Source organism: Lycium ferocissimum, chromosome 3 (assembly GCF_029784015.1).
Source record: "Lycium ferocissimum isolate CSIRO_LF1 chromosome 3, AGI_CSIRO_Lferr_CH_V1, whole genome shotgun sequence".
Classification (NCBI taxonomy): Eukaryota; Viridiplantae; Streptophyta; class Magnoliopsida; order Solanales; family Solanaceae; genus Lycium; species Lycium ferocissimum.
In genome coordinates, this window is record NC_081344.1 from 16296742 (window position 1) to 16367217 (window position 70476).

General features: G+C 35.7%; 9 protein-coding genes across 11 annotated transcripts; 6 read left to right on the plus strand and 3 right to left on the minus strand.

Annotated features, from left to right (window-relative positions):
- Positions 1-8775: 8775 nt before the first annotated feature.
- Positions 8776-9126, plus strand: LOC132048722 (uncharacterized). The gene has a single exon (XM_059439415.1). It carries the CDS (start codon positions 8776-8778, stop codon positions 9124-9126), a length of 351 nt encoding a protein of 116 aa, XP_059295398.1.
- A 1533-nt stretch (positions 9127-10659) lies between these two features.
- LOC132049889 (1-aminocyclopropane-1-carboxylate oxidase homolog 1-like) lies at positions 10660-12668 on the plus strand. Its single transcript, XM_059440859.1, has 4 exons — positions 10660-10818; positions 10987-11607; positions 11821-12142; positions 12239-12668. The coding sequence occupies exons 2-4, from the start codon at positions 11066-11068 to the stop codon at positions 12488-12490; spliced, it is 1116 nt and encodes a 371-aa protein (XP_059296842.1). The 5' UTR covers positions 10660-10818; positions 10987-11065; the 3' UTR covers positions 12491-12668.
- A 9727-nt stretch (positions 12669-22395) lies between these two features.
- LOC132048723 (uncharacterized) lies at positions 22396-24900 on the minus strand. The gene is made up of 4 exons (XM_059439416.1): positions 24714-24900; positions 24326-24621; positions 24000-24167; positions 22396-23910 (listed from the first exon to the last, which is right to left on the minus strand). The coding sequence occupies exons 1-4, from the start codon at positions 24898-24900 to the stop codon at positions 22396-22398; spliced, it is 2166 nt and encodes a 721-aa protein (XP_059295399.1).
- A 5792-nt stretch (positions 24901-30692) lies between these two features.
- LOC132049890 (auxin transporter-like protein 2) lies at positions 30693-37627 on the plus strand. The gene is made up of 8 exons (XM_059440860.1): positions 30693-31021; positions 31197-31382; positions 31479-31591; positions 31690-31873; positions 32322-32419; positions 33685-33892; positions 35999-36256; positions 36976-37627. The coding sequence occupies exons 1-8, from the start codon at positions 30860-30862 to the stop codon at positions 37234-37236; spliced, it is 1470 nt and encodes a 489-aa protein (XP_059296843.1). The 5' UTR covers positions 30693-30859; the 3' UTR covers positions 37237-37627.
- Positions 37628-39047: 1420 nt separating this feature from the next.
- LOC132049891 (cold shock protein 2-like) lies at positions 39048-40605 on the plus strand. 2 transcript variants are annotated; one of them, XM_059440862.1, is made up of 3 exons: positions 39048-39428; positions 39498-39767; positions 40165-40605. In XM_059440862.1, exons 1-3 carry the CDS (start codon positions 39167-39169, stop codon positions 40170-40172), a joined length of 540 nt encoding a protein of 179 aa, XP_059296845.1. In that variant the 5' UTR covers positions 39048-39166; the 3' UTR covers positions 40173-40605. The 2 variants fall into 2 exon arrangements, with proteins under 2 accessions (XP_059296845.1, XP_059296844.1); XM_059440861.1 differs by lacking the exon at positions 40165-40605 and having other exon boundaries at positions 39498-40078.
- A 4651-nt stretch (positions 40606-45256) lies between these two features.
- LOC132049893 (uncharacterized) lies at positions 45257-50798 on the plus strand. Of its 2 annotated transcripts, none has more exons than XM_059440866.1 (4): positions 45257-45674; positions 47614-49280; positions 49618-50170; positions 50294-50798. In XM_059440866.1, the coding sequence occupies exons 2-4, from the start codon at positions 49273-49275 to the stop codon at positions 50297-50299; spliced, it is 567 nt and encodes a 188-aa protein (XP_059296849.1). In that variant the 5' UTR covers positions 45257-45674; positions 47614-49272; the 3' UTR covers positions 50300-50798. The 2 variants fall into 2 exon arrangements, with proteins under 2 accessions (XP_059296849.1, XP_059296848.1); XM_059440865.1 differs by having other exon boundaries at positions 50323-50798.
- A 770-nt stretch (positions 50799-51568) lies between these two features.
- Positions 51569-53556, minus strand: LOC132049892 (uncharacterized). Its single transcript, XM_059440864.1, has 2 exons — positions 53100-53556; positions 51569-52557 (listed from the first exon to the last, which is right to left on the minus strand). The coding sequence occupies exons 1-2, from the start codon at positions 53287-53289 to the stop codon at positions 51791-51793; spliced, it is 957 nt and encodes a 318-aa protein (XP_059296847.1). The 5' UTR covers positions 53290-53556; the 3' UTR covers positions 51569-51790.
- Positions 53557-55452: 1896 nt separating this feature from the next.
- On the plus strand, positions 55453-56205 carry LOC132050984 (dirigent protein 22-like). Its single transcript, XM_059442299.1, has one exon. It carries the CDS (start codon positions 55453-55455, stop codon positions 56029-56031), a length of 579 nt encoding a protein of 192 aa, XP_059298282.1. The 3' UTR covers positions 56032-56205.
- Positions 56206-63520: 7315 nt separating this feature from the next.
- Positions 63521-64327, minus strand: LOC132050985 (dirigent protein 22-like). The gene has a single exon (XM_059442300.1). It carries the CDS (start codon positions 64155-64157, stop codon positions 63573-63575), a length of 585 nt encoding a protein of 194 aa, XP_059298283.1. The 5' UTR covers positions 64158-64327; the 3' UTR covers positions 63521-63572.
- Positions 64328-70476: the final 6149 nt, after the last annotated feature.

Here is a 70476-nt window from a genome sequence, read left to right on the forward strand (position 1 = left end):
ATGAGATGATGTTATGATGATGAGCTCACCCTACGCAGGAATTTATTATTGTTATATGATATGATATATGCCTCCGCGTCGAGGAATGATTTTACGGCATGCATTTACATTTATGTCATGATTATGGTCGCCCCGGTGGCCTCGTTCAGAGTTTCAGGTTGTCTCTAGATCTCTTTCCATGATTATCCGTATCTCTTATGCTTGTGTTATGTTTACGCTTACCGCCTTACATACTCGGTACATATTTTGTACTGACGCATTTTGTGCGTTGTGATCATGCCCGGGTACGGTGACGTTGGTGTACCTTTTCGCAGGATACCGCAGTTCGCAGGATGTTCGCACTCCATTCTCCCGAGTCGTCGGTCGCAGTCATCAAATAGGATGCATGTATATATATATATATATATATATATATATATATATATATATATATATATATATATATATATATATATTACGAGTACGGCTATACACACGGGACCCCGTCCCGACCAGTTGATGCATATTAGTGCTCTTAGAGGCTTACAGACTACCAATCAGTGTACATGTATTATGTTTGGCCTTGCCGGCCTTCTGACTAGTTGTCTTTCTTGGTTGTGGCCTTGGCGGCCCTAGTTATGCATATATGTGTTGTTGGGTTTTTTTTTGCTGGCAGGTTGTCATGATATACTTCTTACAATTGTTATTCAGCGGCCTTGTCGGCCTATGATTCACGTTACAGAGTTTAGATATCACAGTTGGTTCGCTCGGCCCTTCGGGTGCCGGGTGCCGGCCACACCCCCCAAGATTGGGGTATGACAATTCCTCTATATTTAGTCTCATCAACTGCTTTACCTGTATTATCTTTGTCAATGGAACATGTGAGACTCATAGGAGTTTTCATAGCTTTAGATCGCCCATCATACTTATTTTGAATTCACTTTGCATGAGATCAGAAAATTCCTTACACAAAGAGGGGTTAGAACTTCCAAAAATAATATCATCCACATAAATCTATATAATTAGATTCCCAGAGGAAGATCTTTTAATGAAAAGTGTTGTATCAATTTTTCCTCTAGAGAATCCATGTTCTACTAAAAAAGTGCTTAATCGATCATACCAAGCTCTAGGAGCTTGTTTAAGACCATATAAAGCCTTACTTAGCTTAAACACATGATATGGAAATTTAGGATTTTCAAAACCAGGTGGTTGTTTTACAAAAACCTCATCTTCAATAAATCCATTTAAGAAAGCGCTTTTAACATCCATTTGAAATAGTTTAAAACCTTTAAAGGCAACAAAAGCAAGCAAAATTCAAATAGATTCTAACCGTGCAACAGGAGCGAATGTTTCATCATAGTCGACTCCTTCTTGTTGTATGTAGCCTTGGGCAACAAGTCGTGCTTTGTTTCTCACAACTTCGCCTGCTTCATTTAACTTGTTCCTGAAAACCCATTTTGTTCCTATTACTGATCCTTTTTCAGGCTTGGGATCTAGATTCCATACTTTATTTTTGTCAAACTAATCCAGTTCTTCTTTCATCGCCTTAATCCAATGATCATCCTTTAAAGCATCATCTACTTTCTTTGGCTCAAGTTGAGATATGAGTGCCAAATTTGCATTAGTTTTACAAGATGCTAGAGTCTTCATTCCTTCATTTATTTCCCCAATGACAAACTTTTTAGGGTAATCAAGCTCACTTCTCCATTTATTTTTGAACAGGTCCAATTGTAAGATTAGTCGACTCATCAGCAGAGGTAGTTTCTTTTGATGAGAGATTCTGATTAGTTGAAGGAGTAATCATAGTGACTGAAGGTTGGCAAACATCTTCATCTGCAAATTTTTCTTTCTCGACCAGACGATTAGTATCATTAAAAATAACATGAACAGATTCTTTAATAGATTTAGTGCATTTATTGAAAATTCTATAGGATCTGCTATTATTTGAGTAGCTAACAAAAATACCTTCATAACTTCTAGGATCAAACTCACCAATGTTGTCCTTTCCATTGTTGTACACAAAACATTTGCACCCAAATGAGTGAAAATAACTAATATTGGGTTTCTTACCATTCTATAGCTCATAAGGGGTTTTCTTTAGAATAGGTCGAATCAGGCACCTGTTCAATACACGACATGCTGTGCTTACGCCCTTCTGCCCAAAAGTGATGTGGCAGATTGTATTCTAATATCATTGTTCTAGCCATGTCTTGTAAGGTTCTGTTCTTTCTTTCAACAAAACCATTTTGCTGAGGAGATCTTGGTGAAGAAAAGTTATGTTCATAACCTTGTTCATTGCAGAAGTCCTCAAAGGCCTTGTTTTCAAATTCTCCTCCATGATCACTTCTTATGGTAGTAATGTAGTATCCTTTGTCACGCTGAGCTTTCTCATAGAAAAACTTAAATTTTTTTAGAGTATCATCCTTCTGAGCAAGAAATATAACCCAAGTAAAATGAGAGAAATCATCAACGATAACGAAAGCATACCTTTTTCCTCCAATGCTAGCAGTTCTAGTAGGACTAACAAGGTCCATATGTAAAAGCTGCAAGGGTTGAGAAGTGGATACAATATCTTTGGAATTAAAATAACTTCTCATTTGCTTACCTTTCTGACAAGCATCACATATATGATCTATTGAATAATTAGGTAGGCCTAAGACCAAATCGTGTTTGGCTAATTTCTCAATTAGCGGCATGCTAGCATGCCCAAGTCTCTTGTGCCAAATCCAAGGATCTTCTCCCATTGAAGCCAAACAAATATGTCCAACTGGACTTTTAACAGAGTCAAGCACATACACATTCTTTGTTCGGCTGCCAGGAAGAATTTCTTTTCCAGTTTTGTCTTCTATGACACAACCTTTCTTCTTGAACCTTGCCTCTAAATCAGAATCACATAGCTGACTGATACTTAAGAGGTTATATTTGAGTCCTTCAACAAGATAAACATTAGTGATATCACAAGAGTTATTAAAAGGAATAGTTCCTGTACCAATTACTGTTCCTGTTGAGTTGTCATCAAAAGTAACTAATCCTCCATCAAAGTCTGTGACTGATTTGAACAAACTTTTGTCGCCTGTCATGACTGGAACACGCACTATCTAGATACTATTTCCCTTTTGATTTCTTCTTGTGGTGTTCCTGCAAAACAAAGTAGTTACTTTCTTTTAGGTACCCAAGCTTCATTGGGTCCTTGAGAGTTAGTGCTTTGATGATTGGTCTTGGGCTTCCATATCCAACCTGGAGAAGATGTGTAGTGAAATCTACATTGAAAAATTTTGTGATCCGTTTTTCCACAGCAAAAATATTTTTGAAAAGAGTGTTTTTCGGAGAATGACTGAGTAGTCGACTTATAAATGTTTCTTGGAGACTTCCTTTCAGTTGTTTGAAAGCTTTTATTAGACTGATCTGCTTCCTGATAATTAGTCGACACACCCTTAGATTTTTCAGAGGTATTACTATCACTGATAGGTCTTTTCCCAGTTGACTTGTTGTTACGAGTCGACTGGTTAGATCTAACTGAGCTATGACTGGTGGACTTACACAACCCATTAAGCTGCAATTTCAAGTCCTCAACTTCTTCTTGAAGAAGATCCCTTTCTATTTCAACTACTTCTAGTTTAAGTTCCCAGTCCCTTCTTTCTCTCTTAAGTTTCCTATACTCATTAAACACTCTATTTAAATCTTCAAGTGTTTGATCAAGCAATTCTTGAGTTTCACTACAGTTAGAAGAGTGATAAGGTCTTACTTCACTAGTTTCACCAATAGCTATGAAGCAAATGTTCTCCATTCCTTCTTCATCATCTTCAGAGGCTTCATCTTCACTCCAACTGCTGAATGCTTTCTGCTTTTGATAGTTTTTCGATGGTTTCCTTTTTGCCTCAGGGCATGCAGATGCAATGTGACCATATTTTCCACATTCGTAGCATTTTCCATCATTTCTTTGAACAGTGGAAGTTTTTCCTCTTCTGAAATTTGAACTTCCTTTTCTATTGTTTCTAGATCTTCTCATGGCTTCAATCACATGCCTAGAAATCATGGCCACTTCTTCTTCTTTAAACTCATCATCAGATTCTTCAGCCTGAGATTTGAAAGCAACCATTTTCTTCTTTTCATCGTTCTGATATCTTTTAATATGGTTCTTTTCAAAGGCCATCAGATTTCCTCTTAGTTCGTCATAGGTAAAATTGTCCAGATTTCCATCTTTCAAAATAATCGCCTTGGTTTCCCAAGTCTTTGGTAGACTTCTGACAAGTTTTCTCACCTGTTGAGAATTGGTGTAGGTCACTCCAAGAGATTTAAGTTCACCAATGATCTTGCTGAATCTGGTGAACATTGATTCAATGTTCTCATCATCCTTCATGCTAAAAGCTTCATAATCATGCCTTAGTGCATCAATTTTGGTTTCCCTCACTTTTGATGTTCCTTCATAAGTGACTTAAAGTTTATCCCATATTTCTTTTGCAGTCTCACAGTTGGATATTTTGGCATACTCTTCTCCCCTGACTGCACAGTACAACAAAGCTATTGCTCTAGCATTTGTTGATAGAGTCTCTTGTTGTTCTTTAGTCACATCATGTGACTCCAGATCAATTTTTGTATTTGTGTCCTTTGCATCCACATTTGGGATAGGCTTAGGTCCTTTCTTGATCACGATCCATGCTTGATAGTCTGTTGATTGCACAAAGATCTTGAACCTTTCTTTTCAATGATAGTAGTGTTCACCATTGAAGTAGGGTGGTCTTGTTGCGGAGTGCCCATCTTGTAAGATTGCTCCAGGAATTTGATATGCGGCCATTTGATCTTTTCTCACTTCATTGTTAAGCAATGAAATGTGAGACCTTGATCTGATACCAATTGAAAGTGCAAGAGGGGGGAGGGGGGGTGAATTGTAACTTTTTCGCTCAGACAATCGACTAACTTAGAACACTAGTCGACTATATAACAATGTTGTAATAAAAGTGCAGAAAGTAAATGACACCAGGTATTTTATACTGGTTCAGATTCAATGTGAATTCTAGTCCAGTCCCCTTGGGTTGCAAGGGTATTCTCTGCAGCTCTTTGTAAATGGATTGGTACAATGGTTTGTTTGAATGGAGCTCCTATGTCCACACTCAAACACTCGTAATCTTTTTTATACAATGCCTCACAAACTATACTATATCTCTCCTTTCTTTTTTGTTTACACTATATCACTCAAGAATACAATGTTTGTGAAAAGTAAAGCAGAGAGCTTGAGAGTATGAGACGAAAGTATATTTTTCTTCATCTCTAGAGTCTTGAATATATAGTCTTCAAATCAACTAGCCGTTAGACTCTTTTTCAGCAGAGATGTCAACCCAAGAGAATTGATCCTTGTAAATTAGGAATATTGAGGATCCTAATTTCCAAGAATAAAGCAAGAGCTCATTAAGTCTGTAACGCTTCTTTCCTTTTGTGGCATCACTCTTATTTAGTAGATACTTGTTTCCTTGTGCGTCCTTGATGGATAATCATTGTTGTACAACTGTTTTCCTTATGCGCCATTTGCCTTGTTTGAATGGTACTTGTTTCCTCGTATATGCAGATTTGATTTAATGCTTGAATCTCCACGATTGTGCTGATTTGATTTGCTTGAGTAAAATCTGATCCTTGTTCCAAAAATAAGCAAGAGCTTATTTCCTTCATGCCCTGAGATACTTTCCTTATGCAGTCGACTTGGGCTTGTACTCCTTTGCAGCCGACTGAACTCTTTTTGTCCATTGGGCTTTTTTGTCCAATGGCTTTAGTTGATCCTTTGAGTATAGTATCTACACAATAATTTGTCATCATTAAAATCATAACACTAACATCCTTTTCTGCCTATATAAATGTTGTAGCTTTATTATAAAATACTCTGCGCTCATTTCCAAGAACAAATGAACAATGACCATGCAAACCTAATAATTTCAATGATTCATTTTTTTACTTGAGCACTTGCATGCTGCTGTTAACAATTCAACTTGTCAAATTTTCCCTTTTTAAGCCTTTTTACCAAAGCAAGAGACATGGTTGCTCCCACATAGTTAATTCTAATAAGTAATTGCCCTTTATTAAACTCCCTTGTATAACTACTGACATAAGCTGAAGTGAGTCAATGTGATTAATGATCAGATGTCGTCTAGTTCAACTCTGACCTCCACTCTATAATCTATGAATGAGATTCAGAATAATTATGTTTTGTTGATAAAGCACTTTAATCAAATCATATTGCATGGTAAAATAAAAGCAAGCTAGGGATTGTTTTACTCATGGTACTGACCATCTTTAGTAGATTTTACTGTCTGTAAAAGTACAGGTCCCTACATCTTGTTCTTGATTTGCCTATTAATTTGGTAATTTCTTGTTGGGCATATGACAGAAAAGTGGCATACATTTAGGTGGTTTCAAGACTAAAGAAAGTAAATGGACAAAGATTCACACCCATTCCACACCTTTAATTATTTGTAAACATTAATTACATTTTCAAGCAGTTTGTGCCACATAATCAATTTCCAGAAAATATTAGCATCCTATGAAAAGATGAACATCAACCAGGCGATTTTTTGGAAATTTTTGCCTCCTATAAGTAGATCATCCTTATCATTGGGGGTGGATATTGATCTAATTCTTTAAACAGCTAAGTGCTAACATATTCATTCCAGTTTTATATTCAGCATCATGGTGAATCATTATTATGTTGGCCCTGGTTTACATTAATACCATACTCACGCCTGATTTTAAAATGTCCGGTTATTGTGCAATACTAATTGAGTTGTTAATCATCAGGCTAATCCCCATAGGCACTAATCCACCTTTTCCTGAAGATGAACGACCCTCCTTAAAAATCTAAACATGGTCTTAGACATTGGTCTAATTAACTCTGTAGCTACTCAACTTTGATCTTTAAGTTCTAGTTTGGCACATAAATAAATGGGATAAGGCACTATCACCCCCTGAACTTTGGCCGCAGCTGCTACGACACACCTTATCTTTCAAGGGTCCTATTGCTCCCCTGAACTTTTTTTAAAATGGAATAGTTACCACTTAGAAACTGGATACCAGATCTCTTATGGGAGATTGTGACATACACTCTCCTTGCTTTCATTAAAACCCGTTTTTAAAAAATAAAAAAATTCAATTATCTTTAAAACACTTTTTTTTAAAATAAAAAAATCTGAAAACATGTATTTTTTAAAATTTGGAAAAAATGGATTTTTTTTTATATGGAAAACTGGATTTTTTTTTGTCTTAAAAAATTTAGATTTTCATTATTTCATTTTTAAATCTGGAAAAGGTGTTTTTTCTTGTCAAAATGTGAAAAAACTGAATTTTTATAAAATTTGGAAAGACTAATTATTATTTTTAAAATGTGGAAAACTCGTTATTTAAAACGAAATCTGGAAAACTAGATATTTTTTTCATATAGAAAAAAATAATCAGTTTTCAACATTTTTAAAAAAATTAGTTTTGAAAAAACTTTAAGCTTTAATGATAATTAATTAGGTGTAATTAAATGTGAAGTACCCTATTAAAAAAATGACATGTGTCAGATTTTATACTTCTCACTCTCTCAAAGAGAGTGAAATACACTCTCCTTGCCACATCAGCGCTTAGGGTGGTAATTATTCCGTTTTAAAAAAGTTCAGGAGGTAATAATAAGGTGTGTCGTAACAATTTTGACCAAAGTTCAGGGGTAACAGTGCCTTATCCGATCAATTGACGTATTCAAATTCAATAACTTGAATGCTCTACAGTTCTAGTCCTGCTTTGTGTTGGTAAACAACCAACTAATATTGTCTATATTTTTTCATTACTAGTCCTATTATGTAACGGTGAGGTTTGTCACGTTTCACATTACAAATATCTTTATATTTGTAAAGACAATTTCATTCCTTCCTGAAAATAATTTTTTTATTAGCTTTATAGCCTATTTGATCAAGAATAGCTATGGGGACATTGGGGAGCTAAAAGGAGTTGATTCTGAAAAATTGAGTTGTTTTGGCCAAAAAGGGAAAAATATTTTTGAGTAGTACCAGAAGTCATTTTTTTTATGTTGTTGAGAAGCTACAAATTAAAGCCTCTCTCAGAAACAGAAACTGAAAATTAATTATTTCAAAAAGAAGTCTTATTACTATTTTTTTATTTACAAAAACTACCGTTATTAGTGTTAAAAGAGAATTTCGTTGTAAAACGTTGTTTATTCTCCCTCTTCAGTCTTCACCAAGACTTTTATTTCCTCTGCTTTCCCAATCCCCAACTCTTTATTATTGCAAAGCTTCCCAAAATAAGGCATATGTTTATTAAATAAACTTAACTAAAGTACGTAATAGAAAATAATGAAAACCATTTTCTTCTTAGAAAATTGTAAGGTAATAAAAATTATTAAAACTGTTTTTCTTATCTTAAGATAATATTAATTGTCAATTAAATATCACTTTTTTTTTTTTTTTTGGTAATTTGACACTTAAAAACAAATTTTGAAAAGATTGTCCAAATGTAATATGACGCTTAAAAATACTTTTCAAATGAAATGACCAAAGAAGGAGCCTTCTTACTTTTATTTTAGGGTTATTTTTATTTAATGCTGCAAAGGCAACATAAGTTTTCCAAAAAAAAAAAAAAGCCCATCAAACCCTTGTCTCTAAGACTCTAACATAGAAGAGAACTCCCAAGAAGTGGGTTTTCAATTTTTTGGACTGCCAAGAAGCCATGGGAGAGAGGAAAGTTTTGAACCCATTAGACATTCCAATGCGAAGATAGACAATGAATCGACATATGAAAATACGCATAATGCTACCTATGACTATTCGTTGTGCTACTCGTGCTACTTACCTCTACAAGGGCACCAAATTTAAATCCCTGATGGAGAACATCATTGGCGAGACCTATTTGGGAATAAAAATCTTCAGATTCTATCTCAACTGCACTAATTGCTCTGCCCAAATTACCTATAAGACTAATCCTAAAGATTCAGATTATATTGTCGAGTCTGGTGCAATTTGGGCGGATAAACAAAAAGAAATTATAGGTGGTGATGCAATCAAGTCAGTGGAAAATAGAAACCTGGAATCGGAGAGAGTAATGGATATTGTAGTTGCTTCACATGAATTGAAACAATTGAAGTCAAGACAAGCAAATTTGAATGCTTGAAGTTTTTTTTTTTTTTTTTTTTTTTTTTTTTTTGGTAAATGACCTATTTAATTCAGTATTTTGTTTCCAGGAATTTTCATGCTCAACATATACAAATATGTACTGTATTACGAAACGCTAATTTCTGGTTGACTTGTTCTATTACAGCTTGTTTTGATTAGGAGTGTGCATATTTCGGGTAAAACCTATAACTCGAATGGAAAAATGTTGTGTTGATTTATGTTATCAATGTTCTCTGAATGTAGAATTACACACTTTTGGAGCAAGGTTTTCTCCAAAAATTCAGAAGAGTGGTCCAAGAGTATCAACTAGCCATCATCACAACTTAGTGGAGTAAATACAAGTCACAGCTAGCAAAATAGACATTATGCCAATTCAAATGAACAATCAGTATGTGGTCTTTCTTGTTATATTGATTTAAACAAGGCTTAATGCATATGTGGCCCCTAAACTTGCCCCCTTTTTTCATTTTGACATCTCAACTAAGTGTTGTTTCTATTGAACCTCTAAACTTGACCCCAACTGTGTCTATCAAACACAATTTGACTTACATATATATGATGAGTTTCATTTTTTTTTAGCCTTGCGCGTGAACGTCAATCGCATCCTATGTAGAAAATTCAACCAATTAAAACCCCGCCCATTTTAATTATACACATCAGATATTAAGTTTTGGTTTTTTATTTTTCAGTTTTAGTTTCCAATTTTAATTTCTTATTTTTTTTCCAACTTTGTTATTTGATTGGTTTAAGTGGTGGTTCTTCACTTGTATAACACAGTAGCACACTTCTTCCTATCTGATGTGAATAATTAAAATGGGTGGGGTGTTTTAATTGGTTGAATTTTTCACGCGGGATGCGATTGATATTCACGTGCAAGGCTAAAAAAATAAAACTCACCATATATGTTATGTAAGTTAGATTTTGCTTGATAGATATACTTGAAGCCAAGTTCAGGAGTTCAATAGGAATAACACTTAGTTGAGGTGTCAAAATGAAAAAAAAAAAAAAAATAAGATAAGTTTAGGGGGCCACATACAGTGGCGGAGCCACGTGGTTAAGAGTGTCAACCGACACCCTTTTTCGGAGAAAAATTACATTCATGTGTAGTTAGGTAAAAATATTTTTTATGTATATATATATTACATATTGACACCTCTTGACTTCTTCGTAGATTTACTTTTTTATATTTTGATACCCCTTAATAAAAATTCTGGTTCCACCACTGGTCACATATGCATTAAGCCTTTAAACAATCATAGGTGGTTGATAAAAGAATTTAGAATATTACTCTCTCGTCCCAAATTTATATGATGTAGTTTGATTGAGCACAGAGTTTGAGAAATAAAAGAAGACTTTTGAATCTTGTGGTCTAAAACAAGCCAAAGATATGTGTGTGATTATAAATAATCTCTTCAAGCTTAAAAGGTAAAGTTTAAAGTTAAATTATTATCAAAATAAAAAAACGTGTCACTCTTTTTGGGACTGGTTAAAAAGGAAAATGCGTGGACAAAGGGAGTACCAGTGATTTCATTGCTTATGGGGACCGGAACTTTGAAGTGGTTGTATTTGGCAGTTTATGCTAAATATGGTAATGGAATTCTGAATGTGATGAAATCTTCTTGGTGCTGAAAAATAAAATATGTTGACTTTGTTAAACATTTCAATTCTTAGCTAACGTTATCTGTTACGGGTATCTCTCTCTCTCTCTCTCTTTTTTTTTTTTTTTTTTTTTTTTTTTGTGGTTTTGGTGGGGATGGGGGGTTGGGGGATAAGGCTGTTACTGAATCTCTTTCTTTGATTTTGACTAATACTTAGGTGAAGGGCAAAATTAATTTGTATATATCTTAACTTTTACAAGGTATTCAATAACACTTTTAGGCAAAGGCTAAAATCTAATAGGAGTAGCAAATCCTGATTGTTCCAAAGGAATAAGAAAGATGGAGGTGTTCAACACAAATGAAGTTCAGGTTCCAAGTGAAGCAAAGTATGACAGAAAGGCTGAACTAGAAGCCTTTGATGAGACGAAAGCCGGTGTTAAGGGACTAGTGGATGCAGGTGTCACCAAAGTACCTCGAATTTTTGTTCAACCATCAAAGAGTGAAGATTCAACAATTCATGACAGCAACAAGAAATTCAGTTTTCCAATAATTGATCTTGAAGGCATCAAGGAAGATCCGATCAAGCGAAAGAAGATAGTCCAGGAAGTCGGTCATGCATCCGAGACTTGGGGTTTCTTTCAAGTGATCAATCATGGGATTCCTAATCATGTTCTGGATGAAATGAAAGACGGGGTTATCAGGTTTTTTGAGCAAGATACTGAGGTGAAGAAGCAGTGGTATACGCGAGACTTCACAAAAGAGTTTATGTTTAACAGCAATTTTGATCTGTTTGGAGCACCAGTAACCAACTGGAGGGATACTTTTAGTGCCACCGTAGCTCCTATACCTCCAAATCCTCAAGAATTACCTTCTGTCTGCAGGTATTTCATGGTCAATATAGGCAAGTCACCAATTTTAATGATATTTCACTATAACGGCCAAGTAATTTTTTGACGGATTTTTCATGTTATGTTATATTATTTCTATAACATCATTTCGCTATAGCAGCAAAAAATACATACAGATAAATGACGCCGTTATAGAGAGGTTTGACTTTATTATGTCTTTGTTTGCTTATTGTGCATCTGTTATAGGGATATTCTCCTTGAGTACACAAACCAAGTGATGAAATTAGGTGATACTCTATTTGAACTACTTTCTGAGGCCATTGGCCTCGAACCAAACCACTTCAAGGATATAGGTTGTGCCGAGGGGCTTATGGCGTTAGGCCATTATTACCCAGCATGCCCACAACCCGAACTTACTCTAGGCACCAGTAAGCATGCTGACAATGACTTCCTCACCGTGCTTCTCCAAGATAATATAGGCGGCCTCCAAGTCCTACATCAGAACCATTGGGTAGATGTTCCCCCTACTTCCGGAGCTCTCGTGGTCAATATGGGAGATATTCTACAGGTAAGTGTTACATTTAGCACATCTCTGTATCAAAAACATACTTGTCTTATCACTTATGTTATGTAGATTGATATTTTTTACTCAAATCATTTTCAGCTTATATCAAATGACAAGTTAAAAAGTGTTGATCATAGAGTACTGGCAAATAAGGTTGGTCCAAGGGTATCGTTGGCATGCTTCTTCATGTCAAATTTTGTGCCAACACAAAGGATGTATGGACCTATCAAGGAGTTGATATCGGAACACAATCCTCCAAAGTACAGAGAAACGACGATTAAGGAGTTCACAACTTATTTCAATAACAAAGGGCTGGATGGAACATCCACTCTGTTGCATTTTAGACTTTAGACTAAATAGTTCAGCAATTATTCACAGGTAAGGGGTGTGTTGAAGTAGCTGTGGAAATGATAGTTATTGTATCAAATAAGGTTTGTGTACAACTATATATGTCAAACTATGTATGCTCATTTTTCAACCATCAATAAATTCTACTCAGAGTAAGTAATCTTCATGATTATACTTACAAGGACTTCTTGAATTATTTGACTGAATTAGAGAAACTCAATGAGATGTACAAGTCATAGTAGTTGATAATAGTATTAAGAAAGGAGCAGAATCACCATTTTTTTTAATGACAAAAAAGGAGCAGAATCAGCTAAAACACCATAAATGGGGGGAAAAAAAATAGAAAAATCCAAGGCTTTAGCAGAGTGTAGATCTCATGATTCTAAAGCATAATCTTTAATTTCTTTTTAGGTGGAGATCCATTTTTTTTTTTTTTTTTTAGTGTGATGCATTTGTCTTTCAAGCTTAAATATCTTTATTTATTCATTTTTGGAATCATTAGATATGACAAAATCAATGTCTTTGTCGATTTTTCTATTTGTTTTAGTCTGATTGGTAATTCAGACACATTCAGTGATGTTGTATCTAAACCTCCTTCGCCGGAAAATTACATTGAGTTTTGCCGAAAAATTACATTGAGTATAATTTTATTATTTTTTGTATATGTACAGTAGTTGTTATATCCCCTTACTTCGTGTGTTTACATTTTGATAATTTGAATTACATCTATTAAAATCCTGACTCCGCCACTGTTATCCTCGATAAAGTGATCCAGTACTGCAGAGATGACTGTCCAGATACCTTCAAGGCTTCAACTTCATCATTTCAAAAGGATTATCTTTTTATTTTTTATTTTTTTGGGTAAATAAACGATGTTATTACCCTTTTAAAAGAATTACAGCAAGGGAAAAAAAGACTAAACACATCCTCAGTCAGAAACTTAGTAGTAGCATCCTATGAAAAGATGTACATCAACCAGGTGATTTTTTGGAAGATCTTTCCTCCTATTATAAGTAGATAATCCTCATCATTGGGAGTGAATATTGGTCTAATTTGTACAGTGCTAAGTGCTAACATATTCATTCTATTTTTATATTCACCATCATTGTGAATTATTATTAGTATGTTGGTCCTGGTATGCATTACATATTTAATATCATACTCATGCCTGATTTTGAGATGTCCAGTTCTAGTTGAAACTAATTGGGTTCTTAATCATCATGCTAATCCCACAAGTAGTAGTACACCTTTTTCTTGAAGATGAACCATCCTTCAAATCCTAAATATGGTCTAAACTCTCTAGCTACAAGATCCTGGACATCTAATTTTTCTGTTTATGCAGGGTAAACCTATGTAATCATTTCGCTTATTACTGAACTCCGATTTTCAAGTTCTAAGTTGGCACATAAATTAATTGACACGTTCAAATTCAACAATTGAAATGTTCTAGTCATGTTTTCTGTGGTAAAAGATCAACTAAAGTTCTCTAAACATTTTTACTAATTGTACAGTCTTGACAAGTTAAGTAGTAATGAAGGAATCGTTGCTTGTGCTCAATCATTCAATTTGCACTGCTTTATAAAATTCTATGTATCATTTTCTTTAGTGCAAAGAGTCTAAATTCTACAACTAAACCTTTCATTATTCCAACTTAATCATGTTCAATCATCGGATATTGAATTTACACCGCTGCAAAAGATGGTTTCCTGTTGTCTCTCGCTTTTCCTTCTTGAATTCACCAACACAACAATATATGGTATACTCCATTTGTCTCAATTTATATGACGGTGTTTGACTGGGTATATAGTTTATGGAAAAAAAATGAAGACTTTTGAAACTTGTGGTTTAAAACAAAGTCATTGATACTCCCTCCGCTTCATAATGAGTGGTGTTTTTAGCTTATTCAGACCCCTTAAAAAATTGCTCATTCCAAGAAAATTAGGAGTGTTTTTATTAACTTACCCCTAATCAAATGCCTAGAAAAAGAAAAACTATTTAATGATTCTTGATTATGTAAATAAGGGTAATTTTAGAAGCATAAAATCAATTTCTTCTTGAAATCCTAAAGCACCACTTATTTTGAAACAAAATGAAAATCCTAAAACATCATTTATTTAAAAATGGGGGGAGTATTTGTTTAACTATAAATCATGTCATTAAGGGTCAAATAAGAAGTTAAAATATAAATTACTTTTAAATAAGGAAGTATGACATTTTTTCTAAAAAAACTAAAAAAGAAAGTATGACAAATAAATTACTCCCTACGTCCCAATTTATGTGATATAGTTTGACTAGGCACAAAGTTTAAGAAAGAATGTAAACTTATAAAACTTGTGGTCTAAAACAAACCATAAATAGTTGTGTGGCTGTAAATCATTTCATTAAGGGTAAAAGGGGATGTTTTAAATTTAATTATTTCTAAATATATAAATGCATCATTGTTTTTGGAATGACTAAAAATAAAAGTGTATCACATAAATTGGACAGAGGGACGGAGGAAGTACTAGTATTTAGCCCAAATTACCAAGTGTCTATCTTAACTTAGTTACAACGTCGTCTCAATTCCAAACTAAGTTGGTGTTAGAATTGATAATGAATTAACTAATTTTACATTGTCGGTCATCCTAATGCAGCTCTCCTCTTTTATCCGAACTTGGAGCCAGTAATATGATCAAACTCACACCAGAGTTATCTTGAGTTATTACAACACTAGACTAAAAACTGATTTCTTTTTTACCCTTTAGACATCCATTTTGTCCCCTTGTATACAATGTCACACATTTTTTTTTTTTTTTTTTGGGAAATAATGGATTCTTAGATCTTAGAGTAACAAAAAGAAACCAGATGATGTTCAGCCCAGCAGCTCCAGTGACTAGATTACTTCAGCCACCAGTTAATTATGAGGCAAAAGAGAACAAAGCTAAGCCAATTACACATACGAACACACATAACTCACACAAGCAGTAGGAATTAAGTAACAGGCTGTTCATTTTTTGAATGCAATAAAAACAGGCGGCAAGCAATATAAATTAGTGTGTGAAAAATGTGCTGCAAAAAGAATTAATGGGCAAAGTCATTCGGTACCTATGCTGGTGATCGAGAGGTTATAGTAGTCGGTAACATAATTGAAACGCGGGTCAGCTAGCAGCGAAGCTAGGATTTACTAAGATAATTCAAAATATAAAGAATTAAAGTCACGAAGAAGCTAAGATATTCAACATCTTTCGTATGTATAAGGAAACAAATTGGCCCCTACGCCTTTTTCCTCCTTCTTTGCGCAAGCTCACTCAGACACCACCTTTATTTTAAAAAACACATAAAATGCTGAAGAAGCAGTCAAAGGGGACAATGCCATCAGGTAATGTTTCTGGTCCCATGAGAATATGTCTTGTCTGCAAAGCGTGACATAACATAAGGATTGGAATACCTGAAGGGAGGGCTCTCCAACATACCATAAATATGTTGAACTTCTCTTTAAACATTATGCTCTTTTATGGGTCCGCTTTACAAAGGGTGTATTTTTTCTTTTTTCTAATAATTCAATTCCCAGCTTTTTTGGTTTCATAATCAACAATTACCATGAATTTGTTTCATTATACTCTACTTTGTTTTAAAGAAATGCAATCTCATCATGTTTCACTATCATAACATGAAGGATTATCAATGATTACTCTAGGTCACACATTTAGGGGTCGTTTGGTATGTTGTACTAATCAAAATAGTGCCTGTATTAAAATTTAGTCCATCCAATACAATGTTTGGTTACTCAATTCAATTTAATCATACCTAATACATGGATTACTTATACACCTTACCCATATATCACAGTTAGTACCCTCAAAGCCATTGCCTTTCAAGGGGGCTTATCTAAGTGCCTAGGAGGAAATCAAGGGATTACTTATACCCGAGGTTTAACTATACCTGGATAAGACCCCTAAAATGACTAAACTACCCCTCAAACCCTTTTCCCAATTACATGAAATAGAAAATCCCACAAATATTCAAGGATATAATGGCAAAGAAGATTTTGTACAGTTTTAAACCAAACACAAGCTTAGATTATACATTGTATATCTAATTTTTAATACAATGAACCAAACACTTGATAAAGAATAATTCCAGCATTACAATTCCTGCATTACTAATACCTGCATTACCTGTCTTCGTACCAAACAACCCCTTAATTCAAAAGATCTCTGCAAGAAGCAGAAGACAGAGAATAAAAGAGGGTAAAAGAGTAACAAACGATACAGTATTTTGCACTTCACACCAAAAAAAAAAAAAATACAAATAAATCATTAAAAAGGTATACATTAAACTGTTTTGTCTTAGCCCTGCTTTTTCCTTTTCTTTTCTTTATTCTTGCTGTGAATTTTCTTTTTGTCTTGCAGTAGCAACCCGAAATGTCCTGTTGGTTATCTTAACTTTTCATTATCATTTATCTGACATCTCGTATGGCAAGTTGGGTTGGGATGATTTTTTTGTGAGAATAGTTCATTGCAATAACTTTTTGGATTTTTTCATGTTTCCTTTTCTGATCAAAGCAGAACCCTTTTTTCCTTTTCTCATTATTTGGTTAAGGGGGTTTCGACTTTCATTTGATTCCTAGTCCTTTGAAGAAGCATGTATAATAAAATTGCAAATATTAACACTTAATGTAGGAAATTCGAATCCTTAATCTGAATAGACTTGAATTTCAACAATAATAAGCAAGAATTGACCTGAATCTCAAGTTAATGAACAGGAATAGAAAATTGGTAACGCAAGTAAATAAGGAATACATGTGATAATTACCTATAATGAAAGAAACTGTCAATTTTGAGTGATTTTCTATTTGTATTTGACAAAGCAAGGTAAGTTAGTTAACGGAAGGACATAGCGAGGTTGAAATGGGGTAAAGTATGCGACAGGTGCCCCTTAAACAATAGCCTTGAGTATCATTACAAGATCTCTTCGATGGGGTCCATCTATCACAGTCTATATTGCATTATTGTTTTTGAATCCTTACTTGATCATGAGAACAAGAGAAATTGCAGTTCCAAATCCACATGATCAACCAATTTTCAAAGAGCGTACAAGTTTCGGAGACCCTTTTGGGTAAAAATAATAGGAGTACTATATTTTAATTACAGTCGAAATGTGGAATGTAGAATAGAGTAATTGTAACAATTGGATTGAGTGAATTATCGAGTTTGTAAAGGGCTTCTCCCAAAGCCATGTGAAAAAACAGCTTTTCTTCATCTTCTTGGTATAAAGCGACCACGCCCCTTTGCCTTGCAATCATTCGGTCTACTTTCCTACAATTCCCATCTATATTCTCTCCTTTTTGTAAAATTAATCACTAAACATAAATTAATAACCTTGAAACAAAAAAAAGCGAGTATAACATGCTAGAATCGATCAAATTAGACAGAACGTATACAAAACTTTACCGTATAAATAAAATACAAGTTAACAACAATACACACTTCATAGAAAAGAAGAGTGAAGTTAGCTCAGACCACCTTCTAGGAAACTCTCAAAGACAACATGCAAGGCTAGTAGACCTAACTTGTTCTCTTGTTCATGTAACATGTTAGGAGTTAGGTCATATGGTTTATTGAGAAGCGACTTAGACTTTTTACAAATTTTGTTGCGCTAGTTGCCTAGTTTGACATTAATCAAACCTTTTTGTCTTTCTTTTCTGATAATTCTATGTATCAGACAGTTCCTCCTTTCTTTCTGAGTTCTAAAAAATTGTTTTGCTTCGATAAAATGTGAAGTTGAGAAGATATTTAAGCCAATTCCTACTTAAAAGTAGAAAGAAATAAAAGGAATTTTTTTTTTGTGTGTTTTCGAGTGTTATTGGGATTTAAATCCTTTCTAGGAAAGGATTAGACGTAGTAGTATAAATACATGCTAGCTAGGATTTATTAAGTAGGACAGGACATAGAACCTAAGAGTATTCAATCTTGTAACTTACTTTCTCCCTTGATATTAATAAAAGTGCCGGCCGTTCTCCGTAGACTAGGATCACATCGATCCAAACTACTTTAATTATTGTATTTTTATCGTTTCCACGCTAACAATTGATATCAAAACCTACGGGTCGTGAGATCTAGGAGACGAGGAGACTATGGCATCTACGAAGTTTGAGGTAGCGAATTTTGATGGGCAAAGTAATAACTTCAAAATCTTAAAGATCAAGATCATGGCGTTGTTACGGAGAGAAGGATCAGTCTATGCTTTGGACGACTCGTATCCCGAAAATACGAAAGAGGCCGAGAAGCAGAAGATTGAGATGGATGTGTTTAGCGCAATTCAATTATCCTTATCAGACAGCGTGTTATGTGAAGTCAGTACCGAGAAAACAGTTGCGAGTTTGTGGAAGAAACTTGAAGATCTATACCAGAAGAAATTAGTAACAACTAGAATGTTGTTAAGCCAGCGTTTACATACCTTCAAGATGAAGACAGATACAACTTTACAGGATCATCTTGATGCTTTTAATTAATTGGCTAGGGATCTTAATCATGATGATATTAAAGTGGGAGATTAGGAACGAGCGTGCACTCTGCTGTTTTCATTATCACCGACATACAAAGACGTAGTTAATTCAATGATGTACAGTAAGGAGGTGATCACGTTACAGATGGTAAGACATGCGTTGAATTCGGATGAATTAAGGAATCATATCAATAATGGTGAGAAAGAGGACCATGGTGAGGGCTTGACGGTTAGAGGTCGCTTAAGCTAAGGAGGGAGAGGCAAATCAGTAGCTAGGTCAAAGTCTAGGAAAAGGGTGAGTAGGAAGGATGCTGAATATTGGAGTTATCATCAAAAGGGTCACTTTGAGAGGGATTGCCCGAATAAAAAGATTGATAAAACAACAGCCAGTGCATCTACGGTTCAGGTAGCTCAGACATCTGGAGAAGATTACGTGCTAACTGCTTCAACAGATGACATTCAGACACATAAGTGGATTTTAGATTCAACTTGTACCTTTCACATATGCTTCATAAAAGATTGATTTACTAGCTACAAGCAGACGAGTGGGACTGTACTTATGGGTAACGATGCATTATGTGAAATAGCATGTATTGGTTCAGCCTTTTACGGTGTCATGACGGCATCATAAGAACATTATCTAATGTTCGACATATTCGTGATATGAAAAAGAATCTGATCTCTCTTGGTACTCTTGATAAGCTCGGATATAAGCATGCGGATGAAGGTGGAATCTGCAAGGTCACCAAGGATTCTCTGGTCATGTTAAAGGCCAAACTAGAGGGTGGTCTTTATGTACTTATGGGCGGCACCATTCTAGGTACTGCGAATGCTGCAACCTCACAGTTATTAGATGATGACAAGGCTAAGATGTGGCATATGAGATTAGGTCGCGTGAGCGAGAGGGGGTTGGAAATTTTGAGCAACCGAAACCTTTTGAAAGTTGAGAAGATTAGTACACTTGATTTTTGTGAGCATGGTGTCCTTGGAAAGTAGAAACGAGTCAGCTTTAGGACGGGCAAGCACAAAATCGAAAGGGTACTTGACTACATTCATTCAGATTTATGGAGTCCATCCCAGGTTCCATCTAAGGGTGGAAAGAGGTATCTTTTTACTTTCATTGATGATTTTTCAAGAAAGGTTTGGATATACTTCTTAAAGGATAAAAGTGATGTCTTTGAGAATTTCAAAAACTGGAAGACATTAATTGAAAATCAGTGTGACATAAAGATTAAGTGTCTTCGAACAGATAATGGCTTGGAGTTTTACAATGAAGAATTTGACAATTTCTACAAGATTCATGGTGTATTGAGACATAAAACTGTTAGGCATACACCACAAAAAATGGAGTAGCGAAAGGATGAATCGCTCTTCTTGAGAAAGCATATATATGCTCTCTAATGCCAATGTGCCTAAGGAGTTCTGGGCGGAAGCAGTAAATACTGCTTGTTATGTTGTTAATCGTTCTCCAACATCGGGGATTGACTTCAAAACTCCAATCGAGGTATGGTCAGGTAAATCGTCTGATTACTCATACCTAAGAACCTTTGGATGTCCCGCATATTATTATGTAAGTGCTAGAAAACTAGAACCTAGAGCTCGAAAAGGTTTATTTATGGGATATCTTTGAAGGGGTAAAAGGATATAGAATATGAAGTTTAGATCCTCTTAAGTTTGTAACCAGTAGAGATGTTACTTTTGATGAGGCCTCTATGCTTGATCTTAGAAAGACTTCTATTGAGTTTGCAGGACAGAAAGTTCTTACAACAGAAACGGTGGAGGAAAATGTGAAACTCACCGAGCATGAGGATTAAGTAATTCAGGTGGAGTCAGATAATGAAAAATCTCACACAGTAGTACCTGAAGGTGAACTATACATTATAGCTACTGGAAGGGACAAACGAACTCCTAAGCCTAATCCAAAATATTATCCTCAGCCTTTGCAAGCTAATCTTGTGGCCTATCCATTAGTTGTCGAGGAGGAAATAAAGGATCTGGAACCCTCAAGCTATACAGAAGCTACTATATATGGTGAAGCTGATCAATGGCGTTTACCCATGACCGAAGAGATGGAGTCTCTGCACAAAAACCAGACATGGGATTTGGTGAGTCTACCAAAGGGGAAGAGAACTGTTGGTTGCAAATGGGTCTTCAGAAAAAAAGATGGCATTCCGGGTGTAGAAGATGCTAGATACAAAGCAAGATTGGTTGCTAAGGGCTTTTGTCAGAAGGAGAGAATCGACTACAATGAGATTTTCTCACCAGTCGTGAACGTAACTCGGTCGTTTGTCACTAGCTTTGGTTGCCCATTATGACTTGAAGCTTCGTCGAACGATGTCAAGACCGCATTCTTACATGGTGAACTTGAAGAGGTGATCTTCATGAATCAGCCTGAACCTTATTGAAGGAAAAGAAGACCAGTTTGTCAATTGAAAAAATCTTTGTATGGTTTAAAACAGTCACCATGATAGTAGTACAAGAGATTTGATGCGTTCATGATTATTAAAGGTTTCTCGAGAAGTGCTTTTGATACCTGCGTGTATCACATGACCGTATTTGGTAATTCAAATATTTATTTACTGTTATATGTTGATGATATGCCTATTGTTGCTAATAGTATGACAGAGATAAATGATTTGAAGAAACTGGTAAGTAAGGAGTTTGACATGAAAGATTTAAGTGAAGCTAAGAACATCCTTGGAATGGAGATTCACAAAAAAGAACAGTGAGGTACATCTCTCACAGAGAAAGTATATTGAGAAGGTAGTTCAGAGGTTTGGCATGAATAAATGTAAACCCGTTACTTTACCGTTAGCACAACAATTCAGACTTTTTTCTTTGATGGGCACAATGATAAAGGAAGAGGTGGACTACATGTCAAAAGTTCCTTATTCTAGTGCAGTTGGTAGCATTATGCATGCTATGGTTTGCACTCAACCTGATATTGCTCAAGCAATGAGTGTGGTAAGTTGATTCATGTCTAATCCATGTAAGACACATTTTTTTTTTTGGGTAAATAAGAATTTTATTCCCAAAAAAGTGGATGTTCAGTACAAAACAATAAGGACTGAGATATGGAAATAAGTCCCATAACTTCAGCCAGCATCAACAACTAAATTTAAACAACTAAAACACGGCATCCAAGTCTAACCACTACTTTCCCCTAAACATGGCAATCAGCAAGGGTAAAAATTAAACTTTTTCAACCAATCTGCAACATGTGGCTTCTGTTGTCCTCGTAGATGTACCTCCTGGATAATATGTTTAGCTAAGCTGTCCACGGTTTGCTCTTTGTGCTAGAACACTCTTAGGTTTCGTTCCCTCCATACGTGATAAACAGCAGCAGCAAATGTCATCCTGTATACCTCATCCCTTGCACCTCTCCCTCTTGCATTTTTAACAGCCCAAGCAATTTCATCTTCCTACCTCCAATTATTTCTATGAATTCCTTGCCATCGCAGCAGCTTCAACCACAGTTGTCCAGTGGCAGAACAAGCAAAAAATAGATGTGAGTCACTTTCAGGTACTAGATCGCATAGGGGGCAGACCTGCGTAGTAGTAACACCCCAACTACTCAGTCTATCTCTGGTGTATAAGTTACCATGAGCAGCTATTCTGAGTATAAAAACCCACTTAGGCAGTCCCATATTGTTGCAGACCATTCGCCTCCACGTGACTTTTGGGAACTCCTCTCTGATTTTCAAGTAAAATTGTTTTGTATGGAAACAGTTCATCTGGGGAATATCGAAAAGTGTGTAGCCAGCTTCCAAGAAGTACTTCCCTGCTTTCATTAGTTTTTGCATGATCCATGAAGCTTGCTTTGGTATATCTTCCAAGAGGTTCCTGCTTGTCCCATAATAGCAATGTATCCATCGAACCCAAAGTTTGTCTTTCTTTTGACACAAATTCCACAGAAGTTTACTAATTGCTGCTTTATTCCATGCAGTGATATCCAAAATATTTAGCCCTCCTGCAGTCTCAGGTTGACACACTTTACTCCATGCTAGCAATGCCTTCTTTGAGATTTCAGTCCTACCAGTCCATAAGAAACTTCTACAAGTTGCTACAATACTTTTGATGACTTTCTTGGGTAGAACAAATACTTGAGCCCAAAAGACTTGAATAGAGAAAAGAACAGATTTAATAAGTTGAGCTCTACCAGCATAAGATAAGAATTTTGTGGTCCAGGACTTGATTCTATTTAGGATCTTATTTAGGAGAGGCTGGCATTGAATATAAGACACTCTTTTAGTACAAAGTGGCACTCCCAAGTATCTAAAAGGGAGTTCCCCTTTTGAAAACCCCAGAGTTCCCAATATTTCCTGCTCTTCTTCACTAGTCATACCACCACAATAGACTGAACTCTTTGAGAAATTCGCCACAAGACCAGAAACTTTGGAAAAGCACTGAAACCTCTCAAATAGGAGTTGTACTAACCCAATATCTCCTCTACAGAACAATAATAAATCATCAGCAAATCCCAGGTGAATCAGATTCAACCTCTCACATTTCGGGTGAAAGTTGAAATCCGAATTTCTCCCCACTTGTTTCAACACTCTACTTAGGTATTCCATAACCATAACAAACAGAAAAGGAGACATGGGGTCCCCTTGCCTTAGACCTTTTTTTGCTTCAAATGGTAAGGATGGTTTCCCATTAATAATGATAGAGTAGGACACTGTTCTTATGCAAGTTATGATCCAGCCAATGAATTTGCTAGGGAAGTTTAATCCTACTAGAACTTGTTCTAGAAAGCTCCACTCTACTGAGTCGTATGTCTTTTGCATGTCAATCTTTAACATACATCTAGGAGACAACCCTCTCCTACGATACCCCTTCACTAGTTCATGACTCAAGAGGATGTTATCAGTTATGACCCTCCCTGGGACAAACGCTGACTGGCTACAATCTATAAGGCAATCCATAACAGTTCCAGTCTTTTTGTGATCACTTTGGAAATCAACTTATACAACATCGCACAACATGATATGGGTCTGAATTCTTTAATAGAGGAGGGAGATTGTACCTTAGGGATCAATGTGACCGTGGTACAGTTGATAGCTTTATACATCCAGGTTGTCTGAAAGAACTGTATTACTGCTTCAGAGACATCAGCACCAATAACAGGCCAGGCTTTCTTGAAAAAACAAGCATTGAAGCCATCACATCCTAGAGCTTTCAGGTCTGCTATATCCTTCAAAGCAAGCACTATTTCATTTTGTGTAACTGGGGCAATAAGGGCCGCTTTTTTTTATCTCTATTCAAGATGGGACCATCAGCTATAATGCTAGGGTCAATAGTCGGCAGTTGATCAGAACATGTGCCCAACAGTTTCTTATAGAACCCAATTACCTCTGTCTCGATGCCACTCTCGGTGGACACAACATCCCCAAACTCATTTGTTAACCTTCTAATACAGTTCTGAGAAATTCTATTCTTTAGACATGTATGAAAGTAGGCAGAATTTGTGTCCCCCAATTTCAACCATTGCACTCTTGACTTTTGCCTAAGTATGCTTTCTTGAACCATCACCCATTTCTCCAAGGAGAGCTTAATTTCTCTTTCGGACTCATACAATGTTGGATTAGTATAACACTGTCGTAGTTGTCCTATATTGCACTTAGTTGTTCCCTGGATCTCTGAATTTTCTGCTCCACATTGGAGAATTCATGAGCATTTGGCCTCTTCATACCATCCTTCATAATTTTGAATTTGTTCCAGACCATTACCATATGTCTACCTGACACTGGGGTTGACCATACTAGTTGTACTACATCCAAAAAATCCTTATGTGTTGCTAAATGGTTGAGGAACCTGAAAGGTTTTGCATTCCTCCTTTGATCGCTAGTAATAGCAACACTCATCATTGAGTGATCTGAGAAGTAAGGATCTGTAGCTTCAGCCACCAGGTGTGGCCATTGGTTCATTCAAGTAGGATTAACAAGAGCTCCATCTATCCTACTATGTCTATGGGAATTGGTCCATGTATAAGTTCTACCCACAGTCTGCATCACAGTGAGGTTAGTTTGTTCTAACAGGTTTTCAAAATCAGCTACCTCAAAGTCCTGTACTGGATTACCTCCAATTCTATCATCATGGTAAAGTACATCATTGAAATCCCCCATCACAAGCCAGGGATTCATGAAATTAGCCTCCAAACTCTGAATATTTTGCCACAAACTTTTCCTATCATCCACTGTGTGGAGTCCATACACTGCTGTAAACTCCACTTTGGTGCCACTACTACTCTCAGTAATGCATCAATGTATCATTTGATTTGAACAGCATATCACATTAACATCCACCCTAGACTGATCCCAAACTAACCAAATTCTGCCTCTCCCATCATTCTCATAGTTGCCCTGCCACTTCCAATTAGGGAATACTGTAGTTATTATGCTAGGTGCCTTATTCTTTACTACTCTATGCTCAGTAATGGTTAACACGACTACTTTCTCTTTATTGATAACCCTTTTCATCTCCTTTTGCTTATAAAGCTTATTGAATCCCCTAACGTTCCACGCTGCAACTTTTATTTGGACTGATAGTGACGATCAGGTGGTCTACCACCTCTACTTGTACTACCCTGGTTCACCCCCATCTTGTTAAAAGCTGCTTCAAAGTATTCTTTGAAAAGTAGTATCCCTCAGTGAAGTGAATTCATTAGCAGTGCTCACACCAACTGGTTCTCAGGAACTGAAATCACTTCCAGCTGGTTCTCAGGAGCTGAAATTATTTGGCTTTTACCTGCTGAATTCCCTTGCACCTGTATCCAACCCTCAGTGTTGTTCTTCTCTTGCACCTCAGGTTGTTTTTGACCAGCTGGCTGCTCAGTATCTCTCCCTTGCCATTTTTGTGTCATCTTCCTAGGTGCAGCCTTGGTTTGTCTAGGTGGTGCCTTCTTAGGTACAATAACTGGACATATGTGTCCAATTTGACAACAAGTAGGACAGTACTGGGGCCACCATTCATAATCCACCGACTGCTAAAACACTTTCCCATTCTCGTTCAGCACCTTAACTGATACTGGCAATGGAATGGTAATGTCCATTTCGATCAACACCCTTGCGTATGAAATCCTCTCCATCTTTGATGTGCAGTCATCTGCACACAAAAGGGTCCCTAATCCATTAGCAAGCCTACAATGGTATGGTCTTCAAGATCTCATCACCAAAACTGAAGTTAGGACTCCATGGCTTTACAATCACCGACTTACTATTGATCATGTGAGGTCCCGACATCATTATTTGATCTCTATCTCCACTACAATGGAATTTTATCACAAAATACCCATCATTATGATAATAGATGGCCGGTTTCACCTCATAATTCCCTTGACTCAGTAGGAATCTGTTTACAGCACCAATTGTAGGAGACGCACCCACGACATAGAGAATCAAAGCATCCTTCCAATTAGCAGTTTGTTTCGCAACTTCTACCTTATCAAATTTAATGTGTTTGACACCATCCTTAATAACTGGAGGAATAAATTTCGGCGTTGTACCTTTTGATGCCATTGTAGACCCAGTGAAAAGATTCGCCCAATTTCTCTCTGCCACAGGTATTGCAATAGCAGGAGGTTTTGGTGTCGCATCAAGTTTTTCCAGTACAGTACCAGGGGCCTGCAATTGCGGTGCTACAGGGTTAGGGTTCCCGTTCCTTGTTGTCTTTGAACTTGTATTTTCCTTCGTTTCTGTCTGGTGACCCTGTTGTTTCGAAGAGTTTGGAGGGGTAATCATAACCCCCAATCGAGCCATCTCCGCCTGAGCTTGGCTCACCGTAGTCGTACTAGGGCTCGCCAAAACAGATGCCATTACCTGAATCAACTCCTTTGCTTCAGTGAGTTCCTTATTTGCTATCTCATCTTCTTTAGTGTTATTGTTTCGATCCCCTTTCGCCAGTTGAATCTCAGCTGGGAGTTATTTCTGAGTCTTCCTCTGCCTGTCCTTCGCTATGCCGGCGACGGCGACCGTTGTTTCACCACAGACGACGCCTAGGTCAAGTCGCAAGAGCTAGAGAGAGAAAGTAGAAAGAAAGTCTATCCCAGTCCAATATTACAGGGAAAAAAACCTCGTGTAAGACACATTAGGAAGCAATTAAGTGGATATTGAGATATCTTAAAGGTTCTTCGAATGTTGGTCTAACTTTTTGCAGGATGATAAATGAAGGCTTCTCGGTCCTTGGTTATGTGGACTTTGATTTTGCAGGTGATTTTGCAGAAGGAGATCAACAACGGGCTATATTTTTACTCTTACAAGTAGTGCCATAAGTTGGAAGGCAACCCTCCCGTCTCTAGTTACTTTGTCCACAACAGAAGCTGAATATATGGCAGCAGAAGCAGTAAAGGAGGCTATATGGTTAAAAGGCTTGGTGTCAGAATTGAGTAGGGTTCAACATGAACCAACTATAAAATGTGATAGCCAGAGTGTTATTCACTTGATAAAAAATCAGAGATTTCATGATCGCACCAAACACATTGATATCAAATTCCATTTTATTCGTGATCTTTGTTGAACAAGGCACAGTTAAGGTCTTGAAGGTTGACAAAAAGGACAACGCAGCGGATATATTGACCAAGGTTGTTCCTCTTGTCAAGCTCAGTCATTATATGAATTTGGCAGGAGTTCGCATCAACTGATGCGTCAGGATGGAGAACGGTAGGGCAAGGTAGAGCTAGTAGTATGTCCAAGGTTTCAGTTAGTGTCTCTTGTTTCCTACACGAAGTTAGCTCATGTAGGCTTAGAGACATTGGACTGAATGACGTTCACATGGAAGCTCGAAATTCATCTCAAGGTGGAGATTGTGGAGTTGAGAAGATATTCAAGTCAATTCCTACTCAAAAGCGGAAAGAAATAAAAGGAAACTTTTTTCTTTGTTGGTTTTCGAGTGTTATTGGGATTTAGATCCTTTTTAGGAAAGGATTAGACCTAGTAGTATAAATACATGCTAGTTAGGATTTATTAAGTAGGACAGAACATAGAAAATAAAAGTATTTAATCTTGTAACTTACTTTCTCCCTTGATATCAATAAAAGTGCCGGCCGTTCTCCGTAGAATAGGATCACATCGATCCGAACCACGCTAATTACTGTATTTTTATCGTTTCCGCCCTAACACAAAAAAAAAAAGAAAAGAGTTAAAGTTAGCCAACCTTGTTTTATGATGTTCAAAATAGGCAGTGCTATACTCGAGAACGTTTTTTTCACTTTTTTATGTGTACCTCTGCCGGAGACAATTTTATTTTGTTCATTCAACATCAAAGTAGTGTTAGATAAATTATCATAACAACAAAGACGAGAGCAATACATAATATGTTTATTTCTCTTACGTACCTTTCAAGAAAGTGTATATATATATATCCAATATAGCTTCATTATTACACTGCAACAAGAAAATTAAGGATGACTCGAAGAAGTGATCATCAATGTGAGCAAAGGAAAGTATTATAAGTGTGTAGTACAGTATATTAGTTTAGGCCGAGTTATTGATTAGTACATATTTATATTGTAGTAGTATATATATTTCTGGGAAGAGGAGAAACCCGCTCGTGCAGACGAGCCATTCACGCTTCCATAATTATATTAGTTTTTGTACAAAAAGACAATAATCCTCATGTTTAATCCAAGGAAAAATTGTTTAGTGCTCGAAATCCACCCTTGTTCGTCAAAGCTCGCGAACTTGAAAATGTTTCCTCTTTGAAGTTGTAAATTACTTGTCTTTTTACACTTCCCAGGCTCACACCAACCCTGCCATTTCTAAGTTTGAATGTTTAAGCCAAACTATTTCGGAATCGTTTGTTTAGTGAAAAGATTATACTGCAATTATAATGTGGATCAAGATTATAATACAAGATTATTTAGTGGATATAATTTTTATTGATCGATATTTGGTTCATTGAACTTAAAAAATAGATATAACATAAAACAAGCGCGTGTTTGGTTTTAAACTAAATTAACTTGGATAAACTTTTATTCTAACTGTAACTTTAGCTTTCTTTAAAGACTTTGGGAGAAGTACTTTGAAGAAGGTCATTTTTGTCATTTTGTTAGTTAATATCCAAATTATTATCCCAAATTGAGTGTGGTATAAAAATAATACCACAAATAATTTTGTAATTGATTATCCCGAAATCAAAATTCCAACCAAGCGCGAGACAAAAAAATCTATTTGTATTAGTTAATTACAGTTCAGTACTATGTACTTTCATTTCAATTTATACATTTAGGCACTGTTCGGATGGACTTATAACTTATGGCTAATTATAAGCCAAATGTTATAAGTTAGGAATTCTAACTTATGGCTTTTCGCATTTTTTTTTTTAATTATTATTTGGCTTAAAAATGAGTGTTTAGTAGCATTTTTTTTTTTAATTTCACTCAAACACTAAAAAAGTGCTTAAGAGCACCTAAATAAGCCAATCCAAACAGGCTCTAAATAACAGTAAAATAATATGATTTATGACAAATGCTAAATTCAGAATATGAGATCTAATTTGGAAATTTTTCAAAAATATACAGCCCAATATATTGTACTCATATAGTCGTATTTTTTGTTTATACGTGCATAGCCAATTTTTTCGCGAACATCCGGATACGTACAATATACATTTACTGTAATAAATGTATCAACCTTGTATAAGAGGTGTTTATACACACTTCTACACTGTTAAATAAACCTATAAATATTATACCAAAAATATTTTTCGTCTCGTACGAATTCAAAGCACGAAACTCCATCCAAACTGGGTCAAAAACATCACAAAATAGCTCATGAAATCTTCATCAAATAACTTCGAATTTTAACCACAATTTTAAAATGACATCCCAATGAACCTCAATCATCAACTTACCAAAATTTCAACAAACACAAAACTCATTTAATTTGTTAGTTTTCAGACTTTTGAAAATGCCAATAGTGGAGTTTCCAATATTTTCACTTTAAATCACCCAACAATGTTTAAATGTGTGATGATAATTATAAACATGTACTCCCTCCGTTTCAATTTATGTGAACTATTTCGAAGTACGAGGGTCAAACTTTATAACTTTGACTTTAAATTTTGACATAGATTTTTCAAGTTTGTAAAAATAAAATTTATATAGTTAGAAACTACATTAAAAGTATTATAAGTCATGATAATTTATAATTCAAATAATTTAGAAAATATGTAAGGAAAACGTGGTCAAAGAACGACCTCGACGACTCCCCAAATAGTGAAGGGTTCACATAAATTGAAACAGAGGGAGTATATAACTAGCAATCAGTTTTTAAGAATTAACAAATGAAAATCATAACCACAAATCAAGAAATTACTGTCTTTTTCTCTAAGTATTTCAAATTATATAAAAATGGACTTAATAGGGTAATATATGATAATCTGGATTAATTTGGTCATAAGCTTGGACCAAGTAATATAGAGAGTAAAAATCCTTCAACAAGAGATTAACAAAAAATAACACAAAAGATCTCATAAGATTATTTTCTTTTATTCAAATTGCAGGTGGATATCGAAACTAATCATTTCTCTACCATCGAGCTAACCCCAAAAATGAAACAAATTAAAAGAGATAGAAATATCTTTTATCAGGAAAGGAATGAAATCTGGCAAGGCCCCACCCACCACACACACACACAAAAAAAAAAAAGGAGGTAAAGAAAGAAGAAACATTTGCTAGTATATTCACTTCTCACAATATAAATATGGCATGTATTGGTTAGACATAGCCACACTAGGCTTCCCTTCAAGTCCATTTAAGGTACCTGCTTGAAATTTCAGTAGTAAACCCCACAGTAAAATACAACACCTTAATTACTACTCCTACAAAACAACAGAGTGCATATTTCAATTAAATAGAAGAGTGAGAGAGGTAATAGGTAGGTCGAAGATATGGCATTATCTTCGGACAAAGTAGTAGAGACAGTAATAGCTGGAAATTATGTAGAGATGGAGACTGAAGGTAAGCCTAATAACGTTAAGTCCAAAATCTCAAACTTTTTCTGGCATGGTGGCTCTGCTTATGATGCTTGGTTTAGCTGTGCCTCCAACCAGGTACTCAATTTTCTTTTGATAATCTGTTGTTAAATAGGATTAGCGATAGATTTACAGTTTAGCAACAAAATTCTTAGTTTTGTAGTAAGGTATTTGGTAAAATTTGTTTGTTGGTAATTCTTAGTTTTGTAGTGAGGTATTTGGTATCTTATATTTTTTTTCCCTCTCTTGTCAGGTAGCTCAAGTTCTACTGACGCTGCCATACTCATTTTCACAACTAGGAATGCTTTCTGGAATTTCATTTCAGCTGTTCTATGGTTTATTGGGTAGTTGGACAGCTTATCTCATTAGCATCCTTTATATTGAGTACAGAACAAGAAAAGAAAGAGAAAAAGTTGATTTCCGCAATCACGTCATTCAGGTAGTAATTAATTTCATAAATCATCCAAATTTTCTCATATTCTTTAGTTTTCTTGTTCAATTTTATAATGAAAATATAATAGAGTGTACACTACAGTGGTTCGAAGTTCTTGATGGGCTCTTGGGAAAGCATTGGAGGAACGTCGGTTTAGCGTTTAATTGCACTTTTCTACTCTTTGGATCAGTCATTCAACTCATTGCTTGTGCAAGGTTCGTAAATTAATTTGTCAATCTAGTTTTTTTACTTGCATCCAAATTATGCAATATCTACTCATATATTATGTCTTATGTAATTTGTTGACCTGCAGCAATATATATTACATAAACGATAATTTGGACAAGAGAACTTGGACTTATATCTTTGGTGCTTGTTGTGCCACAACAGTCTTCATTCCTTCTTTCCACAATTATAGAATGTGGTCTTTCCTTGGATTGTTGATGACCACTTTCACTGCTTGGTACCTTACTGTTGCAGCAATACTCCATGGCCAGGTACCTACTCATGAATCCACCTTTTACTTACATCAATATGCGTTAACTATGTATACACATGCAAGACAGAAATTAAATGTAGTAAGTATGTAATAAGATCAGACTAATTACAAATTCACTGACACCAGATTTTGAATTTGCATCTACTTTCAACATGTTGCATACATTATCAGAAAATTGAGCATATACATATTTTCTTGAGAGGCAGAAACAGAAAAAGAGAGATAATGCTGCTTTTGACTTTTGAATTTGTTAGTATTTGTGAGTTGTAACTTGTGAATTCAAAGTTTTGAAGATCAGTCTACTACACAATGTGACCTGTCAAGTAAATCTTTAATCATAACGATATGTTGGGGTTGGATATTATATTTAATCCTAAGCTTTTTAATTAGATCTTAATTAAGGGATTTTATCCTTTCTTTTTATAAATAACAAAATATAATCACAGGTGGAGGGAGTGAAGCACTCGGGACCAACCAAGTTGGTGCTATATTTCACAGGAGCCACAAACATTCTCTACACATTTGGGGGACATGCTGTTACTGTGTAAGACTACAAAGCATGATTTTTACTTCTTACGTCTTTTTAACGTTTTTAGCTTCCAAGTACGAGGCCCCTGTCTCACTACCATAAATCCATAAACTAATAAACATTAATAGCAATAGAAATTTCTTGAAACGTTATTTATTCCGAAAGTAACTTAACCTTGACTTGTTTCGACATATTCTGAGAACTATCCATTTTGTCGATAAAAGGTAAATATTCCCCCAAATCTTAACATTTATGACACCATGTCCACTCTTTGTCAAAACGATATATTATTTTATATAGTTGTGTATTCACATTTCACTGTAAAATTTGCATGTGTTTATGTAGACTTTCAGCATCTTTTTTTCAATGAACAGAGAAGAGCGCCTTTCTCAGGCATGAGAAGCAAAAAGTCACACTTTTTACCCTTTTCAAGCTGGAAAGCTACGATGAAATAATAAAAGTTGGAAAGCTACAGCTCTTTTTTTCGATCACTTTCGCTTTTCCTGCAGAATCAATCAATGAGAATGAAAAAGAAAAACAAATAATGAGAATAGAAGCTGAAAAGGACTAGGATCTTAATGAGATATTTACTGAACTGGATATGTTGGGCAGAGGTAGGTGGAGCCAAGGGGTTTAATTGATTCTCCTTTGTCGGATCATTATACCGCGGAGTAAAAATGAATTTCTTCTAGTATAGATAAATTGTTGAATCTCTTTTAAGTAATCAAGAGAACAGTCTAATATTGTTTATGATGATACTCAAAAATTGGTTTAGCTCCTAAGTTCAAATTGTTGGTGCATAACATTTTACTATTTTTTAAATCTTGTATATTATGAATTTATAGCTTTGCCAAGTCATGCTTAACCAGGGTCCGACCTAGAAATTCGGATACAGATAATTCAGCCGAACTCATTAGCCTTTTGCTTAAATAGTGTATTGTGTCAAGAAATTCATTAAATACGTACAAAAAATTAAGTTTAGAATTCAGTTATTAACACTTCAAATTGTCATTCTAAAATATAGAACCCATAAAGTTGAAATTCTAACTCCGCCTCTAAGGTGAAATCTAAATCCATTTAATTGAGGGTCGTAAGTTAATTTTTTCCGATGGAGATCTATGATAAGTCATTAGCTTGTAAGTACTTTTGCAAGAAACTAAATACTTATCTCAGTTTAAAGAATTAGGACCATTGCTATTGGATATTCAAAAATTGAATTACCTGCTTATTTAAATTATAATTAGAGCACCTAACTAACTAATTAATTTGTGAAAATGCAGAGAGGTAATGCATGCAATGTGGAAACCACAAAAGTTCAAGGCAATATATTTATGGGCAACGGTGTATGTGTTGACACTGACTCTACCATCAGCAGCAGCAGTGTATTGGGCATTTGGGGACTTGCTACTTGATCACTCCAATGCCTTCTCTCTTCTCCCTAGAACGCCTTTTAGAGATATGGCTGTTATCCTCATGCTCATCCATCAGGTACATCATACTATCATTTTTCTCTTTTCTCATAAATTTTTTTCTGGTTGAAAAATCTTATATTTACTTGATCAAAAATAACATAATCAATGTTTGGGCCACACTGGGCCTGATAAGCAAGAGGAAAGTAGCTAGATTAAAAACATAACTGCCCACTATTTTAAAAGTAATTACAAAAGGCTAACAGGATTACTTATTTAACATATCTGGCACCCTATACATTTGGATTCCAACAGAAGTCGTGTTGTTTTGGAGAAACCACGTCATTAACAAACCGTTCCTAATTTTTTGCACAAAAATTTATTTTTCATAGTGGTTGACACCTAATTTTACTCTAACACAACTTCCTCATACTATTAAATGCATTTTATAAGTATAAAAAGTATTAATAAGTTTTATAATTTTATTATACTACTCAATAAAATTTGTTTATGGAATAACATTCGTATAATTTCATTATACCTTGTAAACATATTTTATATACCTAGTATAATCTTATTATCCCTTGTATAATAAATTTTATACCTCTTATAATCAATTTTATACATCATATAATTTTGTGTGATCTAATAATATTTGCATATCCAATTATACTTTATATAAAAATTATCTTTTAGATGTTTATTTTGAAATGTATTTGCTGGATATTTTTCTTAACGCCTTAACGACTAATGGTTAACGATGACTCTGATAAGTGGTTTTGCTAGAATAAGCAATAATGAGATCACTGTTTTAGTAAATGATGAGGAGAAGGGTAGTGCACTCACCCCCCAGTATATACTTCAACAGGAATCACACAAGGGTAAATTAGAAACCTCTGGTAAAATGCCCGCCTATAATCCAACAGATAAAGTACATTACATAGTTCAGAGATTGGCGAATAGTTGTATTTTTCTAAAAACTTAAGGAGTCTTTCTTTCTACCATAAGTCACATGTGTATTACATATGTGTTAATGTCCGGTTATAATAATGGCATATGTAGTGTGTCATAATATTTTATATGTGTGTATATTTGTAATAGTGCTTGTATACATATATTATAATCTATTTTTCTTTCCTAACCATAGTATCCTTGCGCAAATCCTGGAGAACTAGAATCAACTAAAAAGGAGAAATGGAGAGAACTAGCATCAACCAAAAAAGAAAAATGGAAATGAATGAGGAGATGAGTAGTAGCATATGTGTATTGGTTGAAGAAGAGAGAGAAGTGAGAAGGATAAATATTTATTAGTTAAAGAAAGATAAAGATATAGTAATAAAGAGGGGTTTATCCTTTAAATAATAGAGATAATAAAGAATAAGCAAATATAGTTAAATACCGAATTTAGGGGAACTTTTTCGTATAAGGTTTTTTAAAATATGACATAAAGGTAATAAAACTTTTCATTTTTGAAGAACTTTAAAAGTAGTGCTATTTATGTTTCAAAATTTATAAGCTTGACATACGGCGTTATTTCTCTTACTACTACTATTACATTTCTCACCTGAAATTTTCTTAGTAATAGTAGTTCCTAATTTGTTTGCTCTATTACTAGGGCAAAAGCACGAGGTATCATCAAAAAAGAGTCTTTCTTGTCAATTGCTAGCTCACTTTTCTAGTCTAATTTCTATATAGTGACCGTATAAAATAATTTTACACTGGTATTGAATTATTTAAATGATAATTATCCGCAAAAAGTAACTTAGAAACATGAAAAATAGGATAATTTACCCTCTAAAACATGTTAAAATACATTGATTAATTATGTACAAAATTGTGTATACTTGTAGCTTTGTATTAATTAATTAGTTCTTTTTTAAGTTATATACACTTCGAATACATGTGTTTAGCATGTGATAGTAGGTAAATTGTTTTTTTTTTTTTAAATCAGATTTCTAATTAACTTTTTCCATAGAAATTTACTTATAATTACCTTATACTCATTCCTGTTAGTATATACTCCTAGGATTTAAGCCCTTCTTAAAATTACTAACTGCTATTCATTTGATTCCTGTTAGTATATATAGAACTTAAACCCTTATTAAAATTACTAACTGCTTTAATTTATTCATCATATGTATATATATTGTAACATGACAGGGTTGTGTGTTTATGTAATGTGCAGTTTATAACATTTGGATTTGCTTGCACTCCCTTGTATTTCGTATGGGAGAAGGCCATAGGCATGCATGACTGTAAGAGCCTCTGCAAGAGGGCTGCAGCCAGGTTGCCTGTTGTCATTCCTATATGGTTTCTGGCCATTGTTTTCCCTTTCTTTGGGCCTATAAATTCAACAGTTGGATCACTTCTAGTTAGCTTTACTGTCTATATTATCCCTGCGCTTGCTCACATGTTCACCTTCAAATCTGCTGCTGCCCGTGAGGTATATATTCTTCTTTCATACTTTCTATTTAGAATAGAAAACTGTGATACATCTTATGACATAAACATAATATATTCTATGTATATTGAAAAATTTATTCTATGTATACTTTTGTATACAATACGAGTATTTTATTTATATTTATACTTAATATACAAAACATATACATTTACCGGCTATTATTTTTTATGGCTGCCAAAAAAGATAATTATCCCTATTCTCTTTTATACAAAAAATCTTAATTGGTTAACTCTGGCTATAAGAGCGTTACAAAGTAAAAATGATCGTTATATGTCCATTTACAAATGTTCTTTTAGTTATACATGACCCTTTCTCATAGGGGATCAATAAAACATAACACATGAGATCTTTTATAGCATCGTTTTCTCTATCCAGATTGTAACGGGTCACAGGAAATTATTTCCTCAAAAAATAAGGGTTGCGATTGTTGAGTGTTGGTGCAAAAATAATCTACTTATATATATATATATATATATATATATATATATATATATATATATATATATATATATATATATATAGATGGTTCTTTCGTAACTCTCAAATTAAGTGTGTTTGGACAGAATAGTACTGAGATCAGTGCCTTGATCATTTTGTTACATTCCTTGAACCCTCAATTATTTGTTTGTTTTTTCTGTGGCTATGCTTATTGGTGTGATCAAATCAATCAAATGCTGACTACACACATTTTTATGCAGAATGCTGTAGAACAACCACCGAGATTTGTTGGAAGGTGGGCCGGCACATTCACAATCAACATATTTGTTGTTGTTTGGATATTCATTATTGGATTTGGATTTGGTGGTTGGGCTAGCATGCTCAATTTCATTCATCAAATTGACACATTTGGACTTTTCACACCGTGTTACCAATGTCCATCTCCCAAACAATTCCCCATCCCACCACCACCCTACGCCGCCGCTCCTCAGCCTGCTCCCGCCAACTTTACTCACCCTTGAGCTAACTGTCGCAAAGAAGCCTAATTGGCTCTTTTTGCAATTAAGAAACCTAATTGGCTCTTTTTGCAGTTCAGAGGGCTAATTGGCTCTTTTTTGCAATTATGAAGCTTAATTGGCTCTTTCTGCAATTAAGAAGCCTAATTGGCTCTTTTTGCAACTAAGAAGCCTAATTGGCTCTTTTTGCAATTGAGAAGCCTGATTGGCTCTTTTTGCAATCAAGATTTGCAATTAAGAAGAAGAGGATTTTGAGTTTCTTTTACCACCAGCAATCTGCGTAAATTAGCCACCCAATTTTATTTTTATTTTTACCTTTTCTCCGGGAAAATAAAATCTTAGCTAGATTTGGATATTGGTTGGAATTTGTAATGGAGTATGCCACAATTTTTTGCAATTTCCTTCTCTTATGCTGATTGTTGATTGTTGATCCTTGAGTCATCCTTGGAACCGGCTAAAACCATGTGTTATGCTGCTGTTTAAGTTAATAATTAAAGGATTTATGTTATATACAGTGTAGTATAAGATTCTTTTATATTATCAGTGAAGTTTGAGATATGATGATAGGTTAGTTATCGTTACAATCAAATTATCAACTACTCCTAATGTTTAGCAAGAGATTAATATGTAATAAGTAGTATAATAAATGACCAAGAAATTAAAATATCACTCGCGTCATTTCATAATTTTGTTAAAATGGGATATTTTTAACCTGTAAAATAAGTTAAGGGCAATTGAGGTCCAATAGGTGAAAGGAGAGACATTTAACATAAAAATTAATATTAAGGGCAACTAAGGTCCAATAAATGAAAGAATGATAAATTTAAATTATTTTTTTACGCTGTATAATCAAAATAAATTTCAAGAGTGGATGGTCCTCACCTCCGACCAAGGAGAGGCTTGCTAAGGTTCTATTTTAGCCCGATAAGGATCATTTGAATTTCTAAAAATTATATCCAGAAATGAGATGTGAAACAAAGAAAGAAACAATAAGGATACAAAAACATGTCATTGGGACTGAATAGGATGTGGTCTGTTAGCAAGGACAGGGACTGTAGGATAAGGCAAGGGCATAGCAATATGTGCTCTATGGTCCCATCACCTGCATAATTTGACCATTTCACTCATCTCTATATTTGACTGCATATAACCCAACCTAGTTGGTCTAACAATCCTATTAAGAAAAAATTACTCGCCCCTAAAATTTATTCTACGTTGAATAAACTAATTTTATGAGTTGTAAACTTAAATGAAAATAGTTATAATTCATCACAATTAGGTGAAAAAATTATTAGTTTAAATCACATGACTTGCTAAGTTTGTGTGTGTATAGAATGTGAGTATTTTTTTTTTTTGATGGGGTTATAGGATCGTCTACAACGAGGAAGCAATTGGAGTACTTTGTTCCATTGCCGCTAGGACAGCTTTTAAATTTACTTATCAAAACTTGCGAGTCTCCAGTGAAGTTTAAGGCTGTTCAAAATTTGAATAACTTAATTGCAAAATAGGTTTATTAATTTACTAGTATCGGTTTAACGGTTTAACAGATTAATGGTTGGTGAACTAGTTGAAATTTATAATTAACGAGAAAGTCAGTGCTTTAATTACTCAATCTTACCCTGTCCTTTAACGCAACAAAGGGTATTTTTAGTATTATGGCAAAAGTCATTTTTATATCTTACGATTATTATAAAATGGAATGAAAGGAGCATTATTTATTTACATTAAATAAAGTCTTGGAAAACATTTATTTAATGCCAAAAATGGATACGGATAAAATTATCCAGTCACATGGGGGCCCACTACCGTCCATCAAAAACCGTGGCACACTCCTCTGATTCACAATATAACTCTTCCACCGCAACATCAAATTCCCACAGTGGTGAAAACACCAAATAGATAAAAAAAAAAATCATCTGTTAGGGTTTGTACTAGTATGGAGAGTGATCAGGGCCGTAGGATGAAGGGATCAGTGAAGTGGTTCAGTGATCAAAAGGGTTTCGGTTTCGTGACACCTGATGATGGTGGTGAGGATCTGTTTGTTCATCAATCAGGTATTAGATCTGAAGGTTTTCGTAGCTTAGCTGAAGGGGAACCTGTTGAGTTTGATGTTGAGTCTGGCGATGATGGAAGAACTAAGGCTGTTAATGTTACTGGTCCTGGTGGGGCCCCTGTCAAAGGAAGTACACGTGGCAGCAGTGGAGGTGGCTATGGGGGTGGTGGGTATGGTGGTGGAGGTGATCGCTATGGGGGTGGTGGATATGGAGGTGGAGGTGATCGTTATGGGGGTGGGGGTGGTAGGTATGGTGGAGGGCGTGGTGGGTATGGTGGGGGTGGTGGTGGTGGTGGGTGTTACAAGTGTGGTGAAGAAGGGCATTTTGCTAGGGAGTGTAGTGGGGGTGGTGGGTATGGTAGTGGGGGTGGTGGGTATGGTGGCGGTGGCGGTGGATATGGTGGTGGGGGTGGGAGATATGATCGCTATGGTGGCGGCGGCGGTGGTGGTTGTTTTAATTGTGGGGAAGAAGGGCATTTTGCACGTGAATGTCCCAACAGTAGTAATCGTTGAAGATTGAATGTTTTTTTTTTTTTTTGTCTGGTCATTTACATAAGGGATAAACAATTTTAATGTTTTTGAATGATCATTTGCATATGGTCGATCGGTCACCTTTTTACGTTTGTGAAGTATGATTAGGATATGGTTCCCTCATTTGTTATTTGCCTATTTAAGAGTAATAGTGGTTATGGATTAATGTTTGAGCTTGAATATTTTGGGAATGTGCACTTTTTGTACATGTATACATACATGCTTGGAAGATTGATCAATTATCAAGTGCTAGCTTCTGTTGCACTTCCATTATCATTTTACATATGTTGCTTTTATGCTTTTATATTCACACTTATGTTTTTCCTTATGAGTTTTGTTCTTGATTATAGGGTTATGAATGCCAAGTTGCTTGTATTTAAAATTTTAAACCATGTAAGGATCTTGGTTCTTTGTAAGCTTATGAGATACTGGAGGGAATTTTCACGAGAATGCCCCAACAGCAGCAATTGCTGAAGATTGATAGAGAGTATAGACAAGAGGGTAAATGTGTATATTCACATTTTGTACTCTTTTCTCTATGCTTTCTAGTACTTTTTTTGTCTGGTCATTTACACAAGGGATAAACCATTTAATGTTTTTGAATGATCATTTGCATATGGTCACCTTTTTGCGTGCGTCAAGTATGATGAGGATGTGGTTTCCTTTCTTCTTTTTTTGCTTATTAGGGTTAGTAGTGGTTTTGGACTAATGTTTCAGCTTGAATCTTTTGGGATGTGTATACATACATGCTTGGGAGATTTATCAATTATCAAGTGCTAGATTTTGTTGCCCTTCCATTTTCATTTTAGAGACAAGAGGGTAGATGTGTATATTCACATTTTGTACTCTTTTCTCTATGCTTTCTAGTACTTCTTTGTTCTGGTCATTTGCATAAGGGATAAACCATTTTAATGTTTTTGAATGATTATTTGCATATGGTCACATTTTATGTCCGCAAGTATGATTAGGATATGGTTCGGTTCTCTTCTTTCTTATTTTGCCTATTAGGATTAGTAGTGGTTATGGGCTAATGTTTCAGCTTGAATATTTTGGGAATGTGCACTTCTTGTACATGTATACTTACATGCTTGGAAGATTGATCAATTATCAAGTGCTAGCTTTGTCCTTCCATTTTCATTTTACATATGTTACTTTTGTGTTTTCTATGAGGAGATTTATTGTTAATATACGGTTATGAATGCAAAGTAGGCTTGTATTAAGTGTGGGGAAGAAGGGCAGTTTATGAGAAAATGGGGGGAATTTGACCCGTTTTATGGCAGATGAATCTAAATTTGTCTAGATCAACAGTTGAAATGAATGGCTTAGTTTAGTTTCTTGTAACTTAGTATCATGAGAAGGACGTGTGATTTGTTATTCCCTCTGTTGCTTCTCAAGGTTAAGACTCTGTTGTGTTACACCCTAATATATCTTTCTCTTCGTTCTTATTATTTTATTTTTGTATGGAATGGACTCACGAATTTTATATTTACAAATTACATACTTCGACTAGTTTGGCCAATTAGTGCGAGTATAATGAAGTACTCCATGTTTTATCCGAATTAGCGTCTACACTAATCATGTTTTTTTTTTTAACTTTTACTAGGCTTGAGATAGAGGCTTGGTTGATTATAATTCCTGCGCAGCTTAGTTTAGTATTATTGAGTGTTTTATGTTTTATTGGATAGAAGACTCTGTACTAATCATGGTTCGCAACTTAAAAGTGAGGTTCGGTGGAGATGCTCAACAAATTACCGGATAAAAAACTTGACCAAAACTGTGAGGGTCCATTAGTTGCTTCTTGGTGCTTTAAATTTACTCCTAGTGTTGATCAAGCAACGACAAGGATAGTGCTGTTTTCTTTTTGTGGAGGACTTGAGAAAGGTATGCCTCAAATGTGAAAATCTTTACCTTTTTTAATTCAATAATTGGCTAAACAATGCAAGCAAACCGCTGGTATGTGAGAGGAATGATGTTCTTTTCCTGTAGAATCCTTTAGGGGTTCGTTTGGTGGGATAGGATATAACAATTGGGATAAAATGCGGGTTTATTTTTTCCCCGTTTGATTATGATTTTACTTGTCTTGAGAAAGATGAAGGCTAGCTAATTTCATGAGATATCCCGCAATACATGAGATATCTTGTCTCTGATTTCGATAACCAAATAGTAACTCTTTAGGGCCATCTAAACCTGCCGATGTATATGTCAGCTCGAATTTTACGGTAAAATTTCCTTGTTGAACTCTTTCTTGTTTGCTATTGGTGTGTTAGGTAGGGAGGAAAATATTTTTCAGAAATATTTTTTTAATTTTTTCATGTTTGGTTGGCCAAAATTTAATAAAATATTTTTTCCAGAAAAATGACTTTCCTATTGAAAGTAGACGAGATATGTTCCGTAGATGATATTACACTCCTCCAAACCTTCCACCATACCCATCCCACCCTCAATCCTGCGCATCTTCCAACATATCTCATCCCACCCTCAACCCTTTAGCCGCCTCTTCCACCACCCCACACCCTTTCTTCGCCCTCATTCCTATATTGTTTGTCTAGATTATATATAAATATTTTTTATATAATATTTTCGAATAGTTTTCATGAAAATATTTTCTTCATACCAAACGCCCTACGTGTAGGTATCTCTGCATTTTTCCCACTGCACCAATTGGAGGTGGGGAAATACGTGAAGCTATCAAGTAAAAAAATGTCTTCGGATAGAGAAAAATGCGTGAAAAAAAACAATAAAGATGTTTTATTTCCGGCAATGTGCGACAAAAAGAACATGTTTGTGTTGTTGTATTTCATTTAAAAACTATGCATTCGATATATTTGATTATTACCTAAGATAAAAGTGTATTTTGGGAGAAAGTTCAAAAAATTTCAGTTGATATTCATTAAACTATGTAGAATAGAATGATGCTACATGTAGTTATTTTCAGGATTCTGTTACATGTGAATAGCGAAGAGTAAGCTATGATTGTTAATTATTATGCTTTTTTTTTTCTTTTTTTTTTTAAATCAACCGACCATTCTTTATTCCATATTCTTTGTAACCTGATAAATCAAGCTCTCGATACTGTGAAAGAAAACAACCAAAAAAACTGTACAACTACTTGTGTAGTCATGGTGGATCAAAAGAAATTTCTGCAACTTTCCTTTGTCTAATTCTAAAATATGCCATTTCCCGTCTGTCCAGTTGCATTAATCCTCTAATTTGTCTTGGTAATTTAGAGAAGTTCGTGAAGATGGTTGGGGTTAGCTAACTTGTCTGCAACTTTGTCAACATCTCTATGGCAATATTTAACACACTCCATGCTCATTCACCATTGCCTTGATTCTGGCCACAATTTGCATAAGTTTTCATGAAGCTGTTGTTTTTTCATTCGCAGCAGAAACCACAAGATTGCAATCAGCTTCTGCTATGATCTTGTTTAAGCTTTTTTCTGCACAATGTTTTGACCCTTGTAGCATTGCTCTTTCTTCTGCCCAGTTACTAGTTCCAGTAATTAATGATCTCATCCAGTTCCCACAGTGCACTCTTAAATGAGCAACACGTGTCTACTTATTCAATCATTGGTTTAAAATTAACTTTCTTAACTACTATTTGTTTAACTAGAGTTGAAAAAAAAAAAACAATAATTCCTGCAAATGAACAACAAAGGCAGACCCAGGAAAAACTGCAATAACTCCTCCAAATCAGCAGCAAATCGATGGTGCGTATCGCTGACTCCATTCTTATATTTTCATCATCAGCACAACTGAGACTGAAAAAGAAAAAAGCACTGCAGCGATAATGGATTGTATCAACTAATTGTCTGCTTTTATATGGGCATGGAGCCATTGTTCTAGCCGAAATCAAGACGAAAAAAACCGACACAATCGAATTTGACTCTCACAAAAAGAAGAAGATAGAGTACCAATTTATGATGTTCTATCTGGTTGCAGTCAAATTAAAATACAATTGCACAAGTGAAGTATTTACTACATAACATGATATCGGCTACTTATCATAAACGTTATGATTTAACATAATTGCAAGCTAAAGAAGGAAAAAACAACACTATTCCTATACATAATACATGCAATAGTTACTTGAAGTAGATAATAAAGAAACAAAATTGTATTTGTTCCTATTTTGCTTCATTATCATTCCTATATCCACTTGCATTTACTTCAAAAATCATAGAAAAGTAAATGGCTTCTCTTCATATTTTCTTTGTTTTGTACTGACCGCAAATATTTTAGCTTCATTTGGCCATGGATTTTGGGAGCATATTTTGAAGATTTGTTTTCAAATCTTTGTTTGGCCATAAAAATTTGACTGATTTTAAAATTAAATTTTCAAATCCCAAATTATGCCTCAAACCTGTTTTTTGGCCACGATCTATGTTTTGGCTTTTTCAAAACGTTTAAAAACTATCCCAAATTTTTATATTTTATAAAAAAGCTCCATCTATTTATTACCCAACTCATTCTATCTATCATAAATTCAATTCATGTTCCTCCATTAAAGCTGTCTCTATCATGTTTCCATAATTAAAGCAGCCTCTTCTATAATGTGAACGAGCTAAGCTGTGCCCAAACAGTAAAAGAAAAAACCCTACGTTAAAATTTCTCTGCCAATTGTAGAAATCCGTTGCAAAGATAAAAATGGATTTTTATATTATAATTTGAATTGTAGTAGCTAATAATTGTGTTATTAACAGTTGTTATTAAAATATCATGTTTTATATGATTTGGGATTAGCAAGTATGTATATTTTGTATGGTTGGATATTCTTGATAGTTTTTAGAACTTATGGGTATAAATAATGTTTCATATTTTTCAAAACAAAAAGTGAAATATTTTTTGAAAAACTATGGCCAATCATATTTTCAAAACTTGAAAAATTTCATCAAATCATGTTTTTCAATTTTTTTTTTTTTTTTGGAATCTATGCAAACGCTAGCTTAGTTGTGTCTTTGTAAAGATATCTTCGCGATCAACAAAAAAGTTTAGCTAAAAAAAGAAGGCGCATTTTCTTTTTCTGTAAAAATTTTAAGTTTTGAAAAAATTGAAAGAATTAATTCCCACTAAAATTTCCCACCAAATTAGCAAAGTTTTCACAAACAAATAAGGAGCGTGCTTCTCTCCGCTCCAAATAGGCTGCGGACTGCCGGCTATGAGCCCGTTTGGATTGGCTTATAACGCAAATTTCGTTTTCAATTTTTTTTGAGTGTTTTTTGGCCGGGATTTTAAAATCATTTTTGTCTTAAAATAAGAACTCAAAAAAATAATTCGACCCATTTAACTTAGTTTATAAAGCAAATTATATGTTCGAAAAAAAATTATAAGCCAAAAAAAAAAATAAGTTGGACTACCCTAACTTATTTTTTTTTTTAGAACTTAAAATGACTTAAGCTGTAAGCCAATCCAAACAGGCTCTATAACTGGTAAAAGTCTTTCTCGTTTTACCCTCTTTACCTTTCTCTACTTTTGTCTATCAATCCATCTCTCTATTTTACAGCCTCTGTCCATTTTTACTTGTCCACTGTACTAAAAATTAATGTTAACTTTGAAAAATCAGATAATTTATCATTTTATATCTATTTTATCCTTATTATTAATTATTAGGTTGGAAACTTCAACTAATTGTTAGTGGCTGCACAACTATTAAAGTGTATTTGATAGATTTCAATTATTTAGATGATTTATAATAATTAGGGGCAAAATTATCATTTTATTTATTGCTCTTAAAGGGTGTATCAAGTCAAGTCAAACATGGACAAGTAAAATTGGACGGATGGAGTACGGGGCTAGCTAATTCTAAATGTCAAAAAATTGGATCCCTCAAATTAAAGTTGTTCATTGTTTTTTTTTTTTTGGTGAAGTAATTAAAATGTATTAGAATGGCATCAAGAAGATGCAGAGGTTACAACTAAGCATGATTTGCTTCAAACAAGAATTAACATGAAGCTAGCCGAGCAAAAATCTGTAAACCAGTAAAAGATCCAAAAAGATATCCCCTAAGACCCTACCGTGCTAGAGTTAGGGAGCTAACAAAATCAAAAGATTATCCACACTGTTTACATGGGGAGAAAAAGTGTTAACTGAAAAGAGTAACTAAACATCTAGCCTTAATGCTACTTATGGAAGTTGATATTCCATCAAAACATCTCAGTTTCTCTCTTTCCAAATACTCCAAAAGATTCTGCTGGTATCATCCTCCAGATCCTTTTGATGGTCTTGTCAACTCTCCAAAGATATCCAGCAACATAAGCATCTTTAATGGAAAAGGCATCACCCATTGGAGGCCAAACAAAGAAGAAGAAATACCATATGTTAGTCACATGCTGTTATGGGGCAATGCAAAAAAAGATGATTGACACTCTCATTGTCTTGTTTGCGTAAAAAACATCTATTGATGAGAATGATGCCCCTTTTCCCGAGATTGTCTTGAGTAAGGCAAGCCTTATGAAGGGCTGTCCATGTAAAACAAGAGACCCTAAGAGGTTGTCTTGTCCTCCAAATATGTTTCCAGGGAAAATCTTCAAGGATGCCATTCGGGCACACCCAAACTTGTAGCTTTCTTTCACAGTGTAGACCCCTTGCTTGGTGCTGCCCCAAAGTAATCTATCCGAGATTTGTGCATCTAAGTTGCATTCTTCAAGTGTCGTAGTAGAAGAAGAAGTTCATTAATTTCCAATCATTCGGGTTCCTTCGAAGATTGGGCTCCAAGCATTGTCAACTCGTATTGTGCAACTGTTGCTTCCTTGTTGGTAGCTACCGGGAACGGCCCTAGGAAAGGATTCCTTGAGTAGTGTTCCCAATCCATTTGTCTAACAGAATCTTATCTTGCTTCCATTACCAGCTTTGAAAAAGACTTTACGGAAAAATCATCATGGCTTCGCTAATGTGTTTCCGGACTCCTACACCATGAGGTTGTACTCTTCTTTGGGCTCCAATGGTCAGCGAGATCCATGCTTTGCTTGATGATGTCCCTCCAATACCCTGTCTCATTCTGCCCATATCTCCAAAGCCACTTCATAAGCAAACTTTGCTATGCAGCTTTAGGTTTCTAATTCCCAACCCCCCTTGAGCCTTGGGTAGAATAACTTTCTGCCATTTCACCGAGAGAGAACTTATGAGTTTTTTGTTACCTTCCCCAAAATTTTCTCCTTAACCTGTCTATTTGCTTCGGACTGAACCTGGCAAAGGAAATAAAGACATAAAATATGTGGGAATACTATCCAATACACTATTGATTAAGTGGTCTGCCCCCCATAGATAGTCTTTGTGTAGTTGCCATGTAGCTAGTCGCTTCTCCATCTTTTCAATTACTCCATTCCAAATCCCGGTGGATTTGAAGTTAGCACCTAATGGTAAGCCAGGATAGCGGTGGGAAAGGAGCCTACGTTGCAACTTAGAATATCAGCTAGTTCCTCTAGATTGGGAACCTCATTAACAGGATAAATAATGCTCTTGAGCATGTTGATGTGCAGACCAGAAATGGATTCAAAGACCATAAGAGTAATGTTGAGGTTGTGAATTTGTTGACTGTCTGCTCCACAAAAAATCAAGGTGTCATCTGCATAGAGTAGATGAGAAACATTGACTGTGTGTAGCAGGGTCTCTACCCACCGGAATCCTTGAATCCTGTAGCTCTTTTGGCCTTTGCTAGCATTTGAGAGAGTCCCTCCATGGCCAAAATAAAGAGGAAAGGGGAGAGTGGGTCTCCCTGCCTTAGCCCTTTTTTAGAAGAGAAAAATCCAACAGGACTCCTGTTTACTAATACTGAGAATTTCATTGTTTTTTTTGTTACAGAAGATATTTGGGAAGTGCAAAAAGGGTATAATTTGTAATTAAGATCATACTTTTATGATTTAAAACCACGGAATTGAAGTTTATATTTCACTTGCATTGTCTTTTGAAACCCTTAAATAAATGGAGGGAAATGAAACATACCACTGTGTACTATCAGCATTTATTTTCTTGAAGCTCTTAAATTGATCCTTTCATACTAGTAGTTGTAGCAGTACCCTTGTAGTTTATTGTCTTTCGATTTCTACGATTATCTGGTGTTTCTTGTGCTTCGATTATCGTATTCATTTGTGGTAATTGTTTTATAAAGTATTTTGCCCTGACCTTTTATACTGCTTTGAATTGCTTGTTTTTATGCCGAGGGTTTACTAGAAACAGCATCTCAACCTCCCAAGGTAGGGGTAAGATCAGGGTACACTCTACTCTCCCAAACCCCACTTTGTGGGATTTCACTGGATATGTTGTTGAAGCTCTTAAACTGATAGAAGTAATAGTATTTTCCACTGTGTATAGTCACAATGTATGTGCATTTTCTTTTCAAGCCCGTGCATTTTCTTTTCAAGCCCATGCATTTTGTAAATTTTCTTTTGCAATTCGTTTTCCCTAAAACAAAATTCGTGTTTTTTGCCTAATTCATTGTGTTGGAACCTGTTAAACTTTAATTAATATATTGCGGTTTGATTACCAGAACCGAACTATATTGATTTCTATTAATCCTGCAGCTTGGTGTCCTTGTTGAGTTCAATATGGTTGTAATGTTCTCTGTGAGATTGTCTCGAAATCATTCAGTACTGTTGTTCCTCATAAATCTCACAATACTAAAGTGAAACAGGCTAGCTTTTGATGTCATTGGTAACTCTATTAAGTGTAATATTTTTCATTGCATGTTATGAAATTAAGATGTGGAGGTCTGTCATGGTAATATCAGAACCTCATACAATATACCTAGGCTTTATGACCTTGAATAGATTTCATTCGCATCATTTGCTGTTTTCATTAGAATGATAACCACATACTTCAGACTCTAATCTAAAATGGAGCCATTTATTTCTGACCCTTTCCGTTTAGAAGTTCGTCGACACATTCTCTCCAACATAGAGATCAGGTATTGTTCTAAGGATAAACAATTCCTCCAATGTTTTTTACCAAGAAAATGGAAACAACATAGAATGAGATGTGGTTTGTTAAATGTGCTATAAAGTTTCTGATACAAAATTTGAACTGTACTGCTTTTACTACAACATTGTTTATATCTAGGCTAAAACTTCTTGTTGTTATACTAGTCTTTCGGTTATTTATGCTTACCAACCCTTTTAAATGATTTATCCTCTCCATAGGGCCCAATATCTATAGAGTGTCTTTTCCTGTCAATTTTCTAGTCCCAATAATGCCAAATAAATTCCGCCTCATGTTTGTTTCTTAGCAGTTATCACTCAGTCTCTTGTGTTGCTGCTTTATGATTGATTGTTATGGGCTTTGGAACAATTATATTGGCTTGTATCTTGGAAACAGAGAAAACCTTCCAATGCTTGGTTCTTGTTTATTTGATGTTGTTATCCATGACATATAGCTGTCTTTTTTCTTCTTTTTCCTAGAAGATTAATCTGTATCTGGGAAGATTGGCAGTCGACTTGAAGTTGGGTTTGAGCTACAATTAGTATCATGTCCCAGTAAGAATTTCTCATCCTCTTTATTTTCTTATTATGCAGTCATTTGTACGTCAATTCTTTTAATTCCCTTTTGGCGTTTTTGCTTCCTCTTGGTGCCTTTCTTTTTGGTTTTTATTTCTCTACATTTGAACTCTCATGTATTATGAGTTTATCATGAATTCTTGTTGTATCTTTTGGATGTTCATGGCTAACTGAATAAATAAATAATTTCCAGATATGGTATAGTATCTCTCCAAGTTGAATTTACTTAACATGATTTTAACCCTATGATTGATTTGCTTGTAAAGTATAACTGAGTATACATTTGAAGTCTTAATATTGATGTTTCATTATTTAGGTATGCTCCAGATGTGTCCAAATATTGGATGGATTTGCCGAGGTATAGCCAAGAGTATATTAATGGTGTTCAATGTTTCTTGGACTTTGCTTACACGGCTGGAGATCCTCAAGGCGAAGAAATTCAATGTCCTTGTGCAAAGTGTTGTAATATCCCTTGGTATCGAAGGAACATAATATATGATCATCTAATATGCTATGGATTCGTTCAAGGTTATACAAGATGGATTAATCATGGGGAATGGAGTAACTTTGGTGGTGAATCAGTGACAACGAGTTATCTAAAAATAGACGAAGAAATTAGCAAATTCAAACACCAATATGCTGAGGATGTTGCTTCTTTAAGAAGTGACATACAAAAATTGAAGGAAGAAGTGCTAGAATTACGACATTTTATGAACACATTGGTGCAAAACAACTGTGTATTGGACATTCAGGATGTGGCAGAGTATGCTGGATCTAGTCTACCAGCTGATGCAAATAGTGCAGGGGACGTGAGAGACCAAAATCTTTCACATTCACCAGGATCAATTCATGTTCTGAGTCATAAAAAGGTATTTTGCACTATTTAGTTTTTCACTCGTCACCTTAATTTTCACCATTGCTAAGCTTTAGCTATGCAAAATTGAGATACAATTGGTGAATCGTAATACTTGTATGTTATTGTTGTACAACAGATGTAACTAATGTACCTAGTTACCTACAGAGTGGCCGGAGGGAAATGTCCAATGTATTCTCACAATACCTTTGAATTGATAGAGCTTGGAAGACTAATCTGGGTGCGCATCATCTGCGACAGAAAAATTCAACGAAGGACCAAGAAATTGTTAGACTTATGATGTAAGTTTTCAGAATGCGAAGACTGTTAAATTGTACTTTCACCTACTTTTTAACTTGAAATCCCAAAGACTTCTTGTGGTGGACCATGGCAAATTCCAGTGATGTTGTTTATGTACTTGTTAATTTTAAATTCTGTTTCAATGCGTGATTGATTTTACTTGATTGCCCATTCATATAAGAGTGAGTAGCTATCAAGAGTTTTTCTGGTCTAGAGCATGGCAAATTTCTATATTGGGGATGACAGTTAAGAGTTAATTTCTATATTGGGCAAAATCTCTCTTATCATTTTCTTTTCGCTCACTATCATCATTTATGACACTTATAGCATTATTCCTCAGAATAATCTTCCTCCGGACCATTGATGCTTTTTTTTTTTTTTAATAAAAAAATAGTGGTGTTCGAGTCAACTTGTATGCACCTTGATTATTTTGCTACTTTCTACTAGCATAGGTATCATGCCTTTTTGTCCACCACGATTTAAACAGATAGGAAGAAATCAATCAGTGTATTTTTTTTTTTTTTCTGCTGGGCCTGAACCTTGGTCTTCCATAGTCTTTTATTTTATTTTCATTGACCGCTAGGCCATATCTGTCTCTTGGGTTCCTGATATGTGCTTATTTGTCTGGTAAAGATATGTGCAAAACACAAGTTTTGACTGATACACTGAGAACTCCTCCCCTGGCCGCTGCTTTTCTTCGATGGATAACGTCAATAGCATTAGAGGAAACTACTTCTCAATTCAATATGTTTTGATGTCTACGCTATTCAAAGTTCAATAAGAAATTGTTAAAAGTAATTGAAACTACAAAAGAAGATTAAACTTGTTTGCATTACACACTGTTCTTGCTTGTTCGAAAACCTTAAAATATTATTACTCAAGTGGTAAGAAACATTACATCGTTTCATTTCTATAGATCCGAGGAACAGAGAGCAAGGTTGACCTGCAAATACTTAGGTCCATGGTCATTATACAAGAAGTTAACAAAGGCTTGAATCTAACTACATATATACAAGTATCAAATTCATAAGCATGTAGACAATTTCTAACAACTGAGACGGTACTAAAAGCTTTAACAAAACACAAGATATGATGAACAAATACATAAAACAAATATGCAAGTGATAATTCACATATTATTAGTTACAGTTTTATAACAGCAAGACACATTCAGGTACCTAAATAAGGACTAGAGAATAACCTAGCTACCTACGGCACAACCACCTCTTCAGCAGCAAGTAGGACGTGTTGCTTTCTGATCAAACTGTGTACATACAAAAAATTCTTGAAAGATATATTTATACTGCTATTTAGATCTGTAAACATTTGTTCAGCTTCAGAGCTTCCCTTCAATCCTTGCATTTGTAAGACCAATGCATGCATCCACAAAATCTTCATCTATGAAGTCTGATGAAAATATTTGCAATCGATCACCATAACCTCGTGAAATACATTCCATTACGAACAGCCTTGCATATGGATGAATACGGTTAGCCACTGGTTTCACCCACAGGACTGGATTATCTGCCTGTGGTGTCACCGTGTTCTCCACCCTGTAAAAGAATTTTCGGGAATTAACCGGTGGTTGCTCACTCAAATGCTTCATGTTACTTTTGAACTTCTTTTCAGGTAAGTCAGTGTCTATCCAGTTATCTTTTAGGTAACATGCACTCCATAAAGGACTTCCATGCTTTGGTTCAGGTGATTTTCTTGGTTTCCAAATGCATATTACTCGTTTTGGCAATAACTCTGCAATTGTCTTGTTGAAAATATTGTCGTCTTGGTGGATGAGAAACTCCCCTAGCTCATCCTCCAAGTACTTATCAAAATCCGGTGGATCATCATGGCCAAACTCTGTTCGGATTTCCAGAATTATTATCTCTGAATGAGTTTCTGACAGGAACTTCTTGATGTCGTTGATAACAACGTCAACGTTGTAGCAAAGAAGGATGCCATGGCATATACGGCGATCTTCTTGAACACGAATGTCAAGAACGCGGACACCATTTACCAATTGTTGATAAATGGACAAAGATTGGCATTGAGCGAAAGGGCGAGTGATTAATGGGATTCCAATCTGGTCAGTTGCAGAATCATGCGTCCCTACAGAGGTGGATGATGCTAGGAAAATAAGAAAACATAATCGAAGAAGAAATGACTTTGACGCGTGAAATAATAGACTTTCCTTAAAGAAATATTAACCGTATACATATTAGGAAAAATACAGTTCTCTAAAGGATATAACAAAGCCTATGTTTATACTTGCGTATTTTTCTTGGCCACTTCATGAAAGAAGACCCACTTTATAGAGTTAGAAATTGATAATTCTGAATAATCATCTTATTTCATGAACATTCATGTCCATTTAGATTCAAGTTTTGAATAAAACCTTAAAATACTAAGGCTTTTGATATTTCAAGCCTCAAACTCATTTCACCTTCTGTTATGGACAGTTCCACTTCATACATATTACAAACTTTCTAACAGATGCTACATGATTAATGATTCAATTGAATCCAGGACATGGAACATAGAAATATATGTAAAGAATTATTATATTATCAATCGATAAATATAATTCAAAACTGTAATGGATTCAATGATACAAACCTATCAAATTTAAATTCTAAATCTGCCTTTAGTACCTGGCCAAACAATCTTGTTCACATGGAGTTTCTCAGGGATAAGTGCTGACATCCAATTTTTTCTGTCTTGTACATGATAATCAGAACCAGGAAAGTTGCATCCATTTTTCTCCTTGAGATCATCCAATATTTTCTTCTGAGTATGGATAGATTTTCTTCTTTCCACTTGATAAGCCAGCACACCACCCATTTTGAGAATAATATCTCAAGAAGAAGAAGAAACAATGGAGCACTTCCTCTTCTTCTGGATTTTCTTTCTTTCTTCCCCGTTTTTGCACAGCGGAAAGATCAATTCTTCTGCGTTGTAATATATGCATTGTGCTGTAGATTTCCTTTTCAATTATGACAAATTAAGAGGGACAAATTCACTTCCTTTTAGATATTTCTTGTTCCAACATAATTATGTTAACATAGCTCCAAAAGGTTTTTGTGGTTATAGATTTGTGAGGATAGAAATAGACTTTTCTTTTGGCACTTTTTTAGGTGATAATGGGGATCCGCCTTTGCTTGAATTATTGGTCGTATTTGGTAGTCATAATCGCTATTTTATCTATCATGTGGCTATCATCATCCGTATTTTATTAGGTTGGTTTGGTTTAATTTAATTCATCTTTTCACTCTTCTTCGAGATTATAACGAGCGACTATTTTATATTAGTCCTAACTACTAACCGTTATTCCAGTAATATATCTGGTAATATCCTTCATATCAATGACAGGATAGATATGATGATAGGAAAAGAGAAAAGAAGAGAAACGAGAGGGGGCAATAATACTGAATTTGATTATTGACCCAAAGTGGCAATGTTGATTATTGAGAATTGACCCAAGTTGTACTAAACATATTTGTGGAATATTGCCAGATCAACAAGATTTATAAATTGCAGAAGATATGGCTGATATCTGATTAGTAACTAATAATCTCTTATATATGACAACTGCTAGCGCTCATCATAATAATTAATCATCAGATGCACCCTTAATAACAGTTTTAATTTGGCTTAAATATATACTTCCTTAGCCTATTATTATTAGATTATAAAGGGAAAAGGGTCAAAAATGCCCCTCTACTTTGGAAAAAGGGCTAAAAATACAAATTTGGGTCAAAAATACCCTTCCCGTCATTAAAGTTTTCAAATATATTCCCGTCTTAACGGAATTTCCCAAAATAACCCGATTTCGTTTTTAAACCCGCTCCATTTAAACCCGACCCAACTACATAAAAAATCCATATGCGACCAACTTGTTTCCGAATCCTACATCCTGAGCCATTACGCAGACTGGGCGGGTAACGCATATAGTTTTTTATTTAGTTAATGCGGTTTAAATAAATGCTTAAAATGAAATCGGGTTATTTTAGGAAATTCCGTTAAGACAGGGATATATTTTAGAACTTTAATGACGAGAGGGGTATTTTTGACCCAAATTTGTAATGGAGGATATTTTTAGCCCTTTCCCCAAAGTAAAGAAGTATTTTTGACCCTTTTTCTGATTATAAATCCCCTCGCAGTTAAAAGCGGCTCATTTATGCGGTTATGCCCAACCAAGGAAAAATTAGCAGAAGCCACTTAGGGATATATCTGAACATTTTCAATTGTTTAGGGCATGTTTCAAATTACTGCATGGTCGAAGACATTGTCTGCAAACAAAATTTCCCTTTTCCTCAGTTAAACTAAGCAACATGTTTCTAAAGTGATGGCATATTATATTTGCTGTAATGATGTGTCCAACCGATTCAACGTCAAACTAATGATGGTAACCGAAAATAATACGAGAAATTAAATAGCCACCTGGACTTGTGGATTAATGTAATGCATATTTCAGGGTTTTGAGACAACCACATATATACCTGAGCTGTATAGGTATCTTCTGAGTTGTGGAAGCTGCCAGCCTAAAAAAGTTAGTTGGTATAAATCATCTATCCTGCTCTATTTGAGCCATTTTCGCAAATGGTAGTAAGTCTTCTAATTATCAGGAAAGCCAAAAAAAGGTAAAAAAAATAAAAATAAAAAAGAGGCTGTACTCCAAAACTGAGGTCCTCTAAATCTTACATTTGTCGTTATATCTGACTCACTATACAAAAATACTAATTGCCATGTGCGTTCTTCGTTTCTTCCTTTTATTTCTCCTTTCCGAAATAAAATGATTCCCTGAATTAAGTAGAAATTTTAAAAGTCAATTAACTAACAACATCTATATTCTACTCTTAATGAACAAGAACCAATCTTTTTTTTTTCCCTTTTATCTTTTCAGACTACCAACTCCTATACTCATCCATATATATACAGATCATATCCTTGTATATGCAATGCATTCTTTCTCAAACAACTAATTGGGAGAGATAAGGAGAAATTATGGAAAAAACAAGTCTAGTTCTATTTATTTTCTTTATTGTTATGGCTATGCCAATGGTTCAAGGTGTTGTCTTAGGACCCAAAGCTGTTGAAAAATGGTTCGAGAAGCTTCCACATGCAAAACAAAAGGTAACCAAATTTCATTTCTATTTTCACGACATAGCTAGTGGGAAAAAGCCAACAGCAATTCAAATAGCCCAGTCCAATATGACTGCCAAATCCCCAACTTTCTTTGGGTTTGTTGCAATGATAGACGACCCACTGACAGTTGGGCCAGAGCCCAATTCAGCATTAGTGGGTCGAGCCCAAGGGATTTATGGTGCAGCTGATCAAAATGAGGTTGGCCTTCTTATGACCATGAACTTTGTGTTCACAACAGGCAAATACAATGGTAGCACACTGAGTGTACTTAGCAGGAATCCAGCATTAAAAAAGTATCGTGAGATGCCGATCGTTGGTGGTTCTGGAATTTTCCGGTTGGCTCAGGGAATCGCCACCGCGAAGACCTATTGGATTAATACAACCAGTGGGGATGCTATTGTTGAGTATAATGTTCTAGTCCTGCATTATGACATTTGATGCTTTTGCTTTTTGATATTTGATTTGTAATTTGTAATTTCATGTTCATTATATTTAAATACTTCTATAGTTTCTCTATTTTGTCGTTAGAATAAAGATGCATACTGATCAATGAAATATAGCCTTTGATTAACATGCTTTTCTCTATTTTGTCCTTAGAATAAAGATGCGTATTGGTCAATGAAATAAAGCCTTTGATTAAGATGCTTTTGTTACAAATAGCCACTTTCTTGGATATGTTTATGGAACTAACTTTTACTTTATGCTCCCTGATATGATATAATGCAATTCTGAAAAATATGTTGTTGGTGAGAACTCGTCAGTGAGTTCTAGAACCAACGTAACGTCCACGAGGTACAGATGTACTTGTTTGTGGAAATCAAGAAGTCAAAGTTCTCGTAGAAAAATAGGTGCTCACCGACACAACGTGGTGCAAATAAAAAGGAGTATTCGACCTGTTAAAGAAAAAGATTTTTTTTCTAGCAGAAGCCAGTTGACATTAACCCTACAAGAAAGTAGGAATACTTTTCTATTCCTGGAATAATTCAGGAAGTTGTTTAAGTAATTAACAAGTTTAATTAGTTCAACGTGTATGTTGATTGTTGAATATACAGCGAGTGGGTGCAGGTTTACAATTTCCAAACATGCAACAACTTGGCCATCATAGCTACTAAAGAGACACCTCATTCATGTATTAATTTTTGCATTACTTATACCACGTTTGGTTGCTACTTAGAAAGTCAGTAATTCATGTTTAAAATTAATCCGACCTTAGGTTTGCAATTTAAGAACTCTCATTACTAATAACATGTATATAAGTTTTAAGCCCATCAACAAAGAAAATTGTTTACCCATAAATCTAAGACAGTTGAATTTGTAGATGTGGTCCAGGACACGTGGATCAATATGACCAAAATAATAAGATAATATGTAAAATTAAACAAGATAATTATAAAGAAAGCTAAAGGAATTTAAAGTAATAGCTTAAGCCTTGACGAAATGATGAGCTAGAATATCCGGAAAAGCTATACGTCAAAGCCTTCTTAAGAACAATCAAGACCAAGAATATTGCTTTAAGAGTATTTATTTTCTATTAGATTTTAGATCCCTTACAAAAGAATGAGAACATTACCAATATTAATGCTGCAATAAAAGGTAATTAAGAGGTGATAAAGGATTATAAAGGCTAGAAGAATCTTGGGGGTCTTCTGTAACGGTTGTGCATTGAATAACGTTTGACCGGTGAGTTGACATGCTTCTTCGGGCCCTTTATAGTTTCTGTCTCCGATAGCGGTTACCAAATTACTTCTCCGGAGCGTCGTATGCTTTCCTAGAGCCCTTCGCTTGCTGACTCGAATCTGACCTGCCACCATTGCCACGTGTCATCTCTTGATACATCAACGTAATGTCTACGGATTTTTCACTATCTGAGATAGTCCCCCCACTTTTCTGTCACTCGCTGAGATATGACCGGGACGTGGAAGATTTTCCCCTTCTTGTCGGAAAGACATCTAATCACCCTTACCACTGCCCCATTAAAAACTTTGCCAGAAAAACCCAATTGGGTCAAAAATTGGGCGAAGGGAATAAAGAGTGCAGGACTTCGGGATTCAGATGACAATTCTACCACTGGTTTTTATACCAACAACGACCGGTTGGTGCTGAAATAGTAGCACTACCACAAAAATCTTGATCTCGAGTTTTTAATGTTCACTTGGAATTTTGATCTTTGAGTTTTGACTCTTGGGTTTTTAGTTGTACCCGAAACTTTTATAACCTCACAGCCTCAGAGACCGGGGATGTTAATAACCAAGAATTTTCAACCTATGGTTATTGTAAAGTCCAGAAACATATTACTCCGGTTAACTTCACGACCGGGAAATAAAGCATCCGGCATTTTAGCCATTTAACTGGATGGCTTTATAAGAGAGAGCCCTTATGTTTATGGTGCTTATGAAGAGGACGTCTCCTATTCATCTTGACACAATTGCTCGAATTTGTAATCCTTATTTGCTTATAAGTGTGAGCAAATCTAAGGATGATTTTGTTTCATTCGGACATATACGTGAATGTTTAACATAGGCATGCTTTGCTTCATTCCATTCCTTGAATATATACAAGTGTTTACAACTTTGTATATACGAAGGTTTTCTAAAAGCGACAAAAGACACATTGCCAGAGATTTTCAACCGTGCTCACTTCTAATGAGTCTAGCCAATTTTTCTTCCTACTTTTCTCGGGACTGGTCTAGTAGTCCCCAGTGCTTTTCTGTATTCCAGAGCCAGTTCGGGCTATCTCCGGTATCTCCTACGTACATGATGCCTTTAGGCATATTGCTTTTTTTTTTTTTACCGTTCTGGGGTCATCTTCAAATGCTTTCGGTACTTATTGTGATGGTTTCCATTGCTTCCATACGACAGTCCCCAGTGCCACGGCCCTACCTTTACACCATTAGAGTAGTTTTCCTGTTGCTTGAGCGCGAGGACCCGGGCACTGGAATTTGACCTTCAAACTTCTTTCCTTTGGTATCGGGCGATTGCACGTGACTGTGCTATGCTCTTTTAGAAAGTTCATAGACATTACTGTTCTTAATGTAAGTTTTTTTCTGGAGACTCGCTCGGAAACGTTCCTGCCTCCAGTCAGTCCGTGGTCCCTGACCTGTATGATTCAAACCGGTGTCTGGAATGTCTCTGGTCAAAGTTCAGTTGACCTTGACTCCGAGCCATACAAGATGTCGGTATATTTACCTGATCATCTTCTACACAAATCTTCGACGTATACCAATTGTGAACATCTTTCCATGTTGTTACTTGGAACTCTAGCAAATTTTCTTTGAGTTTACATGTAGCATTCGACCTCAGAGGGTTGAGCCGCCCAGTAAAGCTTCGGCGGCCCATTCATCCGGAACCGCTGGCAACAACATCCGCTCCTTTTGGAACCGGGTGACGAAGTCTCGGAGCCGTTTAGATTCCCCTTGCGAAAAGCGAAAGATGTCTGCCTTTCGCATTCGCACCTTCCGGGCCCCAGTATGTTCTTTGATAAACATATCTGCGAGCATAATAAATGAATCTGTAACACCTCGTACTCTCATACTAAACCATATCGGTAACATCCCGTAAGTTCGAGTTAGGTCCTAATGGGTAATAAGGGTATTATAATGAAATGTTAGTTATATAAACCCCTTCGAGATGATTTCGGGCGATAGATAGTCGTGTTGAAGTCAAACCAAAAAGTGAAGTCCTTAAGGCCTTCTAAATCCGTCTAAATCTGAGACAGTCTTTATTCATGACCAGTTTTCGAGCAATTGCGTTAATAATTTGAGAAAACGTCCTTCTTGAAATTTGTAGATATTTGAAATACCTTTCCAAACTGACATCCGTACAAAGAGTTATGGTCATTTTACTGAAGGGTGGCAGAGCTGAATCTTCACTGGAAATTTCACCCAATGTATGCCCAAGGAGTGTTGGACGTACTTTCAAGTACGGCCGTACATCCTAGGACGTACATTGCCCGTTTTTGCGTAAAAACTCGTTTAGAATGGGTATGGTCTTATTTTGTTCCCATTTTTCATTCTCCCAAACCCTAAGGACGAAATTCTTCTCTCCCAATCTCAAGATACTCTAAGGTAAGCCATTCTAAGTCATTCCAAGTTAATTCTAACATGTACCCATGATTACTAATTAAGAATTCATCATTCCTAACCTAGGGTTTTCAAGAAAACCCATCTCAAGGTTCAAGATTCAAGATTTTGGAAATCTTCTTCAAAGTTCAAGTCTTTAATTCAAGTTTTGGAGCATTACCAGGTATGTAGGGTTTCTATCCACGTGTAGGAACATCTTTGTTCTTCTCCATGCCACGTTCTTCCATGATCATACAAGTTACACCAAAACTAGGGTTTTAGCCATGTTCATGATAACCCTAAGTACATATACCATGATATACTATAATTGTATGATTACTTCGTTATTGTATTCTTAATAGTCCCTTTTGGTTATCGAGAATCTGTCTGTAATCCATGAAAACCCATACTTTGCATTCCATGGGTTCCTACATGTAAGTTATTAAATGTAATTCTTATTTTCATGAATATCCTACATGTCTACAAGTTTTCATGCAATTATATTATATTATTATATCCATGCTATGATACAAGATGCTCATGTTTAATACAAGTCATGTTTTATGAAATTCATAGGCTTCTTAGCCAACTATATCATGTTCATGTTTTTGGGAGTTGCACAGATTACCGAGAAGGCTCAGACAAACTATGTTTGCCACCGTAAGATAAGGACCGCTCCGCCCAGTTAGGATGATACCTTTATATTTTTCCCCATTGAGAGATTTGGATCCATTCATGTCATGTTCATGTCTTGTACCTTGGCAAAGTATAAGATGGCTTAGCTGGTTGGGCAGAGATCAGACGCCACGTGTTAACGTGGTGGCTACATGTCGGTTATATTAATGCTCTCCCAACTTAAAATGCTTTTACTCATGTTATATATGCATTCATGTTCATTACCAGGTTTCAGTTTCAGTTTCCGCTCTTATCATGTTACTTCCACGTGCCACGTTTATTTCATTCAGTTGCTTTACATACCAGTACATTCAATGTGCTGACGTCCCCTTTTATTGCCCGGGGGCTTGCATTTCACGATGCAGGTACGGATTTACAGGACGACACCTCTGCTCATTAGGATCTGCACGTACCAGCTTATTGGTGAGCCCCGTCTCATTCGGGGTTTAGACATTGTCTTTCTTTATTTAGTTAAAGGTATGCTGGGGGCCTTGTCCCAGCGAGTATGTTTTCATGATCAGACTTTTGTTAGAGGTTTCATAGACTAGACAAGACAAGTGTCATCTTAGACTTTCAGAGTTGGTTAGCCGGTTTGGCTCATTTATGGTATTGTCCACATTCATGACTTAACCAAGTACTTATGTTTAATATTATGACTTACTATATTTTACAAAAGCTCATTATGCATTTCACGTTATATTTCCGCTCATGTATGCCTCATGATGATTCAGCAAGCCATGTGGTTCGCTCGGTCACATGTAGTCAGGCACCGAGTGCGGTGTTACGCCCAGGTCATGGTTTGGGGTGTGACAGAATCAATACAGTGTTCGGGTAAAAGAGAATACCAAATTAAGGGCCCTTTAGCTAATGTCTCGCCGAACTGCTTGATTAAGACCGATTGACCTCATTTGATTTCAATTCATTTCCCTTGACAACCATGGTGTAGGCCGTTATGTGCTTCTGCAGATTTGTCGTCCCGTCATACTTAGGGATGTCCGGCATCATAAATCTCTTTGGAGAAACTCCAGGGCAACTTCTGGTTTGTAAGTGAACTGAATATACTTTTTCTCATCCGAACCCTCAAGGACCGGCAGATCCCTCGGGATTTGATCCATACGGGCGTGAAACTCCTTTTTGTTCTTTTACGCTTCCTTAACGCTTTTATTCATCTTATCAGTGATGTCTTTCATAAATTGCGCACGTGTGCCCGAAAAAGATCATCTGGGACGGACTCGCTCCCGGATGGGTCTTCATTTCCAATGGTTCTACCCTCCATTCGGTTTCCACTGGGTGTATTATTTTTGACAGTTGGTGTCCGAGGTGTCCTTCTAGGCCTTCTGACTCCGACGTTTGGGTTGCTAGATAGTGCTGAGATACTTTGCCTCATGAATTCCATCTCTTCCATCATTTACCGTTGCTGCTCCCTCACAATCTGTATTGCTTCTTCGGGTGTTTCGTCAGCAGGCGTTGTTTCCTCTGTAACCCGTTGATTTAGACCGTTTCCCTGAGAAGTTGCTCCATTGTTGTTTCCGGTAATGAGATGAGTTTGGTCATAAGTAGTGTTTGTCATATATACATCAGTTGAATCTAACAGCAAGATCTGAAGAGAATTAGTGTAATTGACAGGGTCACAATGATACCACAATTGTCCTGGCCCCACGGTGGGCGCCAAACTGCTTACCAGTAGATTTGTATAGTTGAATTTATAGATGTGGTCAAGGACACGTGAATCAATATGATCAAAATAATAAGATAATATGTAAAATTAAGCAAGATAATTATAAAGAAAGCTAAAGGAATTTAAAGTAATAGCCTGAGCCTTGACGAAATGATGAGCTAGAGTATCCGAGCAAGCTATATGTCAAAGCCTTCTTAAGAACAATCAAGATCAAGAATTAAGAAATTGCTTTAAGAGTATTTGTTTTCTATTGATTTCAGATCCCTGATAATAGAATGAGAACCTACATTTATACTAGAGCTATGGGGTGCATGATCCACAAATCATGCCCCGTAATTACCAATATTAATGTTGCAATAAAAGATAAGTAAGAGGTGATAAAGGATAATAAGAGGCAATAAAGGCCGGAAGAATCTTGGGGTCTTATGTAATGGTTGTGCATTGAATGACGTTTGATCGGTGAATTGACATGCTTCTTTGGGCCCCTTATAGTTTCTGTCTCCAGTAGCGGTTACCAAATTATTTATCCGGAAAGTCGTATCCTTTCCCGAATTCCTTCGCTTGCTGACTCGAATCTGACCTGTCACCATCGCCACACATCATCTCTTGATACATCCATTTGGTGTCTACGAATTTTGCCCTATACAAAAATATTAAAGCAACCGTATATAGCTGCAGCTATTTAGATTGCACTACCTAACGCACTGTACATGTATCTTCTATTTTGTTGTCTTTCGATCTGGAATGAATTATTATACTTTGTCACATAAAGCAAGTGGACCATAAGCACACTAAAATGAACATTAAAAGCAATAGTGGCGGTCCCATTTTGAGAGCACTTTTGCAAAAGTAGGAATCTGTTTTTGTAGTGGGTTCTTTTTACTTTTAGAACAGGTGACAATGAAAGTTACACCCAGAGTTTAGGTGAGCAAACACGATCCTTGCAAGTTGGATGTTGTTAGAAGTTATATTGATGACAATTAACCAGTTAAAACATTGATATTTGGAATATATTAGTACTGTACTCATATATTTCCTTTTATATAACGCTTTCTCTTTCCAGTCCGTTTTGAAAAACACATATTTCTGTCATTCTATTTCTGAATTTTTTTTAATATTAAATATTTCATTTTACCCCTTAAATGAATACATGTTCTTATAATCATAATGTCATAGCTAAGATTACTTTTGATATGTGCCGAAAGTTCAAAGGGAGCATATGTTTTATCTGAAAACTTTTGATCCTTATAATCGAAATCACGAGACAATTTCTTCTTCCTCTAAATACGAGTATGAAACCTGAATGAACTTCTTGCAACTTTTGAACGCAGCGAACCGTTTTGAAACCTTGGTTATGGTATCTCACAATAATATAAATTATTGTCATAACTATATTTATTTCTCGCCTGATCATGAAAATAAATTTACTCAACATGCTATCAAATTACACGAACATTAGAATGAAAAAAGAAAAAGAAAAAAAAAACGTACATACGAGAAAATTTAGAAGAAAAAAAGACAAAACAAAACAAAATTAGCAATTCCATGGCCGGCCAACATACATAACACTCAATAATGCATTACTACAACATTATACTCAACAATAGCATCACCATTATTCCTCAAAACATACGTCTTTGCAGTCGCGACACCTCTAGCTAGCCTGAAAACACCCGAACCACCAACAATCGGCATCTCTCGATATTCATTCAAAACCGTGTTACGTCCCAAAAGACTAAGTGTACTACCATTATATTTTCCATGTGTAAACACAAAATTAAGACCCATCAATAAACTAAATTCATCAAGAGAAGCTGCACCCACAATTCCTTGAGCTCGACCAATAGTCGTTGAATTGACCTCAGGTCCAGTTGTCAATCGATCGTCTAACACTGCCAACAGGCCAAAACTCGTAGGCGAATGTGACGTGGAATTGGCCTTGGCAATTGGTACAGCAGTTGGGTTTTTGCCACTAACTATATCGTGAAAGTAGAAGTGAAGTTTGGTCATTTTTGGTTTTGCATGGGCAAGATTTTGGAACCATTGGTCTACTGCTTTAGGTCCTTGAGCAATAGTGCAATGTGCTACTGGAATTGACAATAACATGGCAATAGTAACAGAGCAAAGCAATAGAATTGAGTTTAGCTTTCCCATGTCTTTGTTTGTGTGTTTGATTTCTCTGGAATTTTATGTGTCGTCAATAAATATATAGAGAGGGGGAGGATGACTTTAGAAAGAAAAAAATGGAGTTAGTTTCTTGCTTTCCCATTTCGTGGGAGTTGTTGGACGTCAAGTTTGACTCTTCTATTTCTTTTGTGTGGTTGCAGTGCGCCACATGCTTTCCTCGAAGAACCTAAAATTCCAGCCTAATGTGTTTGGTAAAAGTTTCGTGGCTTATATTTTGGAATAAAAATATTTTTTTGATATTGGTTGGGAAGTGAATAATATATTTGGGGAAAACATTTATTACTGTATGAATTATCATAAGTTAGCAAATCATGCTTTGATAAAAATCTGAAGTACGAAGAATTGATGATAACATTTACGTGTTCGATTAGTAGAGTATGAGTCAAAATAGCTGTAAAGAAAAATGATTATTCCACCTAAAAATGAAAATAAAATTATTGATTCCCTTTTAGCGAACTATATTTTCCGACATTAAAAAATAATTTCTGAAAAACGTTTTCTATCGTACTAAACACGCGTCAAAGTCTCCGGTCCAAGTGTTAGAATTGTTGGGTACCACACCATCATCAAACGATATGGTTCAGCATATGGATGCTCCTCCCTTAATCGAAGGTTTCGGGTCGAGCTATGCATATGAAATTTTTTTTGGAAGGAAGCCACGGCAACAAATGTGATATTTAACCATAAAATTTTAAGCTACGGTCGAAAACCTGTCACTAATTATGAACTTTTCGTGACAAAAATTATATTTCGTAGTCAAATGCATGAGTCACATACTTTTAGTGACAAAAGCCTTCATAGCTATTGTTTTGTCTACAAAGCTTTCCCACCAAAAAAGTGAATTGGCGCTAATTATCGGGTACTTTTAGCCATGAATTTGAGAATATTGGTGACGATCAGTTTCGTAGCTAATTTGATGTCAATTTGTGACAAACTGTTATTTGTCTTTAAATTGCTTTAAGTTTGGGTACTAAAATGTTTCGTCACTAAAAGTATGTAATCAAATTAGCGACACAATAGTATTTGTAGTGAAATAGTGTAAATTTCGGGATCTTTTCGCCACGAACTTGAGGATATTGGTGACGATCAGTTTCATCGCTAATTTTTTTGACAATTTGTGACAAACAATTATTTGTCTTTAAATTTGTTTAAGTTTGAATACGAAAAGGTTTCGTCAATAAAAGTATGTAATCAAATTAGCGACATAATAATATTTGTAGTGAAATGGTGTAAATTTTGGAGCCAATTATCGGGTAATTATAGCCACGAAGCTGAGGATATTGGTGACTATCAATTTAGTCTCCAATTTTGTTGACACTTTGTGACAAACCATTATTCGTCTTTAAACTCGTTTACGTTTGGATACGAAAAGTTTTCCTCACTAAAAGTATGCAATCAAATTAGCGACATAATAATATTTCTCAACAAATTATGTAAACTTTGGCGCCAATTATCAGGTAATTTTAAGCACTAATTTGAGGATATTAGTGAGGATCAGTTTCGTCGCCAATTTTGATGACAATTTGTGACAACCTATTATTTGTCTTTAAATTCGTTTAAGTTTGGATACGAAAAGTTTTCTCACTAAAAGTATGCAATCAAATTAGCGACATAATAACATTTCTAGTAAACTTTGGCGCCAATTATCGGGTAACTTTGGCCACGGATTTGAGGATATTGGTTACGATTAGCTTCGTCGCTAATTTTATTGACAATTTGTAACAAATCATTATTTGTCTTCAAATTCGTTTAAATTTGGATAGGAAAAAATGTTGTCACTAAAAGTATGTAATCAAAATTAGCGGCATAATAATATTTGCCCCAAAAGAAACCAAGTGAAAACAAGTCAAAAAGAGGCCAAATTGAAGAAAATGAAAAAAGTCGGCAAAAATTCCAAAGGCTAAAATCCCAAAACGGCCAGATCTGCAAATCTGAAACTTTGCGGTTTGTTTTTGTTACATCCTGTGCTTTTTTATGTTGCATTTGTCGTAAGTTAATCGACATAAGTTCAAGGACAAGATCATTTTTGAGGATATAAGTATTTATGATATGTTTGACAAGCGATAAGTAAGTGTTGTGAATGTTAGAGGTTAACCGAATCGAAGAGTATAAGTTCTATCGATGAAATACCCTGCATTTTCGGGCTATGATATGAACCGCTCAACATATATAAGTAAACCTGAGACCCGAAGAATTTTGGTCATATTCAAATATGCAAATAAAGAGCGTGGTGAATAAAAGGATGAAGTCCCGAAATGATTTAAGACTTAAGATTGTGTCGACGGTGATTGGAAATTAATTTTGTATGTGCCAAAAGAGGCTATGAACTAGTGCCACATTACATGGCTATGGTAATGAGTATACTAAGTGTTGAATGATTGTTATTTAAGTAAATTGAAATCAAAAAATTAATTATTCATATAATTAATTAAGAGGCGGGATTGTAGTGGGAGTAGGTAAATTATTTGGGATTGTTTGATATATTTTGGGGACATACCCATGTGATCATGATATGTGGCAGCAACTTACTATTCATTACATTAGTGGTGCACCTTGGTGATTAATACCAAGGTATGCACCATAGAGCCACACGTGTAAAGCCAAAAAGGATAATTATATTTTCTTTAACAAGAAGCAATGTGGTTCAATACCTCTAAGAGCAACGACGTGTACATGGTAAAACAATAGCATTTTCTTCACATCAACCAAGAAAAATTTAGTTCTTCTCAAGAACAACATACGGGTTTTGCTCATCACTTCGATTTAGTTGTCCGTTTTATTCTATTATTGAATCCAGGCTTTCTTCGAACTGAATTAAAGTGGAAAAAGAGTATTTCTTAGTGTATAAGTTAAGAATTCTCCTCTCCTAAATATATTTAAATTCGTCCAGATCATAACTAAATTGTTGGATGAGAAATATGCAATTAATAGCAGGGAATCGTGTTTTGATGTTGTTGTATGGACTGTTTGGTAATTTTTTAAGTGGTGTTGTGGCTGGAATTTGGTGGATTTGGTATGGTTATGGTTTTTTTAATTTGAAGGAAGAAAGTATATAGTGTCATTGTATATAAGTGTATATCCGAATGGTACGGGTATATCTTTGCATTGTTGGTGATTTGAGTCTAAGAAAGATCGGAAGAGGTTGTAGTTGCATTTTGGTCTTGTTGATTGTATTGTGATGGTCATGAAATAGGAGAAATGTTGTCCGTTTCATTTTAAAATCGAATTATCATATGATATGCGTGATATACTAGCATCATCTAACTTCATATACGCATTCCATTGTTATAGGATTGGCATAAACGTTATGACGAGTTTGTTGTTGGTTCATATTGGCGACTTGAGGTATGTAATGGTTGTCCCTTCTTTTCTTGGCATGATCCGTAGATAATAAGTGCTTATCGAATATTAAAGAAAGAGAACTATTGTTTAGAGCTGTCATAGAGGTGTAACGTTTCTAGATGTGGTATTGTATCTTCCGAGGGATTTCTATCCGCTCCTTAGTTCATTGTTATAGAAGAGTCAGAAAGAGATATGTTGACATCTCCATATATTTCAGTTTACACATGATATACAACATGATATTTACATATAAATATTTTTCTTTAGCCTGGCCACTTGGTCAGTGAGATATTTTCTTTAGCCTGGCCACTTGGTCAGTGAGACATTTTATTTAGCCAGGCCACTTGGTCAGTGAGACATTTTATTTAGCCTAGCCTCTTGGTCAGTGAGACAGTATTGTCTGGCCGACGGGTCAGTGAGACAGATTTTCCTAGCTGACGGGTCAGTGAGATTTTACAATTGCCTGGCCACTTGGTCAGTGAGATATATGATAGTATTGTATTGCATTTCATACGAGAGAGGTCAGGTGATACATTCAGTCATTCTTTGGCCTCCAAATTATTACGTTTTCAGTTCAGTTTCAGTTATCTATTGCCTGACATACTCGGTACATTATTTCGTACTGATGTTCCTTTTGTCGGGGGGGAGGGGGGTGGGGGGCTGCATTCATGCCTGCAGGTATAGATAGACATACCGATAGACCTCCCCATTAGGCAGGACCTGATACCAGCTGATCGGTGAGCTCCTTCTATTCGGAGTTGCCAGATCTTTTGGAGTCTTTCTTTTGTGACTACAGATTGGATGAGTAGGCTGGGGCCCTGTCTCGACAATGATACAGTTATGCTTTCCTTAGAGGCTTCTAGACGAGTCCTGTATATAGTGTGTCAGTGTGACAGCCTTGCCGACTTGTATATGTCTATTTTGGTACTGTTACCTTTGTGCGATCGTAGTAGCCTCATTGGCTTGCCCAGTTGTATGTATATGTTTTGGGTGTGTATGCCCAGTTCAGATGAGATAGCCAGTGTTTATATATATCCAGATTGTGGCCTTGCTGGCTTATTAGTATTGTCTGTGTGCAGGTAGGCCCTGCCGGCCTAAGTTGAGGGCTACCCCTCCAGAGTTGCAGATTCATAGTGGTTCACTCGGGCTGAGTGTGGAACCAGGTGCTGGCCACGCCTCTCCAGATTTGGGGCGTGACAAACTTGGTAGTAGAGCAATTCCGTCCTAGGAAATCTACAAGCCGTGTCTAGTAAGATCTTGTTTATAAGTGTGTTGTGCACCACATTATATAAACATGAAGCTACGGGGCATTTAGGAGTTTGTTACCTTCTTTCAAATTCAAATCGTGTCGAAGAGCTGAGTCATTAGAGTTTGAGTTAGGATTTATGTTTGCTATTGATAAACAAAGATGCTTGTAATCAGAAAGATTACAACTAATACATCAGCAGGTAAGAGCACTAGCAGAGAGAGTTCTAAATGATTTGGCAAATTTGAGGTCCTATCAGGATGTGTATATCGGATGAGCAAATTTCATACTTAAGACCCTAAGATGGGGGTATCTAACGCACCTTCCGAATAAGAGGCTATGAGAGTATCAGAAGGTAAAAGTATAAGCTTCAGCAGGCAAAAGAGGTAAGGAACTATAAGCATTGTGAGTCCCCTTCTAACTGTAATAGAGGTACGTACAATTAGCTGCACCTATTTTAGATATGCTTCACGAGAACTAACAGATATACCTTAAGAGAAGGACAGGATTTTAGGATCTAGTTGGGGTTAGAGTGACCCCAAACTGTGGACATATTATTAGTACTGGGTGACATTTTTGAGTGATATTGTGAACGTGATAAACATTCCTGTTACGAGGCGCTAGGGTGGTGTACTCTAGAACAGTACAGTCAGATATGATTACCAAATTATTGAAGCTAGGTGTTTGAATCCTAGAAGGGATAAGTACTAATCTTAGTTAGTTCCCGTTCCCAGTAAAGGAAAATATTGGGTGTCCAGAAGAACAAAGTGGGATGAAACGTGGGGAGCTAAAGGTGATAGAGTGCCTTGTTGAAGTTTTTAGAATAAAGTAAGAGACGGGACCAGTAGTAAGAGGATAATAGGAGGATAAGTGAAGCGTCACGAGTAAAATCAGATAAATCGGCGTATAATGGTACGTCAGAATGTGGCAGGATGACGAAGTTCGTGGCCAAGTACATGAGGAGACAAGAGAAAATGGATCTTGAGGTCATAAGAGAGCATAAGCCATACGGTTATACCCATATTTCGAGAAACGAATTGGAGACTCCAGCAAGATTATCGGAAGGCTAAGTTAGATTCCCAGGGTAACAAAAATCAGTATGGGCTAGTAAACAAGATAACCACACAGGAATTAGGAACCTGAGGGATTTCAATAATTCTTGGCGTCGAGAGAATTACAGAGACCGCGTTCCAGAGATAATAAAATGGGCGACAGAAGAGTAACCTTTAAAGGTCAATGAAAATGTGACAAGACGCCGAAAATAAAGAGGTAAAACATCTAAAAGTAAAACTCCAGAGCGTTAAATGTTAGTATTCCCCTGAAGGGCAGAAGATAGTGTGATATGGTATTAAGCCGGGATTAAGTGTCCATCTAAATATAGAATGGTGAGAAAGAATGTATCAAAAAGGGAAACGAATGAGGTTATATTTAGCCAGACCCTATAGATAAAAGTAGAATATATAGAAGGTTAACTGAAGCATAAATATGAGAGCGGATCGAAAAATGGTTAGTAGTCGATTTATGAGGAGCCTAGTTATGGCTAAACAAGAGTCCACGGGTAAATCATCAGATTATGCGGAATAGCATACTGAACCCCAGCATATGAAATTCAATCTCGCAAATAAGATCACATTCCTCGGGAAGTATTTATATAGGAGTTGTATTAGATGAGTGTATAGAAGTAGAGGAGAATGCTAC

What these genes read in the sequence shown, in the direction of transcription:
- LOC132048722 (XM_059439415.1), top strand. Translation starts at nt 8,776, where the DNA reads ATGACTATTCGTTGTGCTACTCGTGCTACTTACCTCTACAAGGGCACC.
- LOC132049889 (XM_059440859.1), top strand. Translation starts at nt 11,066, where the DNA reads ATGGAGGTGTTCAACACAAATGAAGTTCAGGTTCCAAGTGAAGCAAAG. An exon ending in GAATTACCTTCTGTCTGCAG is followed by an intron (nt 11,608 to 11,820) that starts GTATTTCATGGT and finishes CATCTGTTATAG; the next exon opens with GGATATTCTCCTTGAGTACA. An exon ending in ATATGGGAGATATTCTACAG is followed by an intron (nt 12,143 to 12,238) that starts GTAAGTGTTACA and finishes AATCATTTTCAG; the next exon opens with CTTATATCAAATGACAAGTT.
- LOC132048723 (XM_059439416.1), bottom strand. Translation starts at nt 24,900, where the DNA reads ATGAACCAATGGCCACACCTGGTGGCTGAAGCTACAGATCCTTACTTC. An exon ending in ATGGTCAACCCCAGTGTCAG is followed by an intron (nt 24,622 to 24,713) that starts GTAGACATATGG and finishes AATGTGGAGCAG; the next exon opens with AAAATTCAGAGATCCAGGGA. An exon ending in AGAGTGGCATCGAGACAGAG is followed by an intron (nt 24,168 to 24,325) that starts GTAATTGGGTTC and finishes CTTGCTTTGAAG; the next exon opens with GATATAGCAGACCTGAAAGC.
- LOC132049890 (XM_059440860.1), top strand. Translation starts at nt 30,860, where the DNA reads ATGGCATTATCTTCGGACAAAGTAGTAGAGACAGTAATAGCTGGAAAT. An exon ending in TCCGCAATCACGTCATTCAG is followed by an intron (nt 31,383 to 31,478) that starts GTAGTAATTAAT and finishes TGTACACTACAG; the next exon opens with TGGTTCGAAGTTCTTGATGG. An exon ending in CAGCAATACTCCATGGCCAG is followed by an intron (nt 31,874 to 32,321) that starts GTACCTACTCAT and finishes ATATAATCACAG; the next exon opens with GTGGAGGGAGTGAAGCACTC.
- LOC132049891 (XM_059440861.1), top strand. Translation starts at nt 39,167, where the DNA reads ATGGAGAGTGATCAGGGCCGTAGGATGAAGGGATCAGTGAAGTGGTTC. An exon ending in AGGAAGTACACGTGGCAGCA is followed by an intron (nt 39,429 to 39,497) that starts GTGGAGGTGGCT and finishes GTGGATATGGAG; the next exon opens with GTGGAGGTGATCGTTATGGG.
- LOC132049893 (XM_059440865.1), top strand. An exon ending in ATGTTCTGAGTCATAAAAAG is followed by an intron (nt 50,171 to 50,322) that starts GTATTTTGCACT and finishes AGTTACCTACAG; the next exon opens with AGTGGCCGGAGGGAAATGTC.
- LOC132049892 (XM_059440864.1), bottom strand. Translation starts at nt 53,289, where the DNA reads ATGGGTGGTGTGCTGGCTTATCAAGTGGAAAGAAGAAAATCTATCCAT. An exon ending in GAACAAGATTGTTTGGCCAG is followed by an intron (nt 52,558 to 53,099) that starts GTACTAAAGGCA and finishes CCACCTCTGTAG; the next exon opens with GGACGCATGATTCTGCAACT.
- LOC132050984 (XM_059442299.1), top strand. Translation starts at nt 55,453, where the DNA reads ATGGAAAAAACAAGTCTAGTTCTATTTATTTTCTTTATTGTTATGGCT.
- LOC132050985 (XM_059442300.1), bottom strand. Translation starts at nt 64,157, where the DNA reads ATGGGAAAGCTAAACTCAATTCTATTGCTTTGCTCTGTTACTATTGCC.